This window comes from Esox lucius, chromosome 19 (genome assembly GCF_011004845.1).
Source record: "Esox lucius isolate fEsoLuc1 chromosome 19, fEsoLuc1.pri, whole genome shotgun sequence".
NCBI classification, from domain to species: domain Eukaryota; kingdom Metazoa; phylum Chordata; class Actinopteri; order Esociformes; family Esocidae; genus Esox; species Esox lucius.
The window spans coordinates 42,218,947-42,291,035 of record NC_047587.1 but is presented as its reverse complement, the minus strand read 5'-3'; the positions used below and the strand labels follow the sequence as shown (position 1 = coordinate 42,291,035).

Sequence of the window (72,089 nt, the reverse complement as noted above, 5' to 3'; positions counted from 1 at the left end):
CTTAGAGATAGGGTGAGAAGCTCGGTCACCCGGGAGGAGCTCAGAGTAGAGCCGCTTCTCCTCCACATCGAGAGGGGTCAGCTGAGGTGGCTTGGGCATCTGTTTCGGATGCCTCCGGAAAGCCTTCCTGGGAAGGTGTTCCGGTCCCGTCCCACCGGGAGGAGACCCTGGGGAAGACCTAGGACACGCTGGAGGGACTATGTCTCCCGGCTGGCCTGGGAACGCCTCGGTGTCCCCCTGGAAGAGCTGGAGGATGTGTCTGGGGAGAGGGAAGTCTGGGCATCCCTGCTTAGACTGCTGCCCCCGCAACCCGGCCCCGGATAAAGCGGAAGATGATGAATGAATGAATCTACAACTCCAGAGTATTGAAATGACATACACAAACCTAAAGGATTATTAGGAACACATGTTCAATTTCTCATTAATGCAATTATCTAATCAACCAATCACATGGCAGTTGCTTCAATGCAAGACAATCTCCTGAACTCCAAACTGAATGTCAGAATGGGAAAGAAAGGTGATTTAAGCAATTTTGAGTGTGGCATGGTTGTTGGTGCCAGACGGGTCGGTCTGAGTATTTCACAATCTGCTCAGTTACTGGGATTTTCACGCACAACCATTTCTAGGGTTTACAAAGAATGGTGTGAAAAGGGAAGAACATCCAGTATCCGGCAGTCCTGTGGGCGAAAATGCCTTGTTGATGCTAGAGGTCAGAGGAGAATGGGCCGACTGATTCAAGCTGATAGAAGAGCAACTTTGACTGAAATAACCACTCGTTACAACCGAGGTATGCAGCAAAGCATTTGTGAAGCCACAACACGCACAACCTTGAGAAGGATGGGCTACAACAGCAGAAGATCCTACCAGGTACCACTCATCTCCACTACCAATAGGAAAAAGAGGCTACAATTTGCATAAGCTCACCAAAATCGGACAGTTGAAGACTGTTGAGACATTGAGACATTCAGATTGAAGAGTCCGAATTTGGCGTAAACAGAATGAGAACATGGATCCATCATGCCTTGTTACCACTGTGCAGGCTGCTGGTGGTGGTGTAATGGTGTGGGGGATGTTTTCTTGGCACACTTTAGGCCCCTTAGTGCCAATTGGGCATCGTTTTAAATGCCACGGCCTACCTGAGCATTGTTTCTGACCATGTCTATCCCTTTATGACCACCATGTACCCATCCTCTGATGGCTACTTCCAGCAGGATAATGCACCATGTCACAAAGCTCGAATCATTTCAAATTGGTTTCTTGAACATGACAATGAGTTCACTGTACTGAAATGGCCCCCACAGTCACCAGATCACAACCCAATAGAGCATCTTTGGGATGTGGTGGAACGGGAGCTTCGTGCCCTGGATGTGCATCCCACAAATCTCCATCAACTGCAAGATGCTATCCTATCAATATGGGCCAACATTTCTAAAGAATGCTTTCAGCACCTTGTTGAATCAATGCCACATAGAATTAAGGCCGTTCTGAAGGCGAAGGGGGGTCAAACACAGTTTTAGTATGGTGTTCCTAATAATCCTTTAGGTGAGTGTAAATATTACGTCTCACACTTTTGCTTCTATTTTATAACACTTGATGATTATCTAATCAAAATAACAAAATATGTATTACAGTGATGATGAAACAAGAACCGAAATCAAATGCGTTTCTGATTTGTTTATATGTCGGCGGCCGGCTGATAAAAGTGACCAGCTATAAACTGATGCAAATAGATCGTAACGATTGTGACATTAAACATTAACATCTACAACGCCAAAGCATTGAAATGACATAAATATTACATGTCTCACACTTTTGCTTCTGTTTTATAACACTTGATGATTATCTAATAAAAATAACAAAATATGTGATGATGAAAAAATAACCAAAATCGTTGATTTGATTTGTTTATATTTTGGCTGATAAAAGTGACCAGCTGGATATAAACTAATGCAAATAGATGGTAACAATTGTGACATTAAACATTTGGGTCGGACTTGCGTTTTTGTCAGTGTTTAAACCGCTTGAGGTAAGTTAGCCTACTGTTTAGGGTCATCTCAGCCTCGAAAGTAAACTGTACTGTTGTGCTGTTCTTTCCCTACTAATACAGCATCTATTCAACAAATTAATAACTTCATAATGATATGACAAAATGTACTGTATACATACCTTTTTGCTGTCGATGCATTAAACGCGCATCTGATGTCAGCCTTCTACGCACAGCATGTGCTCTCCGTGCAGCGCGCAGTAGCACGTATCGAAAATAAACAACACGAGGCATCAGTGATATTTTTTATTTCGCCTCTAGAGGCCGCTATTGTAATGCATGATGCCAGCAGACCCTTCTCAGCTCTCGCGTACTGTGTAATGAATGACAGCGCGCGCTTCTCAGCCGCTCCAGCAAAGGACGCAACCAGGAAAAACTATCGGTATGGTTAAAAAAATACTAAATATGAGCCCATAAACTGTTACTCTACTGCTTACTCTGGCTTACTGGTAGTACACATTATTCCATCTGTCACATCTCCACCTGCCTGTGCACGATAGGATATAATTGCTTATTTGTATAATTGTTTGTGGCATGTGTAAAACTGCTGACCAGACATTTTCTGGTCGCTTTGGAGCCTTACACACTCCAACCCATGTTGTCTTGAATTGTTAGCAGTGTTTTATTCTATAAAGGTGAGTTTCTTTGGATTAAAATGTTTCTAAAAAAAATATTGTAAGGCATTTTAGAATAATGTGTATCTTTATACGACTTATTCATTCTGTTACTGTTACAAGTTTGCAGTTTTAAAGGTTTATGCTCTGGCTTGTGAGGATGGTTTGAACTACAAACATGTATAAAAATGCATAACGATATGTATCAGCACATCAATCTTTATATATGGTTATTGTATGTTTTGTTTTTCAGTCCAGGGATAACAAGATGGTTGGAGACTTGGACGGAGCAAGAAAACAATGGGAGATTGCACGTCGCTTCAACATTGCGTCCCTGACCCTGGCAGTAATTCTGACCATTGTGCTGATTATTGTATATTGCAAAGCTATACAATTAATGTTTCATTAACTGATGCGCCACTGTCACTGACCAGGGGAATGGACAAGTATTACTAATGAGTCCAGCAAGTTAATTTGTTTGGTGTCCAGTTGGAAATTACACCATATACTTCAGCCTTACATTTTTAGCCTTATGTTATTTCTATTTCTATTTTAATTTTGTAACATTTAAAGTATTGTCAGGTGGATTTCGCTATGTGAATTCAGTGTGTCTTCATTTAAAAAACGGTATGTTCCAGTCTTTTATTTTCATTTTGGAGTTGGTCCAAATATGACATTTCTTCTGGCTTTATACATTTGATCTAACCTCTTACACAATCACATACATCTGTAATTCCTTTAGCACTGGGTACAATATGTTCTTTGCACTACTTCAGTTCTGTGTTTCACAAACTATACCTTTTTATGTGTCCTACATGTTTGTATGACACAACCATAATAAAAACAGTCAAGGTAGACTTGACCAAACTCTAACTGTGGGTGTGATACTTACTGTGTGCTACACTCTCCCAATTAACCAAACAAAGTTATCCAAAAGTATTGCAATTTAGTTTATTTGAATAAAATAATCGAAGGATTAATCAGCTACTTCTAAATATTACACTCTACTAAATGCAACTGTACAATAAGTTCTACTAACCTGATAATATACAGTAAGCTGTACTCTCCAATGACAAAACCTCACGTTAAACACTTCCAATGGTGAATGTGATGTTGATATTTCTTTCCAAAGATAACCTCAGAACCTAATTTGGATCTCTTACAATAACTCTGTGTTCAACTTTCTGAATAGAGGCTTATTAATTCAACTATAGATCAAAATTTTGGGGTCACTTAGAAATGTTCTTCTTTCCATGACAACATACATGAAATTATTTGAATAGGAAATATAGCAACATGAATAAGAAATATAGTCACTGTCAAGGTAAGAAATCATGATTTTTAATTGAAATATTAATTGTGACCGTCAAACTTTCCTTTCATCAAAGAATCCTCCAATTACAGCCTTTACACATCCAGTGACTGTGGTGGCCAGAGGCGGAGCTTTATTGGGTACGATGGGTGCACAGCAACGATTTATAAACACCCCAGACAAGTGTTATAACAGCAACAATATTTTTGATCCTTAAATTGGTCTTAGGGTTCCTGAATGTTTAATTCCCAGGCAATAAATAGGCGTTATATCAGCGACAAGTTGTTTGATGTTTAACAAAATGGCACCAGGGTTCAGCAATGCTAAATTCCCCAGGATTTTATGTTCCGATAAGTCCTACAACCAGTGGGTGTTAACTTTTCACGGTTGGTGTGGTCTGTGTATTTAAACCACGCAGACCCCAGTGACGTTCATTTAGTCTTGCCTGAGTAAACCTACGTACACATTACAAACCATGGCGGATTGTGCAACGATCAACGTTCTGGGTGAAACACAGTTGAAAGCTAACAACTTAACCACAGCTCAGCGAGTCGGCAAGAGATTACAAATGGATGGCAAAGACGCGATCAACATCCCAGCCCCAAAGAAACCGATGCAGTTTAACCCAAATTCATAAACTAGACAACATTTTGTTGTACCTACGTGTGAAAGTCACTAAACCAGATGGGACTAATATTGATACTGGAGCACCTGTTGGGGTTATCAACTACCCGATAGCCACCCTATTTTCACAAGTGGATGTCTCCTTGGGTGATCATTAAATTAGCCATTTAATTCAACAATCTTCTTGGGGTGACGATCTCCTTGGGTGACATCTACTCTACGTCTACTTGCCGATGTGCAGCCGACGTCTATACTGTATTCCACCGACATCTCGTGTGTATGTTGGGCCGACATCGGTAAGACGTATGTGTGTTATCTGGGATGGGCCTTTTCTTTTCATTAGGAATTGAATTGTACTTTTAATGGTTTATCAAACATATTTTTTTAAATATGTTTTAACCCTCCTAAGAGGTATTAGAGGGTGCCAAAGGAAAATCTCCAGCACCAAAATGAAATAGTATTTCAAATCCTCTCTAAATGTGTTTAATAGCAATTTATCAAACAACTGTTGAACAAGTAGAACATAAACCAACAGCTAATCCTCTAACCAACATAATTTTGTTTTTTTTATCCTGTTAGTACTGTGGGGACCCTGTGTTCATTTAAAGTGATATTGTAAGTTGTTCAGTTATGTTTCATTAGGGGGCAGGGCCTGACAGTTAAGTGGAGCAGTTTTACCAGGTGGGATGTCCCACAGCGAGGGGGGCATCTCTGGGTGGCTCGGGGACAGCAGGGGTGTGTCCAGGAGTCTCTGGCCGTAGCTTATATAAGGTGGGGTTTTGGCGGGCATCTCTCTCTTTTGGCTGCACTCCTGTGTGTGTGACAGAGAACCGTAACATGAGTTATCTGTTGAGCTAGCTACAGATCTAAGAGAGATATCTAAGTGTCTATGGTGTTAGCTGATGGAAAGGATTCAGGAAGATGGAAAGAAATAACTGACGCCATTCGTTACTACATTGTGAAGGATATGGCTCCCATAGGTACAGTGGAGCGCAGTGGGTTTAAACACCTCATTAAAACTCTTGACAGAAGATACACTGTGCCATCACGACATATATTTTTCCTAAACTGCACTGCCCAGCATGTACAAAAAATATCGTAAGCTAAGACTCTTCAGCACTTTGCAGCCACATTTGATCTCTGGTCAAGTAAGATGTTGGATCCATAATTGAGCCTTAATTTGCACTACATTGTTGATGAATGGAAGCTGCACAACAGATGCCTTGAGATGGCAAATTTTCCAGTCGACGTCAGAGATAATTCATAGTTTTCAGTCACGTGGTTGCTTTGACAGCCTGGCGGGCAATACATTGTTGAAACATGGCGGCTAACACTGGGGATTCTCTGGAGCTACTGCACAATCCGGTCAAATGTTCTGCTTTTACAGCCCATGAATGTAACAACTCGTCGCGGTGTAGTGTTGGAGGAACCAGGCGCAGGTAGTACTCTCGTTCGTGGGTTTTTATTAAAACAACAAACAAACCAAACACGAACGGAAAACGAAACTAACTACTGATGAAAATAAAGTGCGCGACAACGCGTCTTAACAATCAACATTCAACAGTAATTTAACAACACTCACCGGTATACTAACAGACAGCAACAATGACAAGCAACAGCAACAATGATCCACAATGTGGGGAGCAGAGGGGAAACATATATACACATACAAATGATACAAATTGGGACCTGGTGTGGAGGATTGAAAACATGTGACAGTCCGGGATGTGTTCGTGAGATATGGGAACTTGTGATAATATGGCACGGTGGCGCTGCTGCTCACCGCACCATGACAATGAATGTTTAGATCACCTCACAAAACAAGAACAATAAAGGTATGCAAACACACTGCAAGTTTCAGGCACTTGTGACCCATAAACAGCACCCGCTGTGTTATTTACATTGGTAAACACAGCAAAGATTTTTTTAGCTGAACACTGGGGATGTGTACATACAGGTGCTGGTCATAAAATTAGAATATTATCAAAAAGTTGATTTATTTCAGTAATTCCATTCAAAAAGTGAAACTTGTATATTATATGTATTCATTACACACAGACTGATATATTTCAAATGTTTATTTATTTTTATTGTTATGATTATAACTGACAACTAATGAAAATCCCAAATTTAGTATCTCAGAAAATTAGAATATTACTTAAGACCAATACAAAAAAAATATTTGTAGAAATGTTGGCCAACTGAAAAGTATGAACATGAAAAGTATGAGCATTTACAGCACTCAATACTTAGTTGCGGCTCCTTTTGCCTGAATTACTGCAGCAATGCGGCGTGGCATGGAGTCGATCAGTGATTGGTACTGCTCAGGTGTTATGAGAGCCCAGGTTGCTCTGATAGTGGCCTTCAGCTCTTCTGCATTGTTGGGTCTGGCGTATCGCATCTTCTTCTTCACAATACCCCATAGATTTTCTATAGGGTTAAGGTCAGGCCGGTTTGCTGGCCAATTAAGAACAGGGATACCATTGTCCTTAAACCAGGTACTGGTAGCTTTGGCAATGTGTGCAGGTGCCAAGTCCTGTTGGAAAATGAAATCTGCATCTCCATAAAGTTGGTCAGTGCTCTAATAAAAGTGCTCTAAAATTTCTGGTAGACGGCTGTGTTGACCTTGGACCTCAGAAAACACAGTGGACCAACACCACCAGCAGATGACATGGCACCCCAAACCATCACTGACTGGAAACATTACACTGGACTTCAAGCAACGTGGATTCTGTGCCTCTCCTCTCTTCCTCCAGACTCTGGGACCTTGATTTCCAAAGGAAATGGAATTTACTTTCATCAGAGAACATAACTCAGCAGCAGTCCAGTCCTTTTTGTCTTTAGCCCAGGCGAGACGCTCCTGACGCTGTGTTTTGTTCAAGAGTGGCTTGACACAAGGAATGCGACAGCTGAAACCCATGTCTTGCATACGTCTGTGCGTGGTGGTTCTTGAAGCACTGACTCCAGCTGCAGTCCACTCTTTGTGAATCTCCCCCACATTTTTGAATGGGTTTTGTTTCACAATCCTCTCCAGGGTGCGGTAATCCCTATTGCTTGTACACTTTTCTCTACCACATATTTTCCTTCCCTTCGCCTCTCTAATGCCTCTCTATCCAGCCTCTTTAGCTATGACCTTTTGTGTCTTGCCCTCCTTGTACAAGGTTGTACAATGGTCGTCTTTTGGACAGCTGTCAAGTCACCAGTCTTCCCCATGATTGTGTTGCCTATAGAACTAGACTGAGAAACCATTTAAAGGCCTTTGCAGGTGTTTTGGGTTTATTAGCTGATTAGAGTGTGGCACCAGGTGTCTTCAATATTGAACCTTTTCACAATATTCAAATTTTCTGAGATACTGAATTTGAGGTTTTCATTAGTTGTCAGTTATAAATATCAAAATTAAAATAAATAAACACTTGAAATACATCAGTCTGTGTGGAATGAATGTATACATTATACAAGTTTCACTTTTTGAATGGAATTACTGAAATAAATAAACTTTTTGATGATATTCAAATTTAAGACCAGCACCTGTATACCTTGTGGTGCATCCATCCCCCGCCTTACACTGCTACCAAAATGAAAGTGTACAAAAGTACAGACCGCTATCTGTACATTCCATCAGGGTGGGTCAATAATGCAATTTTTTGTTGAAGTTTAGTGCTAATTAACCTAAATTACCGTTGCAGTGGTTCTATGGGTGGTCAGTGTAACATAGTGCAGCCTGTATAACACAGAATCTTGTGACAAATGTACCGGTAATGATACTCAATCAATCAATCAATCAAATTTATTTATAAAGCCCTTTTTACAACAGCAGTTTTCACAAAGTGCTTTACAGAGACACCCGGCCTTAAACCCCAAGGAGCAAACAACAGTAGTGTTGAATTTCAGTGGCTAGGAAAAACTCCCTAAGAAGGTCGAATTTTAGGAAGAAACCTATAGAGGACCCAGGCTCAGAGGGGTGACCAGTCCTCTTCTGGCTGTGCCGGGTGAGATATTAAGAGTCCAATTGGAATAATAAATACATTTCTCTGGGCTAAATCCAGAGTCTATTTGATTTTAGACTAGGTCAGAAGTATGACCAGGTGGACAAAGACAGGGACAGCAACGGGCCCCCCAAACCAGGTAATCCGCAGGTGTGGACCAGGACCTCATCTCCTCCTAAAATTTAAAACTGGAGGAGATTGAGAAAGGTTAGTAGTGCATTCCTCATATACCCCAGCACAATAATATAGCAGCGTAACACCTTGGAACTGAGACGGGGGGGGGTCCGGTGACACTGTGGCCCTACCCGGGGGAGGCCCGGACAGGGCCCAACAGGCTGGAAATCAATCCACCCACATTGCCAGGCATCAACCAAAGGGACACCCACCAACCGCAACCCCCCTGAATGAGGGCAGAGTATTGGTAGCAGCGTACAGCCCAATTGCACAAGTGCGCAACAGAGAGACAACAACAAGCCAGTGACTCTCCCCCCGAAAGGCATTGGAGGTAGGGCATCCCAGTGGCGACGAGAGCCCACCTGGCAAGACAGCAAGGGTGGACAGTATTGTTAGAAATCGGCCGTTTCGTATAGTGGTTGTAATAATTAGCATACCCGTTTGTCAAGGGAGAGAGAAAGTATATTATTTATTGCAGCATTCGAAAGTCTTGTTCATGAGGTTACGGACCTGGTCTTCCTTACACAACCTCAATCTCATCTCAGTCAATCTCTTCTCACTCTAATGTTGGTTACCAGCTAGCCTATACATTAAGGGCGTTTCTAACTTTTTAGAAGTCAACCCCCATGCCATATGGCCATCGTAAACATTCCTGTCATTAGAGCACTACCTACTGAGAGATAATCTAAGCAGAGAGGTTTCTGTTGTTCTCATTATCTAGGCACATTCACTTCCAATGAAACGTACATTCATATTGTAATTGTTAATGCTCAGATTCTACAGTATCAAGCCTACTGGTCACCTTCACGCCCCCGGGCCAGGCTACACCTAATTATAAACCATGCTGTAGAGATTAGTTTTTAGTAGACACTTGAAAGTTTGCACTGAGTTTGCATTTCTAATCTTAATTGGCAGATCATTCCACAGGAGTGGAGCTCTATGAGAAAAGGCCCTGCCGCCAGCTGTTTGTTTAGAAATTCTTGGTACAATTAAAAGGCCTGCATCTTGCGATCTAAGGTTACGTTTAGGTATGTATGGCTGGATCATTTCAGCAAGGTAAGTAGGAGCAAGTCCATGTATTGATTTATAGGTTAAGAGTTAAACCGTATACTCGTTTTTCAAATGTCAGGTAGTCCATTCCTACTGTTTAAATGACCCACCATTGACAGCCTGGGTTGCTGTGGAGAAGGTTGGATTGGTGCAATTTTCTCCTATATTAACTTTGTTATTAACTTAGCTAACACTATGTGTTTAACAAGAGAAGTTTAGCTAGCTTCACTAACGTGGGCTAGGCCATTGGAGTTGGTTGCAGCGGTGCAGATGAAAACAGATCATGTTATTCATTACAATGGATACATGTAGATATGATTGCAAATACAATATATATGCGGTTAGCGCATCCAATGGAATTGCAACCATCTGGAATTTTGAAGAATAACTAGTGAAAGTTATGGAGTTGTCGATGGAGAGCAATGGAAGGAGAGCTTGTTTTGCCTGCCAAGTGGGCGTTTCCATATGCAGTGACGACACGTGAAAAGTGTAAATTGCACAGGGCCTGAGAGATATGCTTTCTGTGTGAGAACTCACGGAAGAGAACCTTGTGGCCATAACAACAGACAACAGCGCAGATGTTGTCAAAGCTGCACAGCTCAATGGATGGACACGGCAGCAGCATTTTGGACACAGGCTGCACCTGGCAATCGTTAAGTGCACATAATTTAATTTTCTGTTCTGATGTTCTTGTTAAGCACATGTGTTTAAAAAGGTGCTATATAAATAATGCTTTTGTCACAGTCTGTCGACAAACAGGAGCCAGGCGCAGGGAGGTATCTTGCTTTCTTTTTATTTCGGTGAAGCAAGCGTAGATGATTCCAAACAGGCAGACACTGAACACACTTGAACAAACGTAAGGTGTCCAGTAAAACCAAAGAATACAGTAGTCAACAGAGCGTCTTTCACAGCAAACAATAACCCACAAAACACCCCTAACAATTAGACAAACATACACTCAACACAATGATACAAACGAGGAACAGGTGCGCTGGTAGCAGAGGGAAGGGGGCGGTGGCTTCAGAAAGCCGGTGACGCCGACCACCGGAGCCCAAGCGCACAAGCAGGGGGAGCCCCAGGGGAGGGAGTTGTGACAATTTTACATCAGCACACTAAATAAATACTGTGACAACAATTTTAAAAAACTCTTCATATAGCACCTTTCTTCTGTTGCAGTGTGTTGATATTACAATGTTACAATGTAAACTTCACATTACAAAACAAAGCAAAAAAAAATAAAATAAAATCACTTATTAATTGTAATCAAGGAAAAATTTTACTTAATTAATCAAGATTTAGATTTGAGGTAATATCGTCCCATCCTATGGACTACTGTGGCCTTGTCAGATCGTTTTATTTAGTTAATAAAAAGAGGGTGAAATGCTCTGAAGCAGGATGTGACCTCTGCAACTGCCTACTTCTCCCAAACCCACACCCCCGTCCCTCAAACTCACTCCCCTCCCCCCTTCCTATGTTTTAATAAAACATTTGTTTTTAACCAGTTTTGTTAATTGGGTTTCTTTTATTCAACCATGTTAGACATTTTTGTTTATCAAATAATAACAAGAAAATGCATATATTTCTGTCATAAGGCATCTTATTGCCTTCACTGTATGCGGACCAATCATGCGTACTGTCATGCGAAGTCACCCCCCAAAGGCCCATTCTGAGCCAGGAAATGCCCTGTATCCATATACAGGAATTCACGTTCATTGAAAGCGTGACAGTAATTAGTCAATGGGCTTACGGTACTGTGATGTGTATTCTGGTTGGGATGTCTGTAAGTAGAGGACAACTGGAGGTTTCTTTGAGATTGAGTGAGATGAGCTTGAGTTTGTAAGACCGAGTATCGAGTCTGTAACTTCATGAACAATAGACTAGCTAATTCTGCAATAAATAATTGAATGACTCTCTCCCTTGACGACCGGGTTTGCAATCATTATTTCAACCACTATAAGAAACGGCTGAAGTGTCACACCGTAGAATGAACCAACCCACACAACGTTTTGACAGTACAAAAACATGTATTATATGCATATAACATTCAAACAAAACCTTTTTCATCTTTGAAAAACCTGTGAACCATATTTCTAGTGAGGAACACACTAATAAAGAATAGTAATTGTTTACAGTTAAGTCTGTTGAATATTAACTACAGGAATGTATTTATTACTCATAACTACCCCAAAGTAAATCAGTCATATAAACAAGGTTATGATAGTAATGAGTAAGTATGACAAGTGGTACAGTCTTCTTCTATGGTCGCTGATGTAATATAACAGGGTACTTTGATGTGAGGGAACAATAAATAATAAAATAATAAAAAATTGTTTTAATTAAAGGCCACCCTGGCTATTAAACTAGACTTCATCCTAGTTCATTTGTTTTCATGTTATAATAGACATAAATAGTGTTAAAAGTGACAAAACACATATTAAGCTTAGATATTAGTTATAAAATACAATAATAAGTTGTTAGCTTAAATTAATAATTATTCTGTGTGTAGGAAAATACAGTTTAATATATGGTGAAACAAATGGATCATATGACAAGCAAAATCTGTGACACAATATGACATAGCAGCACACCATATGAGGCTTCATGCACTGAGCTCAAGATTGGGCCTTGTGGTTATGTACTAGCATCTAAGTAGCAAACCCACTGCAACATGGTATCATAGATTTAAAACTAATAATGAAAACAGTCATTTATCTTTGCCATTTTTATGTAAAAAGCATCACATTAAAGACACTTTGGGGGAGGAGTGGTTCAACCAGAAAGTCTTGAAAACATCTCAGTAGGACATGGAAGGGTTACAATTCCAAGAATGCTAAGAACGTACTTGTGTTCTTAGGAGGAACGTTCTTGCCAAGTATCCTTGAGAGAATGGTCTTGCCAGAACACGAGGACAAAGAACGCACCTATCTTGATTGAGATGCATGTGTGCTTGGCCATTGTGCAATACCCAGGGATCAGATCATTTAAGCAGTGACATGAAAACACTGGTATTATCAGTGCAACATGTGATACACTTTTGCTGTATTGTGTTTGTGTAATATATTTGTGTTTAATATAGGCTTCTACATAAAATAAAAGACAAACTTGTATTTGTCATTAACTAATTTCATAGGATGCATATTAAAATGCTATTTAGCGCTAAAAGTGTTATGATTGCCTTGTCTGTACCTGTATGTTGCCTTGTCTGTACGTGTATGTATAGAAATATATTTGTGTACCTCATATCTATTTAGACAATCCAATTAGTTGCCATTTTCCTCAGCTTTTTTCCACTGGAACATCGTTAATTTCACAAGCACATTAACAAGGTACCAGCGGAATAAAAGCAGAATTAAAAGATGATCAAGACAACCGATTAGAGATATATATACAGTATCTCAAAAAAGTGAGTACACTCCTCACATTTCTGTTAATATTTGATTATATCTTTTCATGTGACACCACTGAAGACATGCCACTTTGCTACGATGTAAAGTAGTGAGTGTACAGCTTGTATAACAGTGTAAATTTGCTGTCCCCTCAAAATAACTCAACACACAGCCATTAATGTCTAAACCGCTGGCAACAAATTGGGCCCAATTTGCCATTTTCTCTACCCGGTGTCATGTGACTCGTTAGTGTTACAAGGTCTCAAGTGTGAATGGGGAGCAGGTGTGTTAAATTTTGTGTCATCGCTCTCACACTCCCTCATACTGGTCACTGGAAGTTCAACATGGCACCTCATGGCAAAGAACTCTCTTAGGATCAGAAAAAAAGAATTGTTGCTCTACATAAAGACAGCCTAGGCTATAAAAATATTACCAAGAACCTGAAACTGAGTTGCAGCACAGTGGCCAAGACCATCTGCCAGCAGTGACCCATCCTGCCTCCACCCCTTTTCCTGATGGTGAAGTTAAAGTTTAAACTTGGGAGAGTCACACCATATGAGCTTTTCCATATTTGGTGGAACATTTTTGAAAAAGTGAGGAATTGCATGAATGTTCAGTATATTCACGTAAAGCAGCATGTTCTGAACAATCTAAAAACTTTTTTAACAAATTGAAATGTTCTTTATTTGTGTTTGATGCTCGGAACCGCAAAAAGGCCCTGTCACGTAAACCACCCATATGTTGTTTTGTTGATCTCAGACCCAGTGACTACACTTCTGCCATAGCGTCTCGTGAGTCGACATGGCAACTCAGACATAGCTACAGTGACTAGTGACTTGACTCAAGCTCAGAGGACTTGAATAAAACACTGACAAGATTTACCACTAATGAGCTTAATAACAACGCTATAAGCTAAGCTCAGTTGTTTCGTCCCCCCCAACCTGTGTACAAGCTAAATCCAAGACAGTAGCCAGTCAAGGAGTCACTGACACAATATGTATCCCCACTCAAACATCAGATATGGAAAATAAAAGCAGACTCCTAGCACTTCTGTAAAAAACTCCTAGTGCCCCTGCCATTGTTCCTTTAGGCCCAGGCGTTGTGAGACAAACTTGAATGTTGAGACTTGGGACAGGTTGCCATTATTGGTGTGCTCTCCCTCTTCTTTTTACTCTCCCAATCCTTGCTTCTCTCCCACTACCTCCACTTTTCTAGGTAGCCTGATAGAGGAACCAGACACTTAGCTGGCAAGTTAGCAATGGAATGTAGCTGAAGTTGTATCCATATGTTCATTTTATAAGAGAAAAAACAAGAAAATCAAGATTTTCCAAACACACTCTAATGCAGGTTGATTGTTTTATTATTCTTTTTTCTTTGTATTTGACACACAGATAACAAGCATAGCAAGCACCTTTTCTTTAAAGATAAAAGGAAATTATGCAGTGTAAGTCTTTAAACTAAGGGTTTTTTCTTGCATCACATCTTACTGTGAACATATGGATACATATGCTCAGGGAGAAGAGAGACAATAACTGGAAGCTTTTCAAGGCTATGACTGTGAAGATGAAGCAACAATGGTATTTTAGTCAAGACAGATCAAGTCCAAAGGCAGCAGTAGGTGGAAGGTTGACTAACATCCAGTATCTTGTGCTATGGCACAATTTCTGTTTAAATAATTGTTCACTGGAAACCAGTGCTGTACAATTAAACAATTCCAGGAACAGCTGTTTACAAATTATATTCAAAGGGTTTCTGTTAACATTGCTGTAATAAGAACTCACATTTAATGCAAAGGAAATGTAATACACACTGTTAAAGGCCACAGTGAAATCTACCAGGCCACAATCCTAGGGAGTTGTGTAATACCTGGAAAGACTCCAACAAAAACATTGTCATAATATTTGTTAAAAAGTCAAGACCTTTAACAAACAGTTACAACAAATGGTTACATAAAGTCACATAAAGTATGCCTGGATCCAGCAACCAATGCTAAATAAAAGACAAAATATCAAAAGAAAGTAATGCCAATTACACACATTCCTAAAACTTTGTAAAGTATCCCTCCATGCTCCTCAACTTAATAATGGAGTCTGGAGAGGAGAACAGCATAAGTAATGATGAGCAAGACCACACTAAGTGTTGCCAATGTCAGGATCACAATATTGTAGCTCCGTGCGGTATTCCCATGTTGTCTTGCTCCCTCCAAGTCTCCAACCATCTTTCTGTCCCTGGACTGAAAAAACAAAATAAAATGCTTCTTAATAATAGATTTGCAGATGTGCTGTTAATTTCGTTAATGTAGCTATACATATTAGTTATTTGAAACTAGATTGTACCTCATTTTGTTAATGTAGCTATACATATTAGTTATTTGAAACTAGATTGTACCTCATTTCGTTAATGTAGCTATAGATATTAGTTATTTGAAACTAGATTGTACCTCATTTTGTTAATGTAGCTATACATATTAGTCATTTGAAACTAGATTGTACCTCATTTTGTTAATGTAGCTATACATATTAGTTATTTGAAACTAGATTGTACCTCATTTTGTTAATGTAGCTATACATATTAGTTATTTGAATCTAGATTGTACCTTAATCTGAAAATAGTATATGGTCAAAGAGCAACTGTCATCTTGCCACCACTAGTTTAAAGGTATTAGAAGTAACAGGCTTCTGAGCAGGTTTTAATGCCCAAATATCCTTTAAGAGTTGATTTAAGGTGATTAGTAACTGTTTTATAAATTGCCCTTTACTTTAATAAATTATTAGGTACACATAACTAAAATTTGCTGACGTTTGTAATGGGAGTTTAAAGAAACAATACTATGTATTACAGTTTATTTTGGCACATAGAATGCTTTCAGGTTAAGGAACTGTATACTATTAAATGGCAAAATAGTTGTTGTATTTTTACAACATCCGCACAAACCAAAACATCCTGCTTTAAAGCCAACAATGCACAGCAATGTGATCAATCACTAGTAGAATAATCTCAAAGGTTTAAAATTATTTTGGAGGTTAATTCTAAAACCCCTACATATAACAAAGAAATACAAATTCCAGATATAGAATATTGTTAGACGGACTAACTATTGATAAGCCCAATAACAATAATTCAAACATACCTTTATAGAATAATACAATGCTACCAGTCCTAAACAGCATGGGTTGCAGTAGAAAAAGTTGAAAAGTGACCAGATAATATGATCCCTGGGATGAGGCACAACACGCTGATGCTGTTCAACAACCATGGTAGGTTGGAACGTGGGCACTTGAAGGTCTTGAAGACGCATGTACTTATTTCCCTGCACTGCGGCCGATTCAAGATTGTATGCAGGTGGTTGATCCATCGCAAATATATTTCTTTTGCTTTATTTTTGAAAAATACAGTTACTAAGAAGAAATAGCCAAAGAAAGATGTCTTTATATTGTAAGGAGAGGTGGAGGCAGTAGGGGGGAGTGGTGAAGCATTCTTTCATAATACAAGTTTCCAATAAATGGGTACGTTTATTTTCGGGAAGCCCTGCCCTCTCTTGCACAATTATTGTGGAATTTTAGCAGATGATGTGCTGTTAGCGTGGGAAAGAAAACTCTATCCTGTACTCCTTTCCACTGATGATCTACTTCCTTACACTACCATGACTTAAGTAGCAGCCCACATTTCCCTCACTTGCACATTCACAGAGGTTATTGCATTTTCCCTTAGGAACCTGATTCATACAGATCATGTTCCTAGATCTGGAATCAGGTTCCTAGAGCTAGAAAAAAAACGTTTGAAGTATTAAAGACTTGACGATGTTAGTATTCTAATTCTTAGAGTTAATTGATAAAGCAGTTTAAGTAATTTAACATGAAATTACTTCACATGCGTCTTCAAGATGGTATGCAGGTGGTTGATCCAACACAAATATATTTATTTTGCTTTATTGTTGAAAAATACAGTTACTAAGAAGAAATAGCCAAAGAAAGATGTCTTTATATTGTAAGGAGAGGTGGAGGCAGTAGGGGGGAGTGGTGAAGCATTCTTTCATAATACAAGTTTCCAATAAATGGGTACGTATATTTTCGGGAAGCCCTGCCCTCTCTTGCACAATTATTGTGGAACTCTATCCTGTACTCCTTTCCACTGATGATCTACTTCCTTACACTACCATGACTTAAGTAGCAGCCCACATAGGGGTGGAGCCGAACCCGAATACAGTATTTGGAAAGGCACAAATAACATGGTTTTTACAAATACTTATTTCAAACAAATATTTAAAAAAATATTTGTATTCGGGAACAAGAAAACCGTTATATCAAAAAGCTGCGTTTTCTCATGAGACCGCAAAAAAACCCAGAATTTTTATGCCTATTTTGAACTTTACGAATACAAATACAAATACTTTTTCCCCCTTAACAAATACAAATACAGATACAAATACTGGCTGCTTTGCACACCCCTAAGCCCACATTTCCCTCACTTGCAGACTCACAGAGGTTATTGCATTTTCCCTTAGGAACCTAATTCATACAGATCAGGTTCCTAGATCTAGAATCAGGTTCCTAGAGCTAGAAAAAAATTGTTTGAAGTATTAAAGACTTTGTTAGTATTCTAATTCTTAGAGTTAATTGATAAAGCAGTTTAAGTAATTTAACATGAAATTACTTCACATGCTGAGATTGACTTAATTATTATTGTTTGTAAACACATTTTCTAGCTACCTTGTCAGTGACATATTAATTGGTGACTTCAACTGGGCTAATATGAGGAAAGTTACGCAGAAACACCATCACCACATTAACTTTCTTACCCATGGTGATCAAACTCTTGACCATTGTTATTCACAAATAACACTGCGTGAAAAGGCCTGTTTCAGAGTGTCCATACAACTAAAAATCTGTAATAATGACAAGTAGATTAGATTAGATTGAACTTTCTTGTCAAGTTCAAGTACAGTACAGCGAAATACAGTGAGCTTCTAACCACAAGTGCAAACTGAAGAGGACAGGACATTTGCAAGTATTTACAAGTATTAAGTATATGTATATTACAAGTGGAATGTGCAATAAAAGCAAATGCAGTACAAATGGCACTATAAATGTGCAATTAAGGTAAAAAGAGGAGGGCAAGAACATTTACAATGAAGTAAAAGGCCAGTAAAGAGAAGTCACAATATAAAAATATTTTAATCAGTCATAGGAAGTCAGCTCTTGACATTTCTGGAAACTTCTTGATCTTTGCACATGCAAATTAGCTCTTAACACTTGTCTTTTGTTCTCATTCTAATTGCAAAAGTTACACTCAGCAAGCAACTTAATAGCATCAAAATAGTTCAGTGAGTTAAAATGGACCCACTTATTTAAAAGCATTGTGTACTTATAATGTGTATGTGTATGTACTAAAGTGTACTAAAATACTATTTCCACTCATGCATTATAAGTATACTTAACTCTGAAATAAGTGTGTCCTCTTTAACTCACTGACATATACACTCACCTAAACGATTATTAGGAACACCTGTTCAATTTCTCATTAATGTAATTATCTAATCAACCAATCACATGGCAGTTGCTTCAATGCATTTAGGGGTGTGGTCCTGGTCAAGACAATCTCCTGAACTCCAAACTGAATGTCAGAATGGGAAAGAAAGGTGATTTAAGCAATTTTGAGCGTGGCATGGTTGTTGGTGCCAGATGGGCCGGTCTGAATATTTCACAATCTGCTCAGTTACTGGGATTTTCACGCACAACCATTTCTAGGGTTTACAAAGAATGGTGTGAAAAAGGAAAAACATCCAGTATGCGGCAGTCCTGTGGGTGAAAATGCCTTGTTGATGCTAGAGGTCAGAGGAGAATGGGCTGAGTGATTCAAGCTGATAGAAGAGCAACTTTGACTGAAATAACCACTCGTTACAACCGAGGTATGCAGCAAAGCATTTGTGAAGCCACAACACGCACAACCTTGAAGCGGATGGGCTACAACAGCAGAAGACCCCACCGGTTACCACTCATCTCCACTACAGATAGGAAAAAGAGGCTACAATTTGCACGAGCTCACCAAAATTGGACAGTTGAAGACTGGAAGAATGTTGCCTGGTCTGATGAGTCTCGATTTCTGTTGAGACATTCAGATGGTAGAGTCCGAATTTGGCGTAAACAGAATGAGAACATGGATCCATCATGCCTTGTTACCACTGTGCAGGCTGCTGGTGGTGGTGTAATGGTGTGGGGGATGTTTTCTTGGCACACTTTAGGCCCCTTAGTGCCAATTGGGAATCGTTTAAATGCCACGGCCTACCTGAGCATTGTTTCTGACCATGTCCATCCCTTTATGACCACCATGTACCCATCCTCTGATGGCTACTTCCAGCAGGATAATGCACCATGTCACAAAGCTCGAATCATTTCAAATTGGTTTCTTGAACATGACAATGAGTTCACTGTACTGAAATGGCCCCCACAGTCACCAGATCTCAACCCAATAGAGCATCTTTGGGATGTGGTGGAACGGGAGCTTCGTGCCCTGGATGTGCATCCCACAAATCTCCATCAACTGCAAGATGCTATCCTATCAATATGGGCCAACATTTCTAAAGAATGCTTTCAGCACCTTGTTGAATCAATGCCATGTAGAATTAAGGCAGTTCTGAAGGCGAAAGGGGGTCAAACACAGTATTAGTATGGTGTTCCTAATAATCCTTTAGGTGAGTGTATTTAGTAAACTACATTGTTTTAAAATAGTATTTAAAATGCAACAAATGTGGTTCCAAAATAATATACTAAGTATACCACTTTGTTTACTTGAGTAAATAGTAATTTTGTAGGCTTTTCTATGTTTGAGTTCCTTTAAAAGAAAGTGAAAGCAAGAATTACAGATTATAAAGACTAAATGTTGCTTGTTTATGTCAATTTGAATAGAGTAATCACGTGACTGTTGCTCCCATTTAACAATAAGGTGATTGATTAAGTCATGCAATGAAAATTATGAATTGTATTGACCACCTTTTACTCAATATATGTCTCTGGGGTCAAAATTCCCCCACTGGGAAGCTTGAGGGGTATGGAGCCTATATGCACCCATGCCTGACTGCATATGATTTAAGTAATTTACTGTCAATAAAACTCTAATTCAACATTTATGAAATGAATGGTTAACAGCTACATACTTTTTAAACAATACAAATAAAAAAGGAAACAGGCAATACAATGATACAAAACAGAATGTCATGGTCAAGGAGGCCGGACACTGGCACAGACTTCAAGTGAAACATCCTTTTAATGTTCTTCTTACAAACTGAACAAAAACCACCAAAAGGAGAGGCAGAATACAAACTGAGTGTAACCCAAACACAAATAATGAACCACAAACTAAAGCAAAACCCGAGCAACTTAAAAAGGGTCCCCAATCAGAGATAACAAGGCGCAGCTGCCTCTGATTGGGGAGAACAGAACTGCAGCCCGGAGATGCCAAGAGACATGGCTGTGGCCCCCATGCGCATAGAGATATCTAGAGACACTCAAACCAGGACAGTACCCCCCGAAGGCACAGGCTCTTGACCACAAGACCGGAACACCCAAGGGGGGGCGGGGGGGGCAGGATGTGGCGTCTGGACAGGTGGAGGCTCCACCGGCCGGAGCAGGACAGGGCACCGGAGCAGAGGGAGGCTCCACCCCCGAAGCAGGACATGGCGCTGGAGCAGAGAGAGGCACCTTCCCCAAAGCAGAAAGCGGCCTTGGGATAGGAGGAGGCTCCACACACGGAGCAGGAAGGGACGCCGGGGAAGTGGGAGGCTCCGCCCCCGGAGCAGAGCGGGGTGCCGGAGCAGATGGAAGCTGCTCAGAAAGGGATGATCGAATGCGTTAATGATGGAATCCTCCCTCAGAGCAGGCCCATGAACACATAGGCCACCCTAGGGAGAAAGGATGTTGAGCTGAAGCTAAAGGGAAACGTATCCATTCCACATAAGCACAACAAAAACACTCATGCACCACACATCACGAGATGAGGGGCATGAGGATAAAAAAAATTTATGAGGAAAGCCCCAAGGAGGAGGCAAACACACCAAGTGTATTGGCAGACAGTGACAATACCCCTGAACCAAACAGGCTCCAGAGTAGAATCAAGGCAAAGCACGAGATTCCCTAGCAATATTCAGAGATCTCTGGCATCAGTGATGCAGTCACAAAGCCAGTGGGAGAGATGCTGCTTAGAAAGCAGACGACCCACCCGGGAATCCGAATAGCAAATAAACAGCTGGGGAGTCAGTCTGATAGATCAGATGCGCTCTACGTGAAGGGCGAGAGTGCGTACCGGACACAGACAGTGGAACCTCTCGTCCTCCTCACGGACGTGTGGAGGAGGGAAGAAGGCCTGTAAATCGATAGTCTTCAACCGAAAAGAGCTGGTGATAACCTTGCGTAGGAAGGACAGATTAAGTCCTCACTGATACCCAAGCAGCCCGGGCACACCGAGAGTGCACAGAGATTACTTACTCGAGTAAGGCAGTCTTAAGGGAGAGCAACTTAAGAGAACAGTGCTGCAACGGCTCGAATGGAGGCTCACAGAGAGCGCCCAGCACCTTAGCAAGGTCCCATTGCAGAGCGCCCAGCCTGGCCACCGGGGCGCAGACAGCGCGTACCCAAAAGGAAATGGCAGAGGAGAGGGTGGCTGAAAACCGTGTTTCCGGCAAAGCCCTCATGACACGCAGAGATGGCCGATGCGTATCCATGGATGGTTGAAGGAGACATATCTATATCAAAGAGATACTGCATAAATGACAGAATCTAATCCACAGGACAACACGAAGGGTCCGAGGACCTCTGCATGCACCACGACACAAACATATTCCAGCGAGTGGAATACAATTTGGATGTAGATGTTGCTCTAGCACCCTGGATGGTGCAGATGACGGCAGTGGACAGACCTCTATTGAAAAGCCTGTCCCGCTCAGGAGCCAGACCCTGAGAGTTCCTGACAGTGATGGAGGGTTTAGAATCAAGCCCTCCGCTTGGGACAGTGTATCCTGTCTGAGTGGAACCGACCACAGGCGGTCCGCCAGCAGCTGGACCACCAGGATGACCCGAAGCCCTTCCGCCTTGATCCGAGCCAGCAGACACGCTATGCAGCGCTTCGGGGGAAATGCATAAAGGAGGCCCGAGGCCAGGGATGGTGCGCGAACGCGTCCACCCCCAGAGGGGGGCGGTCTGTCTGGGACAGGGAGAACCACAGACGACAGTGTGTGTTCTGTCTGGATGGAGACGCCACTCATCGTGATGAAGGCCACCCCAAGACATCATGTCCACACCCACATTCAGACGGCCCGGAATGTGAGTCACAGTCAGGGAGTTGAAGTGGGCATGCGCCCATGGCCACATTGGGAGGTAAACCCAGGTCTACTGAACGAGAGCCAAGCGCGCTAACCACTAAGCCATCCCGCTGTACACATCAAGCTCTCACTCATAGGAACCTAAGTGAGAGAAGAGCCCGGCATTTGCATATGCGGACGTGTTGCTAAGGAGATGCCGAGTAGTGCAGACAGGGATGAAGAGATAAGAGGGAACAGGTAGCGAGACGGAGGCAAGAGCCATTACCGATGTTACCTGGCGTTTGATCCCGTCATTGCGAGCGGGCTGAGAAGCCACCACAGTTACATCTGTAACACCAAGTGAACTCTCAGGACGCTCAGTAGCCCGCGAACGGCGGGAGAGAGAGGAGCCCGACATCTGCATACGCAAATGTTTCACTGAAGGCGAGTGAATGCAAACAAGCTCGGGACTGGCAGGCAGAGAAATGAGAGACACCTCTGAACCCGGCGCTTACGTATAATGGAGTTGGCGGGTAGAGAGGGGAGAGTAGTTATACCTATAACTCCCTAAGAACCCCCACTACCCTGAACATAGCTAACATAGCTCTTACCATTACACTGAATAGGGAAAATAATAGAGCATGCACAAGCAAAACATTAGAAGACCTGCAGGCTGCATGGCGAGAATGAGGGAAAAGCCGCTCACTGGTAGCCTGCGTCGCACAGGAGGAAGAGCAGGAGCCGCGGCAGCAGAAGAGGCGACAGCAGAGACTTGGCGTCATTAAGCAGAGGAGCCCGGGCAATGAGTAGGGGCCAGGAACCCTCGACGAAGGCTTTAAAACCACGGACCTCAGGCACAGAGGAGTCCACCAGTTTGACATGTTCTGCCCAGGAACCGGAGAACATGCCGGAAGGTTCCTTGGGCTTCGGCAGGGGAGGCATGGGCAGGTGAATACGTAGCACTTCCCTCTCAATCATGCCCGCAAACTCCACGCGGAGACGGGGCGGGCGGAGAGAAGCAACAGTACAGAGGTCGTAATACAGTTCTCCCCAGAGAGAGGGAGAAGCGGCAGATCCGCCACTACAACCCACGTGGGAAGGGAGCAGGTCCTTCTGAGTCAGGGGAGTTGGGTCCTGCGTAGGAGCGCCCTCCTCAGACATCTCGTTGTCATCGCTGCTAGAATCCAACACGGCAGAGTTTGCCCTCTCTACACGTGTAGGGAGGGAAAAAGCAGCACAGGAGGAGCAGCCGGGGGTCGGCAGGAAACACATGAACGGTGAGAGTCCTGATCCAGTGACAGGTCGGCGCAACGGCATGCGGCACCAAAACATTTCTTCATTTTGAGACGTTGAACTAAAGAATGTCGACGACAAAAAATCTCAGCCTGAAGCAAAAGAATAAGTAATCAGTAGACACTCAGCAAACGTTTGCTGAATAAAAAGGGAGGTCGTTCTCTGGGCTCACAGGTCCTCTATTGGCTATCGTATCTTGCATAATGAGTTTTCAGTAAGGCTGTGGACGCGGCCAGGGTAAACCACAAGGAGCTAAACCCCTTCTAGAAAGCGGAGCTCCAAGATATATAACCATATGCACGTTACGTTTTCAATAGCCAATTAAGTTATTGGGCATACTGACTTAACACAAAATAACCCAATCCTGGAGTGAGGGTGTGACAGTTGTCAATGACCAATGAAATGAATAGGATTGGACCTCTACTATTCGGTGTCAAACTGAAGACAACAATTCACCCAGTTGTTATAGTTGTTTTACCGGTATTAATCTGAACAAAATAATACCTTTCGGTACATTGTTGACAATGATTTCTGGTCATATCTAATAAAGCCAACAATTTCAAGACATTTTTATAGAAAACCAGCAACAATTCAAAGCAGTCCAAACAATTCCGCTACTGCAAATCGAGGTAAAAGTAAGATTCATTAGAATGCAGTACATTAGCTAGCTAGCCATCAGGTGTAACAGCTATGTAGCTAGCCAGTTAAAGCTCATAGTTAAATAACGGGCACCATAGACATAATAAAGAGTAGATGCCGCATCGACCGCTACTTCCTACTGGCGCTGACGAGCTGTGGGGCTGCCATCTTGGACCGGTCAGCCGCTCCACTCAGTGTAATCTGTTTTGGGAGGTGAAATGAGCTGTCAGCGCATTTAATTAATCATACCTCAGTGAATACCTTACTGATTTTCACGCGTTTTTTTTTGCTGCAAAGGTCATACATGTAGCTATTATACAGGACACATGGTTCAGGGTACTTTAATATTCATAGTAGGCTTAACAGTAATATCATTTTCTGATATATGATATAAAGTGACCAGACGTCCGAGATCAAAACTGGGAACATTATCCCCAAAAAGGGAGAAAAACAGGGACATTTCCAGTTGGACTATCATTCTGATTGATACACCTAATGTGTAAATAGTGGCAGTAAAGTCATATATATATATTTTTTTCATTCTCTCTCTCTCTCTCTCTTTAATTTCGCAGCCCCCCTCCCAACATACACACACGGGTCCCAGTACTCTGTCTAAAATAGCAGGATGAAATGAAAAGTGACAGTTTTTATTTAAACTGCACATTTACTATGTTGAAACTCCCTAGAAAAGTCTGCAAACTTAATGTAGCAATTTTCAAAAGACAGTTACAAAGTGCTTTACAGAACCCAGAGGGAAAGAGATCAGGGTTAAGACAATCACAATCACAAACACATAATGTAAAGATACATTTCACTATACACAAGCTCACAAACCCAGTGTAAGGCAAAGGAGACCAACATTATGATTCCTGGAGACACACCATGAGGCTAGAGTTCATGAAACACAAACAGAGGTATTTACAGACCCACCAACACTTACAGCAGTATTCACATATAATGTGACAGACCACTGTTTCCAGGCATTTTTAAGCCATTGCTTTCAGTTTCAGTGTTAATCTTGTCAGAATGATGACAGATATGACATAAAGATACTGGCCCTCATTTATCAAAAGTGCATACACCAAATTTCCAGCGTACACCTGGCGTACACCCAAAACCACGGTGACTTTGAGATTTATCAATATGGACGTTGGCGTAAGGCACTCTCAAATCCTACGCCAGCTCAGGAGGTGGTGTACGCACGTTTTGAGTTAGTGCGGAAATGCGCAGAAAAAAAATTCCTAACGCACTGACAAATTAAATTATATGATATATATTTTATACCCACTGTAAAAAAAAAAAAAAACATAATTACAAACTTCAGTGTTTATGTTTGTGCAACATGGACTTCAATGTTTAATTTGTGTGACTTTACCAAAGCTTTTGATTTATATGTATTCCATCAGATGCGAGCCTGTGCGCTTCACATGACGTTTCAGGGTTAGGCCCGGCAGTTGCGCACGGACTGGGTTCAGTAATAAAAGGCTTTTAATGACCAAAATATAATTCACTGACAAAATAATAAAAATGACATTCTTCTTTTAAATAATAATAATAATAATAGAAATAATAATAATAACGACATTCTTCTTCTAAATAACAATAAACGTCATTAATAATAAATATCATAAAATATTAAGACGAATATTACAAATTGTCATGCAATTATTAATGTGAATGAATGGTACTCCACATCACATCATCATCTTTTATTCCGTTTTTTAAACTGCCAAATAAAACAATTTTATTTCTTTCTACCTCCCTGGTGATCGTCTCAATCTCCACGTCAGAGACGTTTCTCTTTTTTGACGTCTTCCATGTGTCCATAGCGGAGACTTGAATATATAGGGGCGTGTTATTCTAATGACGATCATTTCAGCCGCGGCATTTATCAAGGGCAGGTATTACGTACACCTGGATTTTAAAGGTACGCACAGCTTCATAAATCAGGCGGTGAGAGTGTAAGCAAAATCTTACGCCAACATATACGCCCGTTTCTACGCAAGAATGATAAATGAGGGCCAATGTGTGTGACTGTCGACACCTCAGGAGCTTGCATTGGTGAATCACCCCTGTTGAAGTCTAACACTTCCCCAAGTTGGTTTGTTGGAAAGGAGAATAAAACACCAGGATTCAGGTCAATTACCGTACCGCATATTCCGTTTATTACAAAAGCTTTTGGAGACAAGGTGTCGCCGTACAATGTCTAAGGATCAACAGTCAAAACATCATTTTTATACTTCCACTACGCCCAAAAGATAGCGGCGTTAAGTTACAAAGCAAGTGTGCCATTGGCCCAATCCCAGTTCTATTCCTTATAAGGATAACTGCAAGTATCCCCTTGCCCCCCTTGTGGTTTCTGTGTTGTCTGTCCGACTATGTGTGTGTGTCTCTGACCTGTGACCTGTTTCTCACAAGACAGACATACTAAATCTTTCTCTCCCCGGCAACCGCTTGAACAGGGTTTCCTATTCTCCTGCTTGCACCTTCAGTTTCAGCTCATATTACAAACAATTAATATTTTGTTTCATTGGTTACAACAGCTTACAACAGTTCACTAACTTATACAATCAATACATCTACATTGGTTACAACAGCTTACAACAGTTCACTAACTCATACAATCAATACATCTACACCCCCTCTGCAGCTCTCAACACCTTATTAAAATAATAAAAATTATAAAATACATTATATTTATATGGCGCTTTACACAGTGCTCAAAGACACTTTACAAAACAGAGAAAATAAGAACAAAGCAACCTTAATATACAAAGATTAAAAGAATAAAATCATCACTGTGCCTTGTGATGGAAAAACTAGGCCGCCGTTTTTCCGGGTTAGAAGGTGGTAGCTCTTGTCAAATGAAGATGGTACAGCATCTCTGACCAAGCTCGCACAGCACACATCACAGGACAGTTTTCGTAGAATCTGCCGGACTACAAACCCTGCTATGTAGACCTGAGCATTTGCCACCAGACCACCAAACCGAGTGGGGAGATAACTGTGGTCACACACAAGGGCCAAATGTTGGCGAATGGAGATGGGTGCTCTTCAGCAGTTTCAGGAGAGGACATCTCCACTGCAGACAGGGACAGTGTTATCCTGGGCTGCCACATTGCCTGTCTCACCAGGTGAGACACCACACCGAACCATCAGCCGGCGGAAGATGGCCTGGAACTGGATTGTTATTGTTATTCCAGCCGCCTCGTATGGAAAACAGGCACACAATACATACATTACTCACAAGACATAAAGCTATTCATTAGGTATATTTTCCAAATTAATTGTAATTAAAAGAACACCAACTCTACCTGATGCTCTGATTGAATTAAATAGGAGCTCCAAGCAGTTCAGGAATCATCAGCATCACACGTCGTTATTGACCCGATGACCGACAAGTACCTGCAAAAGAAAAAGGTTTTATTACTCTGATCATGGCGAAAAGACACCCAAAGAAAGCCCCATGTGATTTTGTTAATACAAAGCAGTAAAGTGCCTATCACAGGGGTGCAAACTCACAGAGAATGAAAATGGTAAACAGCTACCAGGGCAGATAGATAATTAGTTTGCATCCATGTTTTTAGGAATGGGATCAGTTTCTTGTTTAACTTATAAAGTATACTTGTACACAAAGGAACATTAACTTGTAACAATATAATTGCAGAACTGGGATAACTTGAAAACAACACATGCAATACCTACCCTTTTGACACCTACATGTACTTGATGTTGTGTAATACATACCATTTAGAAACATCTAGGACCTGAAAAACACACTGAATACAAGATAATGCCAACCGAAACAAAACTGCATATTGAAAAACATTTCAACAAGATAACATCACATCAACATACATACCAATCTTTCTGACACCTGCATAAAGTTGATGTTGTGTAATATATACCATTTAGAAGCATCTAGGACCTGAAAAACACTGAATACAAAACAATTCAGACAAACAAAACTGAAGCAGTTAGGAGCATCTTAGGAACACAATGCATAACAAAAGCACAGCAGTAGGCTAGTTCACTACATAGGAAGCTAATTTAAGTTGCGCTAATCTCACATGACAAGAAAAGTGTAGCTTGTGTGGCCAAGCAACTTTGTAAATAAAGGAGTTACTACTACTGAAAAGTTCCTTGACTCTGGAAATAGAGAAGCTTCCACCAAAATACTAAGTTACTAGCTAAGCTAGTATTGCCCAACACTGATGATACTGTCTTTTATGTATATATACGACTATATATGATACAGTCTGTGCCACTTGTGTAAAATTAGCTGGCCAATGTTATACCAGTAATATTTGTTTTATTTCTACAATAGCATTCTTGTGTCAGTTGTAATCTAAGCCAGTGTTATAGAATATGACTAATCAAGTCTCAGTTCATAGCTGGGTGAACACCGGCTGGTGCAGTACAGTAATATCAAAGAACCTTGCTCCTTCTCAACTCTCTGGTTATATTCTAGTCACAAAATACAACCAATAGTAAGGTACTGTTAAATCTTACTTGTGAAAAGTAATCCACCGAGCCCTGCTTTCGATGGTCCGCCGATTTGAGCAGGAATATGCTGCACAGTGCTCTGGCGCCGTTGCTTCTGCTGCTACGCAACTAGGAGTACGACCGGTCCAAGATGGCGGCCGTATTTCTCGCGCCCAGCAGCCAATGCGGGGTCTACTCTTTATTATGTCTATGCCGGGCACAGTATGCCCAATATAGCTAGATAAATAACCCTAGTAAAACATACATACACCTTTGCAAATTGACCAGACCACTGACTGTATTTTTTGTTATGTTTCCTACAATTAGTTTGTGGGAACCGCTTGCCTGCCTGTAGGTGTTTTGGTAACCCTTCAAATTACAGACCGTTACTTACAGAGCAGTTAACGCTGGCTGCCTGTTAATTCTCTGAGACGTCCTGCCGCCGTGACACCAAACGTTTATGCCACAAAGTGTTGTAAATATATATTTTTTGTTATAGGCATATTATATATGTGCAGAAAGCTTAGAATCTCGTGAATCTAACTGCATTACACAATTTAAAGAAGCCATTACAGCGACTAACTCCTATGCAAGTTTTTGAGTATAGTAAACATCCACACAAATGGCACCAGGGTCGCTAGTTTGGTGTCTGATGGTAAACTGTGTACTTACAATGAGCCGTCTGATTTCTTATCTTGATGGTCCCAGAGATTTAGCCAAGCATTGTTTTGTTTGATAAATTCTGTTTTTATAATCCAAAACGATTCATGTTCTCCATGGGGTTGTACAACAAAATCCAACTCGGAGCAAAACTATTCATGATATTCAAACCTGCCTAGGTTTTAACACCGAAATAATTGGTATTCCTGAAAAGAACAGTCTCTAGCATTTAACAAGACATTGTTTATCCTTCTGCGTTGCCTATATGCTTCGCACCAAGTAAGCAAAGACATGCAATCTGGCACCGGTTATGCATGTCTTTGTTAGCATGTAACTCCCTCAAATGACGACCAATGGATTTGAAACTCGCTAGGTTTGGAGCACACCAGCACATTTTGAACGATCACCGTCAGACGCACACAAAGGACACACCAATCTTCAATCAAACTTGACTATTGCGCAAGACACATAGCTATCGCTGCTCACGAAACTATACTCCGCATTTAAAGTTTAAATGGCTACTCCTAAGTGGAAAAGCAACATAGGAGACCAATTTGGACTAGATTTTTGGAAGATATCATGGACTGAGAGTCAATCAACTTGGTGAGTAGTACTTTGCACACTTAGTGGCATAAACGTTTGGTGTCATTGAAACCTATTGGAGAGTTTATCCCTTTATGGGACTCACATTAAAAGACCAAACGTCATTAAACCTGTTGCCTCCACTGATTCCGGAGACTGCAGGGCATTCCTTACACAGTGTGAACTCCACTTTGAGCTGCAGGCTGCAGCTTACCCCTCTGATAGAGCCAAGGTGGCGTTTATCATTTCCCATCTGTCTGGAAGATCCGAGTCTTGGGCAGCAGCGGAATGGAGCCAGAGGTCTGCCGTTTGCGACTCCTACACAGGTTTTACCAAGGCTTTCGCACAGATCTTTCAGCATATTACTCCCAGTAGGGAGGCTGCCCGTGCTTTGGTGGGATTGCGGCAAGCCAGACGGAGAGTTTCGGACTACGCCATCGAGTTTCGCACCCTGGCTGCTGAGAGCGGCTGGAACGCTTGTGCCTTATCAGATGCCTTTTTGTGTGGATTATCGGCTAAAATGAAGGACCATTTAGCTCCGTTGAATTTACCGGCTGATCTGGATTCGCTGATAGCACTAGCCGTAAAGATCGACAAGCGACTGCTGGAGAGGGAGAGAGAGGAATCTCGGGGTGGTCGTTTTCCTAGCGACCATCAGAGGGAGCCATGGTCATCCAGAGCTGCTCAGCGCTCCCAACCTGCTCCGTCTGACCTCCGCCGTCTGGGGATGACTACTTCCAGAGCTCTTCATGACTCTCCTTCTGCCACACCGGAGCCTTCCCGACCTCTGACACCGTATTCGGGGATGGTGCCAACTGAGGAGCCCATGCAATTGGGTAGGGCTCGCCTTTCTCCTGAGGAGCGTCAACGTCGCATGAGAGAAGGTCCGCTGCTCCTCGTTATCGTGTGGGTCAGAGGGTGTGGCTGGCTACCAAGGACTTGCCACAGCGCACTGAGTGCCATAAGTTGGCTCCTCGTTTTGTGGGTCCTTTCCCGGTGTCCAAAGTTATTAATCCTGTGGCTGTTGCGTTGAAGCTTCCCAGGTCCATGAGGGTTCACCCCACGTTCCACGTGAGCAAGGTCAAGCCCGTCAAGGAGAGCGTTGACGGGGGTCCCGTGTATACTGTCCGCCGTCTCTTGGCAGTTCGGAAACGGGGTCGTGGACGTCAGTTCCTGGTGGACTGGGAGGGATACGGTCCGGAGGAGAGGTCCTGGGTCTCGGCCAGTAGCATCCTAGATCCCAGTCTCATACAGGATTTCTATAGGCTCCATCCTGAGGTTCCTGGGCCGTCCGGTGTTCGGCCCTAGAGGGAGGGGTACTGTCATGTTCCTGCTTTTATTGTGTGTTGTTTTGTTCATTTGCACTTCCTGTTTTATTTTGACATCATTAGTCGCTCTTATCCCAGGTCACTCGTCTTCCTCCCATCGTTTGCTTTCCCGCCTGTTTGATTACTTTCCCCGCCCCTAATGTGTTTCACCTGTTTGTTTTCAGCTTCCCCATTCATAAATACTCACCAGTCCCACTTCCCAGTGCCAGATTGTAGTTGTACTTATGTCACTCTGTCCAGCGTTTTCCTCCAGTGTTTGTCCCATGTTACTAGACCTCTTGCTTCGGTTCTCGACTACGATTTTTTGCCTGCCGTTTTTGTAACTCTGCCTGCATTTTGTTCTTGGAACAATAAAGACTGTTACTTGTGACACCCCTCTGAGTCGTGCATTTGAGTCCGCCGTTGTACCCTGTCACAATGCTGTACATGTTATGTATCGCTTGTAAATGCTAACTGGATGAAGAATCCCGCAAGACAAAGGGGATATTCCATCAACGCCGCTAATGAAATCCGTGCTTAATTGAAAAAAGCCCACATTTAATGAACGCCAACTTCCACTTAAGGTTAAAGCTGTTCCATTAACAGAACTCAAACCAGGCTTGAATAAGTTTGCATTGTGCACAGAGTACATAAGCAGCCCAGAACAAGCGATCATTGAAGTGAAGGTACAATGTCGCAAAAAATAAGTGAAAACTAGAACTGTGATGTTCTGAACCAACCCACACAGACCTGCGCTTTCCACAGAGTTTGTCCAAGCCCAAAAATACGATCAAAATTACTTTCCTCAACATTGGTCTCATTGTTGAATGAGCATATCAACACTATCAACACATCTTGATTATTTAGAACTGTATTTATCTGATATAATATCAAACTACTTGAGGGAGATTACACTATTATAGCCTGACAAACTACACTATTTAGAGTGGCTCAATACATTTTCTGAATTCTGTACTATTAATGTTGTAGTTAAATTATATTAAAAAACATTTCTAATAGAAAGTTTGCTACAAGTGCAACGAAATTTCGACATGCACTCGTTGCTACCACTTCTACCCATGCCTCAAATTGTAAGCGTGGAAGCAGTGCGGATGTAGTGGCGAACGATGAATGCCAACCTTTTTTTTAATACACATTTTCAAATATATATTTTTTTGATAATTCACCAACTACAACAGTAATAGTACATATTTCAGAAAATGTATTATATAAGCATATCACATTTGATAGCCTATAATAAAGTGCTTAAATAAATGTAGGAAACATGCCTGGCACAAGGGACACACCGGTGAAGTATGTTGCTTCTTTTTATTAATTTGTTCAGGGATCTGTTTGTTAGATCAGATGAAAACCATTACGAGAAGCCTAAAGACTAAGCAAATGGTACACATTGCAATTCGAATCGCACAACATGCAGTGTTTTCTACTGAGTCAGTGGCATCGTACCACTTCCGATCGTTCCAACTCTTTCCATTGTGAGTCTTTGACAAAGAACGTTTACATTTTACATTATGGGCGGGAAAAGCCAGCGGGGGCTTCCCGCATGCGCGATTCATTTTCAGTCTGGACGCGGAGGAGTTAACATCTCCTGCTCTGACTGCAGCTCGGAGGAACTGCTGTGCAAGGACTGGGCCGCCTGTGAGTGCTTTCAGATGGGGGAGGGGCCCACGGCGGCACCCGCTGCTCGTTGAGAAGAGTAAGAACAAGTCTCCAATAACACCACAAAAAGTCGCTAGATTTGTTGCTTGTGATGGCAGTTCATTTAAGAGATGATTCATTTTGGCTCTCAAAACGGCTCTTCATTCAGTATATATATTTTTATTCACCCTTCATTGCAAATATGATTATGCAAATTTTTCTAATCAGACCAAATTATCTAACGGCCATAATAACATGTGCTGGCCTTAGTAAAGCTGTGGAGAGTGACACTTATATGTGTTAATTTTATGCTTTTTAATACTGGCAGGTTCCATGAATAAAAAAAACAAGTGCAAAATCTTGTTAACAATGCAATAACTCTTCATTGTGTTAAAACATTTTTAATAGTGAAAAAACAGTAGAACAGTGGAACACAACAAAACATTGTAACACACATTAACTTATAATATAAAATGGTTAAAGGAAATATTTACTAAGTAATATTATTATTAACCAGTTCAACATGGCATTTATTCTAATCGTCGGCCAAACTATAAACATGTCTCAAGGTTCAACAGATGAGGAACTATTGTCTTAGGGTTGTCCTGCTTGGAAGAACATAAGCTGGATTTAGAACATGACAGTCGTTTCTGAATTGTCTTCAACAATGATGTGGTTGGAAATCTCTGGCAACCATTTCTTCATCGGTCAACTTCTTTGATGAGGTAATGGCCTTTTAAAAAAAAATTGTCTGGTAACTGTATGCACTTGCAGCACTGGATGTAGTTGCAGAGGTTGTAGCGGTGGTCCCTGACTCATGTGGTAGAGGCATTTGCTAGCATCAGGTAATACACTAACAGTAACTTTCAGCTGTGGCAACAGGACTGTTAGATATTTTGTTTTTACGTGCCTGTGGAGATTGTTGGTGGAGCCTGAACAAATTGAAAGTGTTACTTTGCAAATACTGTATACTGCAGTTTCCTCATTTTTTGTTGTTGTAAAAAACATCTAAATTTGAGATCTGTCCTGTTGGCATCCTAGCTACTGAGTCTTTTCAGTAGCTGGGATGCAACCACAAAGACTATAGCAGGGAACACAGCCCACAACCATGAATGCCAATATACACCAAAGGCTATGAACCTGGGTGGAGGCGAAAGCCAAATACACTGATAAGACATAACAGGCCACTGACAGGTGAAGTGAATAACACTGATAATCTTGTTATCAAGGCACCTGTCAGTGGGTATATATATATTAGGCTGCAAGTGAGCATTCTGTCCTCAAAATTGATGCAAGATAAATGGGCAAGCGTAAGGATCTGAGCGACTTTGACAAGGGAAAAATTGTGATGCTAGAGCATCTCCAAATCTGCAGATCTTGTGGGGTTTTCCTGGTCGTTAGTGGTCAGTACCTATCAAAAGTGGTCAAAGGAAGGAAAAGTGGTGAACCAGCGTCATGGGCGGCCAAGGCTCATTGATGCACATGGGGAGCAAAGGTGTGGTCTGATCTAACAGATGAGCTAATGTAGCTCAAATTACTGAAAAAGTTAATGCTGGTACTGATAGAAAGGTGTCAGAACACACAGTGTATCACAGTTTGTTGCGTATGTGGCTGCGTAGCCGCAGACCGGTCAGGGTGCCCATGCTGACCCCTGTCCATTGCCGAAAGCACCTACAATGGGCACGTGAGCATCAGAACTGGACCAGGGAGCAATGGGAAGTGATAGCCTGGTCTGATGAATCATTTTCTTTTACGTCACCTGGATGGCCGAGTCCGTGTGCGTCGCTTACCTGGAGAACACACAGCACCAGGATTCACTATGGGAAGAAGGCAAGCCGGCTGAGGCAGTTTGATGCTTTGGGCAATGTTCTGCTGAGAAACCATGGGTCCTGCCATGTGGATGTAACTGTGACACGTACCACCTACCTGAGCATTGTTGCAGACCATGTGCACCCTTTCATGGCAACGGTATTCCCTGATGGCATTGGCCTCTTTCAGCTGGATAATGTGTCCTGCCACAAAGTAAAAATGGTTCAGTAATCGTTTGAAGAACACAACAATGGGTTCAAATAGTTGATTTGGCCTCTAAATTCCCCAGATCTCAATCCAATCAAGCATCTGTGGGATGTGCTGGACAAATGTCTGATCCATGGAGGCCCCACCATACAACTTACAGGACTTAAAGGATCTGCTGCTAACGTCTTGGTGCCAGATACAACAGCACACCTTCAGAGGTCTAGTAGAGTCCATGCCTCGATGGGTGAGGGCTGTTTTGGTGAAAACATTGCTTTCATGCAAAAAGCTAAATCAAAGTGGATGTCTATAAAAATCAGTCCGTTGTCAGCTAGCAGCCAACCAGATATTCCCCCAGCCATGGCCAGCCAGCTGGGCTGCTTCCTCTATCAAATTTACCCGATGTGTTGGTTGTAGAATGCTTTAGCCTCGACCAGTGTGTCAAAAATTTGGGTCGGGCAGGGTGCAGGAGCTGACATGTTATTCCCTTCTTGTAGAGGCAGGCTTTGATGTCCTTGAAACCAGCTCTTTTCTTCACGGGACTGGCACCCAGGTATATCTGACACCCGTATATCCTGGCTGTGGAATTTTGATTGATGGCCCCTTGCCCATGATGGGCCATCATGAGAGGTGCCAGCTACAGGCTAATGAGAGGCTGCTACTTTGTTTAGCTAACTCAGCTACACACATGGCCATAGACAAGGTCTCTGACTGCAGCCAAATAGGCTGCGGCAGCCATTCATCCTGTGTCTACACAAAAGTATTCATATGAGGTGGTTTGCACTGACAGTAGTTGTATGTTGTTATACATTACCAGGCGTGAGTTAATTTGATCCTAGAAAAAGGGTGACTGATTTGATTGAATTTAGACCTTAATCTAAGGCCAGCTCTGGCTTAATAAAACCTCCTATGTATAGTGTGTGTAGACAGGATGAAAGTTTGGAATAAAGACACTGTAAACATCTCTCTGGCAGGTTTGAATGTATCCCAGTTTAAGTATTTGAATGTATAACAACAAAAAACAAACCATAGTTTCTTTGAATGGCGATGTCTTTATTCAACTGTATGAATAATAAAGATTATACGAATACATTATCAAGCAAACTATGGTAAATATATTTAGGCTATATTATATGGAATATAAAACCTGTGGTGATATATTGAGCCATGGTCGCAAGTCTGATGCTCACATCTGTAATTACATTTTCTAAGCTTGTACATTTAGAACAAGCTTACATTTAGAACAAGCTTGCAAGAAGACAATTGTGGGAAGTTTAGAGATCTACACTGTGCTTCTATGAGCTGTTATTTTTTGACAAAGTTAAATGATTGCAAATACTTACTCATGTATTTTGCAAAAATATGTACCCTGTTTCTTATTCTTGCACGCACACTCAATGGGTATTCGCTAAGCAGCAACGTGGCCCAAGCAAACATCTATTACTAAAAATTTAAATGTGTACAAGCACAGAGCACGACGCACATTCGAGGGCAGTGCAAACATGAACCCACACCACCTGGACGAATGTCAAAATAACAGCAAAAGCAAAGTTGGGTTTTAGTAGCTACACTAACGACAGTTGGCAAATAATACTTTTAAGTATGTTGATTTAAAAAAATGAATCCAGTCTTTACACATGCAGATTTAAATAAAGACTGACAACATTTGTATGTGCTTTGTGCAATTAGTATGGATAGGCACAATGCATCTTTGTATCATGCTGGTGGCGTAAGACCTCCACAGTAGCATTGGCAGAGAAACGTTAACAAAATAACCTTGGTTGGTCCAGTGGTGAGCCGCTGCCTCCATTAAATTACGTCGCTGCAACATGGGACCAATCCAGCGCACTGCTTTCAGCAAAAACCACCAGCCCATTGCCTGGCAGTGAATTCACATGTATAGTGCGATACTTCCGCAATGATGAAGAATTCTCTCCTCATTTTTCTTAAAGTTATTTACTTTAAACACACAATTTAATCATTTCAATCACTTTGTAAAATTAGAAAGATGGCCTATTTGTCTATCAATGTGTTAATAAACATGATAAAACTAACAATAAATACTGTGAAAAGACTGTTGGGAGATGGCTAGTCAAAAGGTTCCCATTCTCTTTCTAATCTCCATTTTTGGACCCGCATGAAAAAGCAATAAAACAATATATCCCTTTTCTTTCTAAAACACTTTAGCTTGCCGTCTCTGTCCTCTGTACCATAGAGGCTTTTAACACTTTCCCAGCTGTTTGTCTCTATGTTTACTGTGACACATCAGATACGCCACCTCAGGAGGGGAAAACGGGGAACTATCCAAGCTGTGTACAGTAAGGATGGGACACTGTTGACCTCAACTGAGGAGGTAATAGGGCGATGGAAGGAACACTTTGAGGAACTCCTAAATCCCACTAACACACCCTCTATAGTGGAGGCAGAGCTGGAGGCTGATGGGGAAGCATCGTCAATCTCCATGGCAGAAGTCACTGAGGTAGTCAAACAACTCCACAGTGGCAAAGCTCCGGGGATTAACGAGATCCGTCCAGAAATGTTGAAAGCTTTGAGTGTAGAGAGGATGTCTTGGGTGACACGCCTCTTCAACATTGCGTGGGAGTCGGGTAAAGTGCCTAAGGAGTGGCGGACCGGGGTGGTGGTTCCCCTGTTCAAAAAGGGGGACCATAGGGTGTGTGCCAATTACAGGGGTATCACACTTCTCAGCCTCCCTGGGAATGACTACTCAAAGGTACTGGAAAGGAGGGTTCGGCAGATAGTCGAACCTCAGATTGAAGAGGAACAATGCGGATTCCGTCCTGGTCGCGGAACAACCAACGAGCTCTTTACTCTTGCAAGGATCCTGGAGGGGGCCTGGGAATATGCCCATCCAGTCTACATGTGTTTTGTGGATCTGGAGAAGGCGTATGACCGGGTCCCCCGAGAGATACTGTGGGAGGTGCTGCGGGAGTATGGGGTGGGGAGGTCCCTTCTGAGGTACAATCCCTGTACGTTCAAAGTGAGAGCTGTGTTCGGGTTCTCGGTAGTCATGAAGTCAGATTCATTCCAGATAGGGGTTGGCCTCTGCCAGGGCTACGCTTTGTCACCAATCCTGTTTGTAACTCTTATGGACAGGATACCGAGGCGTATTCGGGTTGGGGAGGGGTTGCAGTTCGGTGGGCTGGGGATCTCATCGCTGCTTTTAGCGGATGATGTGGTCCTGATGGCATCATTGGTCTGTGACCTTCAGCACTCACTGGACCGGTTTGCAGCCGAGTGCGAAGCGGTTGGGATGAGGATTAGCACCTCTAAATCTGAGGCCATGGTTCTCTGCAGGAAACCGATGGAGAGCCAACTCCGGGTAGGGAATGAGGCGTTACCCCAAGTAAAGGAGTTCAAGTATCTCGGGGTCTTGTTCGCCAGTAAGGGGACAATGGAGCGGGAGATTGACCAGAGAATCGGAGCAGCGTTGCATTTGCTTTACCGCACCGTTGTGATGAAAAGAGAGCTGAGCCGGAAGGCAAAGCTCTCGATATACCGGCCAATTTTCCTTCCTACCCTCACCTATGGTCATGAAGGCTGGGTCATGACCGAAAGAACAAGATCGCGAGTACCAGCGGCTGAAATGGGTTCTCTCAGGAGAGTGGCTGGCTTCTCCCTTAGGGATAGGTTGAGAAGCTCAGCCATCCGTGAGGAACTCGGAGTAGAGCCGCTACTCCTTTGCATCGAAAGGAGCCAGTTGAGGTGGTTCGGGCATCTGGTAAGGATGCCCCCAGGACGTCTCCCTAGGGAGGTGTTCCAGGCACGTCCAGTTGGGAGAAAACCTCGGGGTAGGCCCAGGACTAGGTGGAGAGATTATATTTCGACACTGGCCTCGGAACGCCTCGGGATCCCCCAGTCAGAGCTAGCAAATGTGGCTCGGGAAAGGGAAGTTTGGGGTCCCCTGCTGGAGCTGCTGCCCCCGCGACCCGATACCTAATAAGCGGATGAACATGAGAGATGAGAGACATCAGATCCTCTTTGGATAACATAGCTCCTAGATCAATCTGATCCTGGATAAGAACAATGGCCAATGTTTCTTTTTTATTATGGCAAAAAGGTTTATAGAATCTTATTCTCCTATGAAAAAGGTTCAGAAAACTAGACAAGTTCAGATAGCCTTGCTTTAAACCAGACACACTAGAACCCACACAGAGCATTAATTTATTTTTTAATTTATTAGCGTACATATACAAAAGATCAAAAAATTGAACAATTCTTTAGTTAAAAGCATAATTTCATGTTTAACACTTTTCAGAAGCGATTTTAGTGGTAATGCTACATAAACATTAAAAGGGATAAGTTGCAACAAAGTAAGGAGGCTCTTTAGAAGAGAAAAGTTTCAACTGATTCATTATTAATCATCTTCTGAATTTAACAAATGCTTTGAAAAAATGTCCCAATGCACAACCCCGTTTTCAAATATGTGACTGAATAAAATTAAAATAAAAACAGAATGCAATGATGTTGCATTAATTCTGATGTTGTACAAAGACAACATATCAAATTATGAAACTTTTTGGAAACTTTTTATTCTTCAAAAAGTGTATTCTTTTTGAAAAAAACATGCCCATTTTGAATATGATGCCTGCAACACGTTTCAAAAAAAGTTGGGACAGTGGCATTACCATTGTGTAGCATCACCTCTTACAATACTCTAAGCTTTTAGGAACTGAGGAGAAAAATTGCTGTAGCTTTGGAAGTGAAATGTAATCCCATAAACCCTTTTTGTGTTAGTAAACAATGACATTTTGTGGGTGGAGCCGAACTGGTGGCAGAGAGCGACAGTAACCTCTTTACAAAATATAGAAATGTGGATCATCCGGACACCTTCTCCAGTTATTTAGTAAAGTAAATGTCATATCACATATAATATAACTGTATATCCCATTCATTCATTAAAGGCTTGCATAAATACTGAGTGAGCTAAACTGTCTAAGTATTCAGCTGATTCAGCTTACACGCTAGCTGATGTTGCTAACATTGGTCAATGGTGTTTACCATTGTGAAATGGTCTACTGAGAAAGCCAGCTTTGTGGTTATTGCAGATATAATAATAACAACAAAATAGTAACTACATCATTGATTTTGCCTGTATGTGATAAACAGTAGACAAAATCTTGCCTGATATGAAATGAGCACTGCAGAAACGAGCATTCCGGATGATTTCATCAGTCCAGTCTGTTTGTTTAATGGCTTGCAACCATAAACGTGTGCATTTAGCTTCAAAGGGTGGCTTCGACAATGGTATTTTATGAATGAAGGCAATTTGTTTTTGCATTCCTATTCTAACATCCAACTGCACAAAAATATTGTTTTCCATTAGACCGAGGATCTTGCCAGTTTCCCTACACTTGTTCCCGCAGTTTTCTGACACCACCAAGCTTCAGTGACGTAACCGTGACGTCCACTCCAAATTGGTCTATTCTTGCTTCATACAGGATTTCAGCGGCGCACAAGTTCAGAGTCTCCTTTGTCGTATTTCTCATTTCATAATGTGCCAAATGTTTTCAATGGGTGACAGGTCTGGTCTGCAGGCAAGACAGTTTGGCACCCAGACTCTTACTACGGGCCATGCTGTTTTAACACATGCAAAATGTGGTTTGGCATTTTCGTCCTCAAATTAAAAGGCCTTCCCTGAAGAAGACATGGACAGGATGGCAGAATAGGCTGCTCCAAAATGTGTATATATTGTTCAGCATTAATGGAGACTACACAGATGTTCAAGTCACCCATGCCCTGTGCACTAATGCACCCCCATACCATCACAGATGCTGGCTTTTGAACTGTCAGGTGGATAAGAAGCCAGATGGGTCCCTCATTTTTAGCCCGGAAGATGCGGCGTAATTGATTTTTTGATTCATTTTGATTCGTCAGACCACACAACAGTTTTTCTCAGTCCATCTTAAAAGGGCTCGGGCCCAGAGAAGACGGCAGCGTGTCTGGAACTTATTTATGGTTCCTTCATTGCATGGTAAAGTTTGAACTTGCATTTGTGGATGCAGCGACATACTGTGCTCACAGACAATTGTTTTCAGAAGTGTTCCTGAGCCCATGCAGTGATTTCCACTACAGAACCATCCCTGTTATTAATGCAGTGCCTGAGGGCCCAAGAATCACAGCCATCCAATTTTGGTTTTCAGCCTTGTCCCTTGCATACAGACATTTCTCTGGATTTTTTTAAATCGTAGTATGTACCATAGATGAGATACCCAAAGTCTTGCAATTTTACATTGAGAAATATTCTTAAATTGTTGCACTATTCTTAAATTGTGAACCCCTCCCCATCATAATTTCTGAAAGACTCTTTTTATACCCAATCACGTTATAGACCTGTTACCTACTAACCTAATTAGTTGTGAGATGTTCCAACAGGTACTTTTTTGTATTACACAACCTTTTCAATCTTTTGTTACCTCTGTCAAAGCTTTTTTGAAGTGTTGCTGGCATCAAATTCAAAGTGGGCATATATTTTTCAAGAAACAATAACATTTCTGTTTCAACATTTGGTGTTGTCTTTGTACTATTTACTATTGAATATATGGTTTAAATGATTTGCAGATCAACGCATTCTGTTTTTCTTTACATATTTCACAGTGTCACAACTTTTTAAGAAGCCGGGTTGTAGTTAAAGCCTGAAAACAGGCTTTTCACATTATGTTTTGTACATTATTTTAAATGTAGTTTAGGCATATGCTTTATTTTCTTCCATAAGGCTGAGATCCAACTACATTCATTTCTGTGTGAATTTTGGCAAAGTGGACAGGCAACCAGATGTAAGAACTGAAATTAGGCATATTTAGCATTCGGTGCAGTAAGCAGTCTGAGAAATTATGGAAAAACATATCATGATTATTTGCTCATTAACTATATATACACACATTTTGGGACGGTTAGTATTCTGATCTTGTAACCCTGATTACAGCGGGTGGCAAATGCAACCAGAGGAACTTTCTTCAGGAGGGAGTGAAGGCATCACATCTTGGAGGAGGCAGAAATGGCAGAAGCATCTCCAGGGGTGTACACTCTCACAGCGTCCTGAAAGAGTGGTGGAGGGTAGGAGACAAAGAAGGACATTTGTGAGATGACTTCCAAAAAAATAAATAATAATAATAACCCTGACCGTAGTGTGTCTGCACTACATGTGAAATTTAGATTTTCATGAAGGAATTATAATATCCTCATAAATGCTCATTTAAATGATTTGACTATACTTTGATCTACTTATATTCTCCCCAAATTTGTAATTATTTCCATATGCACATGCAACAAGCAAACTAGAACATCCAATAGGTTTCGCAATTTTATCTCAACTTCGAAAAGTGAATCACTTCATTTACATAAGCTTCTGGCCGTTAAAAAAAGGGCTTACCTTCTTGGGCTCAGAGCTATCGAGTAGTGCCAGGACTCGGTTCCCATAGTCTGGATGCACAGCCATCAAGTTCTGAACCTAGACAACCAGGGTGGGAGATTAGAGAATGAAGAGCAGAACTGTGTACAGTGGCTCTCAAATGTACAGTGGCTCTCAAATGAATTCACCCTTTCAAACCTACCCACAATGTTACAACATCAAAATTAATTTAAATCAGGAGTATTTTCCACTGAACCACACAAAAGCTTTTAAAAGTCAAAGTGAAAAATTAAATCTGGAAACTGTTCTAAATCAATTATGAATACAAAACCAAAAACAATTGATTCAACCCTTCTAGTTAATATTGGGTATATGCTCCTTTGGCAAAGATTACAGCCATGAGTCTATTTGGAAGTCTCTACCAGCTTTGCACATCTGGGCATTGCAATTTTAGAAATTCTGTGCAAAACTGCTCAACTGCTAGCGCCAAACATAACACTTAGCATTAAGGACAAAAACTACACTGCTCAAGAAATTAGGGGAACACTTAAATCACAAATTGGGTCTCGATGAAGGAAATATATTAAAGATCAAACTCTTTACTGTACATTGTGTAATTCGTTGAGAACAAAATGACATAACGGTCAATGGAAACAAATCACAGACTGATTGAGGGCTGTATTTAAACTCACACTAAAAATTTAAGTAAACAATTGAAATCAGAGGCTGTTCCAACTTGTGTCATCACGGCAACTCAATGTGACCCAGTAGTATGTATGGCCCCCACGTGCCTATATGCACTACCGACAACATCTGGGCATGTTCCTGATGAGACAGCGGATGGTGTCCTGCAGGATCTCCTCCCTGACCTGGATCAGGGGATCAGTGAGCTCCTGTAACTGTCTGTGGTGCTACTTGGTGGCGTCAGAAGCACCAATACATAACCTCCCAGAGATCCTCAATTGGATTCAGGTCTGGGGAACATAAGGGCTAGTCAATAGCAATGCATTCGTCATCCAGGAACTGCCTACACACTCTGACCACTTGAGGCCCGGGCTTTGTCCTGCACAAAGAGGAACCCAGGGCCCATTGCATCAGCGTAAGGTCAGATGAGTACTACATCCCGGTACCTAACAGCAGTCAGGGTACTGTTGGCTAGCACGTTGTCTGTGCGACCCTCCAATATTTTATTGGGGGGGGGGGGGGGGGGGGGGGGGGGGGGGTTCTTGCTGTTGCCTCTCTAAGTGCACCTGTTGTCACTTTAATTTGCACCAAAACAGGTGACAGTGATTCACAATCACTTGTGCTTCCTAAATGGATAGCTTGAGATCCCTTAAGTTTAACTGACTTGGTGTTACCGTGATGATTAAGTGTTCCCTTCATTTTTTAGAGCAGTGTATATTGTTTTTACCAGACCCCAGAATCTTTTTCCACTTGGTCTCAGACTCCCCGACATGCTTTCATGGCAAACACTCCAATAAAGGCCACTTTTGTGATTCAACATGAACAGCGTCTACTAGTTCAGCCGTTGAAGACAAAATGAGGATGTTCTAGATAGATTCACAGATTCTCAACATTTCCTTATACTGTGATTCAACTCTTTGCAATTTTACGTTGAGAAATGTTATTCTAATATTCACTATTAGCCTTTACAGTCTTTCACAGAGTGGTGAACCCTACCTCATTTTAACTTAACTTCAGAAAAACTCATCCTCTCTGGGATGCATTACAAAATTTTTCCAGTCTTTTGTTGCCCCTGTCCCAGCTTTTTGAAAAGTGTCACTGGCATCAAATTCAAAGTGGGCATATATTTTTCAAGAAACAATAACATTTCTTAGTTTCAACATTTGATATGTTTTCTTTGTACTCTTTATTATACTATATAGGGTTTAAATTATTTGCACATCAGTGCATTCTGTTTTTTGTAACATTTTACACTGCATCAACACTTTTTTGGAAACATGGTTGTAGTTTTTATTGCAAAACAGGTTGTAGACTCCTGCAGTATTTTTAACTTGACTGGCTCTACGCCTACCATTTGATAAACTATTTAAAACTAGAACCACCCGGCTTTTCAGACCCCCAGAGCCAACAGCGTTTGGCATCATTAGCATACGAATCATCCCTATTAGCATACACATTCTCCTCCGCAAAATCATCAGACAGCCACAGCATCAGTTCCTCTACTGTGTCGTTATCAAACAATATAGCAAATACAGTAAACTATAAACAAAGAATGAATTACAGAATTTTGTATAAAACGTCTAATAAATTTGAAGAACAAGAATGTGGCTGTATTGAAGGTCTGATTAGAATACGATTTAAAAAAAAAATACACACACACACACACACACACACACACACACACACACACACACACACACACACACACACACACACACACACACACACACACACACACACACACACACACACACACACACGATTGATCAAAAGTAGCCCACACCACTTATCTTAACCACAGAGTAATCCTTTCGAATTGTGCTTTAATTCAAATGTTATTTTGATGATGTAGAAGGTAAAATAAGTAACATTAAATCAACCAATTACCAAAGATCAGAGGATGAACGCATCAGCAGCCGTATATAGGAATATACCACAGAAACTTGAAACACATGATGAAATGCAAAGGATGAATAACACAAATAGCCATATTCGTGTCCATTAATCCTATGCATGAAAACAATTACAAAAAATATTTATAGTTGCCAACATAACGAAATACAATGTTTCAGCGAAAATTCATAGAGGATAGGATTTTGGATATTTTGTTGCCCCTCTAATGATTTTTTTGTGGAATTGTTGACGATACCTTTTGTACTTATGTTTCAATAATTTATTTGTTGAAAGGTCAAGAATATTATTAGTATTTTCGTTTCGAGAATAATTATTCAGGGTAATACATTTGAAGAATTACATAAAAAATTTAATCTTCAGCAAAATAAGCAGCACAAATCCATAGACAATTCATAAGATGCTTGATATTTTGTTTCTCTCCTAAAGAAAAACAGTAAGATAACATGTAATACATTTGTTGATTTGCTGATGATATCGTTTGCATTATGTAACGTGTGATACATTTGTGTGATACAGTAACGTGTGATACATTTGTTCAATTATATCACAATTGTACCTATATTGTTTGCAATATGTTTCAATAATTCCCTAATGGATTTGTGGAATGGTCAAGGAAATCATTTGTAAGTTAATTAATATTCAACTAAAAGCTTGGATGTTTTAACTGAGAATATCGCCCATTCATCCATTGATGCCATTAGCGGCTGCATGGGTACCAATGTCAAGTGATGTGTGCTTTTGGCAGATTAAGTCAGAAAACCGGGTAAAACAGGTAAAAAGCAGCACATACAAAAAGCAGGCCAGACATTCAGATGTATCTTTGTTGTTCGCTCTCTTGCTCCTCATCCAGTGTCAGAAGCATTGGCCTTAAGACAATTTCTATAACAGACAGTATATTGTGTCTACGGCTGTATAAAAACTGCTTATATTAACTTGGCCAATAAAGGTTAATAAATCACAATAACGCTGACCAATCTCAATAGTCACAGCAGTGAAATAAATACATTATATATCACATAGCAAAAATGACCTTCCAGTTACTGAGGAAAAAAATATGACAGCTATAAACAGTGGGGAGAACAAGTATTTGATACACTGCCGATTTTGCGTGATTTCCCACTTACAAAGCATGTAGAAGTCTGTAATTTTTATCATAGGTACTCTAGGTACTCTTCAACCGTGAGTGACTGAACCTAAAACAAAAATCTAGAAAACCAAAAAACATTAAGATTGAACATCTGATGATGTTGTTAAGGAAGACAACTAACCCAGCGTTTCTGGATGAATACTTGGGCTCCCTTCAGGGCACCAGCCATGTTCTGACAGAGCCTCTGGCGTTCATCCTCATTTAGTACCTCTGTATAAAAGGTACGCACCTGCAACACACAATGTATAAAATCTAACTCAACAACCAACAGTGGAGCCTTTTCTCAGTAGGTAAATTATTTAAATAACCCACCCATTACAACATTTACACCTGTAATTGGTGAAAAAAATAATATACACATTTTACTTGTGAATAATGCTGTACATTCTCATGTGTGGTAAATGCATTGACATTTCAAACAATCTTTACAGTTACCTAGTAATCAGATTCAGCTCTATTCACTGATGCCCAGTATTTGAAATGCATATCAGTTGCTTGCTTAGGTGAAGGGTTGAACATAGTGTTCAGTAGAGTTGGGCTAGTAAACGAAAGGTTGCTGGTTCTAATATCTGAATCAACATGAAGAAAAACCCTGATGTTCTGTCCTTTGTAATTAAGTTATTCCCAGCACCACAACAAAGTTAAACCTAACTGCTCCCATATTATTGCTGTAAATAAGAATTTGTTCCTAGTATATTTAAATTAATGGGAAAAAAGGTTTTGAACCGCTCTTAGTCTGACCCGTCGCCTAAGACCTGTTTGCCTTGGGAGACCCTACCAGGGGCATATAGCCCCAGACAACATAGCTCCTAGGGTCACTCGGGTACTCAAACCCCTCCACCACGTTAAGGTGGCAGTTCAAAACCCCTTAATGAAGAATTCAATTTTGAGTACCGTGACGTCGCCCGGTATGGCGCAGCCGGGGCCCCACCCCGGAGCCAGGCCCGGGGTTGGGGCTCGAATGCGAGCGCCTGGTGGCCGGGCCTTCCCCCATGGGGCCCGGCCGGGCTCAGCCCGAACGGGTGACGTGGGGCCGCCCTCCCGTGGGCTCACCACCCACAGGAGGGACCATAAGGGGCCGGTGCAAAGAGGATCGGGCGGCAGTCAAAGGCAGGGGCCTAGACAACCCGATCTCTGGACACGGAAACTGGCTCTAGGGACGTGGAATGTCACCTCGCTGGCGGGGAAGGAGCCTGAGTTAGTGCGTGAGGTTGAGAGGTTCCGATTAGAGGTAGTCGGGATCACCTCTACGCACGGCTTGGGCTCTGGAACCACACTCCTTGAGAGAGGATGGACTCTTCACCACTCTGGAGTTGCCCATGGTGAGAGGCGGCGGGCTGGTGTGGGTTTGCTCATAGCTCCCCAGCTCTGCCGCCATGTGTTGGAGTTTACCCCGGTGAACGAGAGGGTCGTTTCCCTGCGCCTACGGGTCGGGGATAGGTCTCTCACTGTTGTTTGTGCCTACGGGCCTAACGGCAGTGCAGAGTACCCGACCTTCTTGGAGTCTCTGGGAGGGGTGCTGGAAAGTGCTCCGACTGGGGACTCTATTGTTCTACTGGGGGACTTCAACGCCCACGTGGGCAACGACAGTGACACCTGGAGGGGCGTGATTGGGAGGAACGGCCCCCCTGATCTGAACCCGAGTGGTGTTCAGTTATTGGACTTCTGTGCTAGTCACAGTTTGTCCATAACGAACACCATGTTCAAACATAAGGGTGTCCATCAGTGCACGTGGCACCAGGACACCCTAGGCCGCAGGTCGATGATCGACTTCGTTGTCGTCTCATCTGACCTGCGGCCGTATGTCTTGGACACTCGGGTGAAGAGAGGGGCGGAGCTGTCAACTGATCACCACCTGGTGGTGAGTTGGATCCGATGGCGGGGGAGGAAGCTGGACAGACTCGGCAGGCCCAAGCGTACTGTAAGGGTCTGCTGGGAACGTCTGGCCGAGTCTCCTGTCAGAGAGATCTTTAACTCCCACCTCCGGCAGAGCTTCGACTGGATCCCGAGGGAGGTTGGAGATATTGAGTCCGAGTGGACCATGTTCTCCACCGCCATTGTCGAAGCGGCCGCTCGGAGCTGTGGCCGTAAGGTCTCCGGTGCCTGTCGAGGCGGCAATCCCCGAACCCGGTGGTGGACACCGGAAGTAAGGGATGCCGTCAAGCTGAAGAAGGAGTCCTATCAGGCCTGGTTGGCTTGTGGGACTCCTGAGGCAGCTGACGGGTACCGACAGGCCAAGCGGGCTGCAGCCCGGGTGGTTGTGGAGGCAAAAACTCGGGCCTGGGAGGAGTTCGGTGAGGCCATGGAGAAGGACTTTCGGCTGGCCTCGAAGAGATTCTGGCAAACCATCCGGCGCCTCAGGAGAGGGAAACAGTGCCCTACCAACGCTGTTTACAGTAGAGGTGGGCAGCTGTTGACCTCAACTGAGGATGTCGTCGGGCGGTGGAAGGAGTACTTCGAGGATCTCCTCAATCCCGCTGACATGTCTTCCATTGAGGAAGCAGAGGATGAGGGCTCAGAGGTGAACTCGTCCATCACCCGGGCTGAAGTCACAGAGGTGGTCAAGAAACTCCTCGGTGGCAAGGCACCGGGGGTGGATGAGATCCGCCCTGAGTACCTCAAGTCTCTGGATGTTGTGGGGCTGTCTTGGTTGACACGCCTGTGCAACATCGCGTGGCGGTCGGGGACAGTGCCTCTGGGATGGCAGACCGGGGTGGTGGTCCCTCTTTTTAAGAAGGGGGACCGGAGGGTGTGTTCCAACTACAGGGGGATCACACTTCTCAGCCTGCCCGGGAAAGTCTATGCCAGGGTTCTGGAGAGGAGAATACGGCCGATAGTAGAACCTCGGATTCAGGAGGAACAGTGTGGTTTTCGTCCGGGCCGTGGAACACTGGACCAGCTCTATACCCTCTACGGGGTGTTGGAGGGTTCATGGGAGTTTGCCCAACCAATCCACATGTGTTTTGTGGATTTGGAGAAGGCATTCGACTGTGTCCCTCGCGGCATCTTGTGGAGGGTGCTTGGGGAATATGGGGTCCTGGGTCCTTTGCTAAGGGCTGTCAGGTCCCTATACAACCGAAGCAGGAGCTTGGTCCGCATTGCCGGCAGTAAGTCAGACTTGTTCCCAGTGCATGTTGGACTCCGGCAGGGCTGCCCTTTGTCACCGGTTCTGTTTGTAATTTTTATGGACAGAATTTCTAGGCGCAGCCAGGGGCCGGAGGGTGTCAGGTTTGGGGACCACACGATTTCGTCTCTGCTCTTTGCAGATGATGTTGTCGTGTTGGCCCCTTCTAACCAGGACCTTCAGCATGCACTGGGACGGTTTGCAGCCGAGTGTGAAGCGGTGGGGATGAAAATCAGTACCTCCAAATCCGAGGCCATGGTCCTCAGTCGGAAAAGGGTGGCTTGCCCACTTCAGGTTGGTGGAGAGTGCCTGCCTCAAGTGGAGGAGTTTAAGTATCTAGGGGTCTTGTTCACGAGTGAGGGAAGGATGGAACGGGAGATTGACAGACGGATCGGTGCAGCTTCTGCAGTAATGCAGTCGATGTATCGGTCTGTCGTGGTGAAGAAAGAGCTGAGCCGCAAGGCGAAGCTCTCGATTTACCAGTCAATCTACGTTCCTACTCTCACCTATGGTCATGAGCTTTGGGTCATGACCGAAAGGACAAGATCCCGGATACAGGCGGCCGAAATGAGCTTTCTCCGCAGGGTGGCTGGGCGATCCCTTAGAGATAGGGTGAGAAGCTCGGTCACCCGGGAGGAGCTCAGAGTAGAGCCACTGCTCCTCCACATCGAGAGGGGTCAGCTGAGGTGGCTTGGGCATCTTTTTCGGATGCCTCCGGAACGCCTTCCTGGGAAGGTGTTCCGGTCCCGTCCCACCGGGAGGAGACCCCGGGGAAGACCTAGGACACGCTGGAGGGACTATGTCTCCCGGCTGGCCTGGGAACGCCTCGGTGTCCCCCCGGAAGAGCTAGAGGAAGTGTCTGGGGAGAGGGAAGTCTGGGCATCCCTGCTTAGACTGCTGCCCCCGCGACCCGGCCCCGGATAAGCGGGAGAAGATGGATGGATGGATGGGAAAAAAGGTAAGTTTCAATTCTGTTTGGACCAGAAAAACAGTAAATCGGCATCAAACAAGCTGCAACATTGTTTACAATTAGGAGTTCGTAGTGTTTTGATTTCCTCTAACTGATAGAAAGCATGCGGTTTGCCCGCACACTTTTATCAAAACAGAAAGCTAATTGTAATACTTGGAAGCTATGCCTGTGTGGAATTGCCTTTGTGGAATTGGAAGTATACTGTGGAACTATACTGAGAAGGTAGCTTCTACCATGAAATTCAAAATAGCTTGTTCAAGATTGTCTTCAGATCTTGTGTTTTTATGCCACAAATGCATCTAACTTAGAAATTACTACATTAAGTAGTTGTGCTTTGGTGAAATGCCCCCTTAAATGAACATTCAATTGTTACATACTGATAATTCAATTGGAAATTGTCGCATACGGAGCGGTGCGTAAGACCCAGCAGCAGCCCCGCCTGGCACATGAGTAATGAGCAATCAGGCGCAAACCATGGCACCTGTAGGGATAATCCTCTCTACCTGTCCCTTATAGGAACAGGTGCTAGTTCCTGGTGAAAGGGTGGGAGTGTTTTCTTAGTACACACCCTAACATTTGCTGGGAGTCAGATTTTGCAGCTGAAGATTGGAGCAATTTACAGCATATCTACAACAACACATTCGGTTTGAAGATGTAATGTTCTTTGAGTAGAATCTTGTAGTTCCTCTGTCATTGTTGAAATGTTCTGATTAAGTAAGAAACATTTTCATAACATTACCGGTGTGTATTTTTGTTAAGTGTTGTGCTACGCTTGCTAGCTATTAACAATAGACGCTATATTGATTCAAATTACTGACATCTATTTTGGAATTTATTTTGGCAAGTTACAGCTGTGCTCATAAGTTTGCATACCCTGGCAGAAATTGTGACATTTTGGCATTGACTTTGAACATATGACTGATCATGCAAAAAATAAAAAGTATTTTATTTAAGTATAGTGATCACATGAAGCCATTTATTATCAAATTTGTTTGGCTCCTTATTAAATCATAATGATAACAGAAATGTGGCTTTTTCAATTGCAATTAGTGTCTATGTATAAATAATCAGTTTGTTAGCTCTCACGTGGATGCACTGAGCAGGCTAGATACTGAGCCATGGGGAGCAGAAAAGAACAGTCAAATGACCTGCGTAACAAGGTAATGGAATTTTATAAAGATGGAAAAGGATATAAAAAGATATCCAAAGCCTTGCAAATGCCAGTCAGTACTGTTTAATCACTTATTAAGAAGTGGAAAAGTCAGGGATCTCGATACCAAGCCAGAGTCAGGTACACAAAGAAAGATTTCAGCCAAAACCGACAGAAAAATTGTTCGGGATACAAAGAAAAACCAACAGGTAACCTCAAGAGAAATACACTGCTCTGGAAAAAGACAGTGTGGTTGTTTCAAAGAACACAATTCAATGATACTTTAACAAAAATGAGCTCCATGGTCAAGATGTCCGACAACCCCTTGACACACCTCACAGCTTCTGGCACACTAATTTGGAGGGACAAGACCAAAATAGAGCTTTATGGTCAAACAATAAGCGCTATGTTTGGAGAGGGGTCAACAAGGCCTATAGTGAACAGAATAAAATATCCACTGTGAAGCATTATGGTGGCTCACTGATGTTTTGGGGGGTTGTGAGCTCTAAAGGCACAGGGAATCTTGTGAAAATTAAAGGCAAGATGAATGCAGCATGTTATCAGAAAATACTGGCAGACAATTTGCATTCTTCTGCATGAAAGCTGCGCATGGGACGCTCTTGGACTTTCCAGCATGACAATGACCCTAAGCACAAGGCCAAGTTGACCCTCCACTGGTTACAGCAGAAAAAGGTGAAGGTTCTGGAGTGGCCATCACAGACTCCTGACCTTAATATCATCGAGCCACTCTGGGGAGATATCAAATGTGCAGTTCATGCAATATTACCAAAGACTTTGCCTGACCTGGAGGCATTTTGCCAAGACAAATGGGCAGCTATACCACATGCAAGAATTCAGGGGCCTCATATACAACTATTACAAAAGACTGCACACTGTCATTGATGCTAAAGGGGGCATCAATGAACTAAGGGTATGCAGACAATTGTCCAGGGGTCAGTAATTTTTTTTCTTTGTTGCCATGTTTTGTTTTATGAATGTGCCATTTGGTTATGACCTTGAATGTGAGTCCCATAAAAAATAAAAGACATGTTTTGCCTGCTCCCTCATGTTTTCTTTACAAATAGTACATATATTACCAATTCTCCAAGGGTATGCAAACTTGAGCAAAACTGTACTTAAAATAACTACATCTTATGCATGGTTGTATACAGTCAATAATGGGTTTTTTCAATTTTTTTTGCATATTAGAAATTCAACCATAAAGCTGTTGGTATGCTGAAACATATTACATTGGTAATGCTTATCAATAAGGATGACAATTGGTTGTGAGCCTGCTGTGTAGAGCCAGAGAAGTGCTTTATACAATTCTCCATTCATTTCCCAAATGAATTATTCTCCACTTAAAAATCTCTGATGTTTATAAAAAAGAAACCTTTTCAAAACAAAGACTTTGTTAGCCAACGTAAGAGATTTTAACAATGCTAGACGTATGTGGCAGCTGGTATTATTGGCAAAGAGAAAAGGTGAAAGTGAGCTATCTGACAAAAAGGTGCGTTTTACCTGCTTTCACAAATGGCCACGTCCGATACAAACATTTGACATTTTCAGTTTTCCTATCCACAACAACCCTGTCAGGCATGGCTGCAGTCCATTCGTAATCCTCAGTATAGTGTCCATACGACACCTGACCGTTAACCAGTTAATATTGACAGTGCAGCGTTCAAATTAGTCACCACAGGAATTTGTTTTTTGCCCTTCATCAATATTATGTTTGCTACTCTAATGGCAATGTTTATCCTGTACTACTAACTGACTTTTTTGCTTTGTGCAATTCCCTTCATCATAAGCTAGGTTGCCCTAATCATAAGCTAGAGGTTACACTAAATTCCTTTTACATTACTGATAGTTTATTTTTTACATTAGGTTTAATAACACAAAAGTTAGCAATACATTTAAACCACAGTGCCATCTTGTTTACATCCGCAATCTGCAATTATGTCCACCTCAGTTAAATCATGGCTCCGACCAGGTACCGGTATACTGCGTGCATGAATCTAATGTAATTTTATATATTTCCTGAGTGCATTCCTAAAAGCATTGTTAAATGATACTACTTAAATAATGTAGCTAAATAACAGTGTTGAGCATTTCATTTAAACCACTGATGTCATGTGAGGTGCAAGTGGTGTTTTTTGGAATGGATTCATGATTGACTTTGAAGTTGAATGGGGTTTCTACGAGGAAGGCAGTGGTAGAATTCACTCGTGTTACATCCAAATATGCATGCAACTTACCTAAGACATTCTGGGGTAATGACAAATGGCCAGAGAAGTTATACAAAGGGCCGAAGTTAATTTTTGTCGGAGCACATACTGCTGCAGTGGGTTAAAATCCAACCCACTGCATTTGCAGCATTCCTGACAGAAACAATTATGTCCAATAAAGCTTGAAAAACTATTTCTTCCCATGAAGCCTAAATGACACTCAATCAATGCACATCTCTGAACAGATAGTTGCAGAATTTTCCTTACAAGTTTGCATATTCATTTTAAATAGGTACATTACCTGTGTGACGTTATCATCGTCAGCACTGTTATAGCGGCAAACATCTGGGGACACTTTGAACCTAGTCTCCACATGTTGGGGCTGGGTCTCAGGTGCGCTGAAGCTGTTGGGGAAGTAGTTGGGAGCACCACCTTGGTTGTCAAACATGCACATGGGCCCATCGCGTTGGTAATTGGCCACACGGGTCCTAAAGGGGCAGTTAACGGGCAGCTGCAGGTAGTTGGCACCCAGTCGGTGGCGGTGCGTGTCTGGGTAGGAGAACAGACGCCCCTGCAGCATCTTGTCAGGGCTGGGCTCGATGCCAGGGGGCATGTTGCTTGGGTCAAATGCCAGCTGCTCAATCTCAGCAAAATAGTTGGTGGGGTTTCTGTTGAGCACCAACTTCCCCACAGGAATAAGGGGGTACTCTTTGTGAGACCACACCTGAGGAAAAAGGTTTTGTCAACAGAACTGCTACCACACAGGTAATCATGCTATTACCTATTTTCACCAAACAATTTATCTTGACCAGCTTTTGAGAATCACTTGCCAACTGTACCAGTATTCACAGATGTTATGATGACACCTTAACTAATCTCAGAACGCTGTTGGATATTACTCTGGTGTAAGCTCCCCTCTGGAGGAAAAGTCAGAGTACTGCACATTTTCTGGCTACTAAGATGTTTCTTTAAGGTTTAAATGCCCTATTTCTGTAACATCTTGCTTAAAACCAAGTGATAAGGTTAGGAGAGACAACTACTATAAGCTGACTGGTTATTACATACCAAATAGATTTTAATAAAATATTTTCAATTAAATTCCACAGACTTGATAAATGCACAGTGCTGTAGACCCGCATATTTTCCCCGTCTGATGAAATCTGAATATTGTTAAATAGTCAGTGTAACTGTGCATATCTCACTCTGTATAACTAACCCCATGAAACTGATTGAGCTCAATGGTTAGGCAAATATTCTACCCCATCAGAAATTACCTTTATAATCTAGTGTCACAGCAAAGTTCCTTATTGGACATATTGGACTAAACCAAGCACTTACTGCCTGGAAGGGGTTTTTAATACGACCTTATCCACCCAGAAAAAGAAGACCGATAAATGCCTACAAAACTAAGTTTCATACACTTCCCATACACTACCGCTCAATATGTTGGTCAAGAGGAGTCTATTCGTTTACTTGACATTTATGTAGGTTTCCAAATACAATCAGAGGAATAGACTCATAATGATCAAGCACTTGCCCCCTGGCAGGAGTATTTAACTATTACTCTGCGAGATTCTGAAACCTGCATGTTTTCTGTTCTACTTAATCATAAATTGCACCCACCTAGTGTCCCAGATTTAATCCATCCAATTGGAGGGCAAGAATATGTTCTTTTTTAAAAGCTGAATAACTGGATTTAAGGTCCAGAGTCTAATATTCAGAACATGGGCTTATTTTCGATCTTACCTTGGTCAGATCAAAAGGGTTCCACTTAAACTTCTTGGCTTGCTCAAATGTCATGACCTGGATGTAGAAGGACCAGGAAGGGAAGTTGTCATTGGCAATGGCGGTGTACAGATCACGAATGGCGTAGTCTGGGTCTGTTGAAGACAGGCGTTCAGCATCCTCAGGTTTCAGGTTCTTGATACCTTGGTCAGTCTGAAAAGGGAGCAGAAAAAAACTTGGACTCGGACAGCAGGGTCGAGCTGAAGCAAGTGCAGCGTCAAATTGCTCTTCTCCCACTAAAGCAATTTGATAGAACTTTGTTAAATAATTATCTACATAATTTTATTTATTTTTTTTAAGTCACAGCAAAAACACAATTGTGGAACCCCCAGTTTGATTGATATATATGATATACATTTTATTTTGGCTTGTGTAATAAGGTCACGAGCCATTTTTGGAGGAAGTTATAGAAAAGGTGAATTTTAAAACGTGCGACTGGCTTTCATCATTTAAAATGTAAACGGGATGCTTCACAAACGATTTGGATTACCTACATTTCTGTATTTGCTGAACATTTGTTTTACATGTACATAATGATTATTTCATAAGTTCAAACCACTTTAGTGTGGGGTGAGCAATGTAACCATCTGACACTGCACTCACGAGAGCTCAACCCTGCGATAAATCTTAGATATTCTGAATAACAAATCTTAAATATTCCTACTTATTCACCTCTACTGGTAAAATATCAGTTATCAGTCAAATTCCTGGATGTTTCTGGAGGATTTTCACCAACAGGAACAGTATGTTTGGTTATTTTTACATCAATTCTCAATTTCAGTGTAGTACATCAGTCCTGTAGTATCCAGTAATCAAGATTATTTTTGGTTGTTCTCTGACCTTGTAGTGAAACTTGCAGTAGACAGGTTGACCCTGGGCATTAACCAGTTTGAAGGTATGGGAGCCGTAGCCATTCATGTGACGGAAGCCATCAGGAATACCACGGTCACTGAACAGGAAAGACACCTTCACAGAGATGAAAACAAAGAACATTAGAAAAAAGGCCAGGTCTGGGTCTAGCACAGACAACTTAAATAACTGTTACTAAATAATACTTACATGTTATAGTGTAAATGGACAGCAAAAAAGAAAAGCACAGTATTGCCATTTATATTATTTCAGAATGTGTGGGAGTTGAATGGCCAGCTCGAGGAAGAAAGTGCAACAGCTACCTCTAGAGGCGGTAGAGCTAGCCCAGGGAATTAATCCCAAAGAATCACAGCCGGATCAGTCTACACTCACCTGCTTCATCTTCCCCATTAGGTTGTACAGGACTAGCCAATTAAGAAAAGCAAATCCATAACCACGCATACATACTGCTTCTAAAACAGACTAGCTAATGAGGAAAGAATATTATGAAATGTATATTGTGAATTCATGTCACGTTCCTCAACAGGATACGTTATAAAAACATAGATCAAATGTAAATAATAATGCCAAAATTAGACATGTAAAAACATTGCTATGATAATGGGAAATTGAATGTGAGGCAGATTTTTAGAGACCAAATGGGAATTTGTTGCAGAACGTACAGTGACCCAGGAGATAAACATTTTAGAGAAACAAAGATAATTCCGATGCACATCCAAGTACCATCACACCTCAGGTTAGTGCAACAGGCACTTTTCAATACAATCATATCTCACCCAGAACAAGCAGACCAATAAATGCCCACAAAACTAACAGTTTCATACACTTTCCATACCTTATTGCACATAGATCAAGAGGAGTCTATTTGTTTATTTGACATTTATGTAGGTTTCTTAATACATTCTGAGGAAGACTTATACAGACATAACATTACCATTCCAATACTTGTATGAAATCGGAACAGCATTGCACACAGTACATCTGCAGACAAAATGTAACGCATTTTGATGCCTGACTTATTCTATTAAATCACAATAATGCCATTTGTAACTAGACTACATGAGGCAGATGCTGGGGATGGAATATCCCATGGGATTGTTGAACGCACTCAGTTGAAGAAAAGCATACTTTCCTAATGCTAAAAACACTTGTTTTAATTGCCTTTTCTTTTGATTAGCCAAGCAAGCAACACGGGAGCAAGCAAATCAAAAAGAAATTGCATGCACCCAGCATGTTTCACTATAGCACCTATACCTCTGACAATCTCAGGAAGATAGTTCTTGCCTTTTTGGGTATGTCATGAATGTAAATGTATGTTTCCCAAAGGCTTAAAGGGATGATTGACCATACAGATGCATCTCAAAATTAGAATATCATGGAAAAGTTCATTTTTCACCGTAATTCAAATCAAAAAGTGATACCTTCATACATTCTAGACTCATTACACAAAGTGAAACATTTCAAGTCTTTTTTGTTTCAATCTTGACGATTATGGCTTACAGCTCACGGAAAAGGTGCACAAACAACAGGGATGACCAAAGCCTTGAGAGGATTGTCAAGCAAAGACGATTCAAGAACTTGGGGGAGCTTCACAAGGAGTGGACTGGAGGCTGGAGTCAGTGCATCGAATCAGCACGCGCAGAGATGTCCAGGAAATGAGATACAAGTGTCGCATTCCTAGTGTCAAGCCACTCCTGAACCAGAGACAACGTCAGATGTGTCTTAGCTGGGCAAAGGAGAAAAAACTTGAGTGTTGCTCAGTGGTCCCAAGTCCTCTCTTCAGATGAAAGTAAGTTTTGCATTTCATTTGGAAATCCATAGGAAGAGTGGAGAGGCAAAGAATCCAAGTTGCTTGAAGTCCAGTGTGAAGATTCCAGTCAGTGATGATTTGGGGTGCCATGTCATTTGCTGGTGTTGTTCCACTGTGTCCAGAGTCAATGCAGCCATCTACCAGTAGATTGTAGAGCACTTCATGCTTCCATCTGCTGATAAGCTTTATGGAGATTCTGATTTCCTTTTCCAGCAGGACTTGGCACCTGCCCACAGTGCCAAAACAACTGGTAACTGGTGTGCAGCCCATTATATCATTGTGCATAATTGGCCAGCCAACTCGCCTGACCTGAACCCTGTGAAGAATGTATGGGTATTGCCAAGAGGAAAATGCGATACACCAGACCAACAACACAGACGGGCTGAAGGCCGCTATCAAAGCAACCTGGGCTTCCATAACACCTCAGAAGTGCCATAGGCTGATTACCCCAAAGATGACCTCACCAGGTCCAGGCAAGCAGACTCTGCAGTGAAAACTGACCAAAAGCAACTGCATGTCTGCAAAAACTGTCATCAACTTTTACAGGTACACCCTTGAGAGCATCCTCTCAAGATGCATTACTGCCCGGTACAGCAACTGATCCGCTGCTGATCACAAGGTCCTTCAGAGGCTGGTGAAGTCTGCAGAGCGCATGATCGGCTGCCATCTCCCCACTGTACAAGGCATCAACAACACACAATGCCTAAGGAAAGCATGGAACATCAAAGACTACAGCCACCCAGGCTATGGTCTGTTCACACTGCTGCCGTCTAGTAGACGTTACCAGCTACTTGTTGACTGTACACTTAATATTCATGTTATTAATATACTGGCAAAATAACATAACTATAGGGAACTATAGTTTTAGAAACAGTAATGTTTTTGCGTATAAGCAGACTAAATCTCCACTTTTTAGCCAATGGTGAAGAATGAAAAACACTAAAAGTCTTAAAGACATTAACGCCCCCAGCTCTTAAGTAAATATTTATATTTACTGTATCTTATCAGGAATTAAACATATTTGTTTTACAGTCTTTAAATAAATAGATTGTCATATATAAAAATCAGGTCTCCCTATCAAACTTCCTGTTTATATACAGTAAGGTCTGCGGTCCTATGAACCACCAGTCACCAAACAACAAAGACTGCGTTTTGCAATTGTAATGGAAATAACACTCATTTGTTGAGAACATGCCACTTCGCAAAATCAGCATAGTTCTTTCTTGCACACTTCCACATGCCATGGATCACAGTAGTAAATTATGTTAGCAGCTTTGGTTGACGATGCACTAGCAATCAGCAAAAAGACAGCTATCGGAATACAGTAATTAAAGTTTGTAGTGGATTAAAGTCTTCTGTAGTGGATTAAAGTCTTCTCTCACATTACTTGAGTAAAAGTTCACATGGTGTAACTAGTTGGTTGTAGTACATTACTACGCCACACTGGCAAATAGTCATTAACAACTGAGCTGTTGTGATTATTTATAAATTAGTCAAATGTGATATTGTTGTGACCTGCCTTTAACAGAGGAGCAGCCATACCTGATGCATACACTCAGGGCGCAGGCTCCAGAAGTCCCACACCATGTCAGGATCCTTCAGGTGAGTCTGGGGGTTGCGCTTCTGAGAGTGAATGAAGGATGGGAACTGTGCAAAAACAGGGATATCAGAGAGATGTGGTACACAGTACATGGGGGTATGACCATCACATGCACACACAAAACACCTTGAAGCTTGGACTTGATCACATTACATGCTGAATCATGGCCGGATGACACAATCTTGACTTACACACGTGTTCAAACTCACCAGCATGGCGTCCCTGATAAAGAATATGGGTGTGTTGTTGCCAGTAAGGTCCCAGTTGCCCTCTTCAGTGTAGAACTTGACTGCAAAGCCACGTGGGTCTCTCACAGTGTCAGCTGAGCCTGATTCCCCAGCTACAGGAGACAGGGACAAAAACTAAGAAACTTGCACAATCAATGAGAAATTGTTAACAGATAGCAGAACTCATATTTATAGAACAGTAAAAGTTTTGTTACCGGGTATTTATTCAATGAAATGTGTATAATAAACAGTTCTTTTGGACAATGTTATTCCTCAAAGTGTCATAAAGACCTACATTTGAAATAGGATTTCAGGAAACTTTAGTTGGGTTTCATGTGGTCAAATGCATTTTTAGGAATCTACTGTTATTATCACAGATTTGGTTTGCAAGTGTTCGTCTATTCTTTGGACTCATTGTTACTTATATTCCCGTGACACAGCAGTTCTACTACTCTGAGGTTTGTATCAGGGTCAGTGACCGTTTTGCGCCAAGGTTACAACACTATACGCAACATAACATACAGTAGATGCACACAATCATGAAGATACCACCATCATCTCATTGGGTGTGAAAGAAACCAATGTTTGGTTTGCTCTGACAGGGGACAACTGTCTGGCCAACCGTTACAGCAGGGCTGAGAATCTCAAGGTACCTCACAATACGATACATACTTGCTGAATTTTCACAATATTTTCCGCAATTCAAAATTGCAGATCTATATGCATCGCAAAAACAATATCGCATTCAAATGGACCGATGGGAAAGTGGATGTCCTTGGTATACGTATTCCCCAAAATATTGAAAATCACGTTTCTAGTAATTTTGACAGGAAAATTACGAGGTCGATAGCATATTAAAACCTTGGAAAGGAATGCATTTAAGGCAAGGTTACACTAGTCAACTCATTCATATTAACGCAGTTCACACATTTATTCATGACACTCGCTATGCCGGGAGAGTCCAAGTCCTGTGAAAAAAGGATATTTGATTTTAACTGGAATAGTAAGCCAGATAAAATTAAACCAAAAGAATTATATAATGAATATGAAATGGGGGGGGTTAAAATAATAAATATCAGAGCATTGAATCAGTCACTTAAAGCTTCAAACTAGTTCTCAAGTAGACTAACAAGTTAGGCCCATCCCATGTTTAAAGATGGGCTCTTTGCCATGGTGCAGATTAAAGTGCTGATAGACAGTGGTACATTATTTGAAAAATCTACTTTTATGATGGAATCTATACAAAGCTGGTTACAATTCCAATTCCATCCCACTTGAACAAATCTTACACCAAATTATATGGCTAATCTCAAATATATTAATTGAAAATAAACCAATTTTCATTTGCATTTATTTTACAAGAAGGGTATTTTCTATCTTAAAAACATCACAAACAAAGACAGGAAACTTATCACTCATGAGCAACTCAAACAAGCATATGGTGAAACATGCTCAATTCAGAGGTATAAACAACTAATTGCAGCCATACCAGACAAATGGAGAAAGAAAATTAAAACTATAGAAAGCTATGAATCTTCTGGTCACCCATGCATATCATGCATGGTTAAAACAGACTAACATAAGCCGTAAAATGCATCTCTTCCTTCGTGCTACAAAATGTCTGACTGCAGCACCATACAGTATTCAAAACATTTGGAATAATCTTTTTGATATTCCAATCCTATGGCACAAAGTTTATGGACTAGCATATGAAACAACTACTGATTCATCTCTGAGAGCCTTTCATTTTAAATTGTACAGAATTCTGGCCACCAAAAAAAAAAATGCTTAGATTATGAAGAACTGAGCGCTCGCCCACTGTACAGACTATGTCAGGATGAAACAGAAACAATAGATCATCTGTTTTGGTACTGTCCTATAGCAGCAAAATTCAAAGTTCAAGATTGGTTATTGAGTCAGAGTCACCTTGGAAGTTAGTTTACAGAGGGTTATATTGGGCGACCTAAGAGCCATTGCTCAATCAATTGAAAACATGAATAAAAATTATGGATTCTTCCCATTGAGTCCGCTGGTAATCTTGGGAAGATTAATCTTTTCATTATACAAGTGTGTCTGAAAAGGCAACGTCCGGTGGCGGTTTTGGCCCGTGCTCCGAGGGGACTTTGGACGCTGAGGTTTTTTATTGTAACACAAAACTGCTGTGTGCTACGGGCTACTCATGTAAAATATACTACATCCTCCTCGATGTGACCTGAAGTGTTGCCCGTGAAGAGAGCTGGTTAGCCTATGACCGGTAAGATCCCAAATGTGATATCAGGAGATCCTAAGACAAGCACAGTCGTGCATCTGGTATCAATCCACAATATACATACCCCAGGAACATGTGTACGTAACCCAGAAACAGAATTGGTGCTGAACAAACAGCAAAATGACGAGACCAAGAACATGTGGTGCTTTCCAGGTCCGGGGAGGTTGTTGAGCGTCACTCAGACAAATGCACTGGATTCCCAACTACACACATTTTTCCCAACCCGATTGTTTTTTTTCATGGAGCATGGCCCCTCACATCTCCGGGATATAAAATCAAGGGACAACGCATCACTTACATAGTATTGTGTTTGTCAGTATTTTGTGTGAGTTTGTGTGATGGTGGGAAATTACGCATTTGAAAAATAATTTAAAGAAGGGGAAAGGAGGGGGTGCATAAATTATGCTAACAATGGCAGTATTCACCATTGACTTGGTTGACATTAATGATTGATCAGCACAAATGTATTTTTTTTTTTTTTTAGCAATTTGCTGTTTTATTTTAGACCAACTTAAATAAAAACAGTGAGGGGAAAAAAGTATTTGGTACCCTGCTGATTTTGTACGTTTGCTCACTGACAAAGAAATTATCAATCTATAATTTTAATGGTAGGTTTATTTGAACAGTGAGAAACAGAATAACAAAAAATACATCCAGAAAAACTCGTCAAAAATGTTATAAATTGATTAGCATTTTAACGAGTGAAGTAAGTATATTTCATCCCCTCTCAATCAGAAAGATTACTCAGGTGTCTTTTATACAGGTAACAAGCTGAGATTAGGAGCACACCAAAGAGCTGTCCAAGGATGTCAGGGACAAGATTGTAAACCGACACAAGGCTGGAATGGGCTACAAGACCATCGCCAAGCAGCTTGATAAGAAGGTGAAAATAGTTGGTAAGCTTATTCGCAAATGGAGGAAACACAAAAACTGTCAATCTCCCTCTGTCTGGGGCTCCATGCAAGATCTCACCTCGTGAAGTTGGAACGTGAGGAATCGGCCCAAAACTACACAGGAGGATCATGTCAATGATCAAGGCAGCTGGGACCATAGTGCCCAAGAAATCAATGGGTAGCACACCACACCGTGAAGGACTGAAATCCTGCAGCGCCCACAAGGTCCCCCTGCTCAAGAAAGCACATGTACAGGCCCGCCTGAACATCTGAGAACTGGGTGAAATTGTTGTGGTCAGATGAGACCAAAACTGAGCTCTTTGGCTTCAACTCAACTCGCCGTGTTTGGAGGAGGAACACTGCCTTTGTCAGTGGGCAAACGTATACCACCCTCATGGAGTCTGTGTCAGACAGTTTGGTCAGCAACATGCACACCAGTAGCCTGCTAGAGGTGATTTTGTAGGGCTCTGGCAGTGCCCCTCCTGGTCCCCCCCATACAAAGGTGCAGATACCAGTCCTGCTGCTGGGTTGATGCCGTTCCACTACCCCGTCCAGCTCTCCTCATGTAACGGCCCGTCTCCGCCTATCTCCTCCTCCTCAATCGAGACTGTACTGGGAGACACAGCAAATCATCTTGCAACAGCACGTATGAATGTGCCATCCTGGAGGAGCAGGATTACCTGAACAACCTGAATGGGCTGCAGGTACCGCCCCATGCTACCAGTAGTGACAAGGACACTAGAAAAATCCAAAACTAGATCAGAATCAGTCAGGAAGGATAAGGAGAGAGAGATAATTGTCTGTGGTCACCACCTGCAAAACCATTCATTTGCACCAAAACAAGCTGCATAACTGGACAGATCGATATCCCTGAAGTTTAATTGACTAGTTGTTATGACGTGATGATTACGTGATCCCTTAATTCTTTTGAACAGCTTATAAGACAATATTATGCAAAAAACATTGAATTCTGTAATAAATCAATGTCAATAATGTGCTTAAAACTTCTATTACAAGAATTTTAAAACGACAAATTGATATGACTAGATTAAGGGGAAATCCACTTAGAACAACACATTTCTTTGATATACACGTAAAATGCAAACATCACAAAAAGATATAGTTGTGCGTTTTTGGGAATTTCATCTCACCTCATTTTGATTAACGAATTTGTAAAGTGGTACAATGCTTACCATGACAGTACTAGCTGTTTTAATAAACACCCCTAAGTACTACCACTTCCTTCACATGTGCGTTTGGATAAGTTGAGGAGACAAACAACAGCCAGTTTAGTTTCTTAGTTTCATAACTTCAACAAAAAATTTTTTTATTAAGAAATTGCTTAAGACTCATGCTTCCAACAAAACCGACACTCTCTACACAGGCTGTGGCTGGATAAGTACTATTTTATCTTCATGGAAAACAATAAAACAAAGCGAATATTGGCATTTGAAATAGTTGCATAATTATAAAATCACAAACTACAACACTAAAAACATGCAAACTGCTTTGGAAGAATTTAATTGTGAAGGTGCAGTGTGTACATTGAGGAATATTAAAATAAAACATACTTTGTCTTAATGATATAGACCGAGGGACGTGATCTACACAAGCAGTGTCCAAAATTAACTTTGTCTCACCTGCCAAGGGGAATGGTAGAAAAAAACACACCAGCCAAGCATATTTTATACCGGACAAAATAAATAAATTCAATTTTTGTGTAACACAGTTTGTTATTTTAAAGCTAATTTCCAGCAATTCTAAAAAATGTCCCATGAAGTTGAGAAAAATCCTCGCCTACACATTCTGTATTTTAGATGTAGCAATTAGGGCGGTCACCATTTCAGATTATCACTACACGATTATCATGGCCAAAAGAATATCACGGTATCTATAGAAAATGTGAAGACATCTTCAACCTTTTTTTCCCCACTTTTGTGGCAAATTAATTACACTCAAAATACGAGTGTATGGAGGTGGATAGAGTCTGTAACCATAACTGTACAAATAAAAATAAAAAAGCATACAAAAAGAACAATTACACTTAATAGATGGTGAAAAGACAACCAGATGAACTGATAAAAGATCCACAAGGCCTAACACCGAGAGGGTTTTTTGGAAAAATACAAAACCTTTTTGCCTAGGCTACGAAAAGGCGTCAATTCAACCACTAGCGTATAGGTCCAGACTTGTAGTTTAGGCAAATGCATCGTTTGTCCATGAATAAGCTACAGAAAACCTGAGGAGTTTTTAGAAAAATACAACGTCCTTTTAACCCCGTGAATAAGCAAAAACGGTGCATCTTTGCGGATCTCTCCCGGGGGTTGGTTTCACCAGTGCATAGGTCCAGTCACCTTGTTTAAGCACATACATCGTTTGTCTATAAGTGACATAAGGTACTGAAAAACCGAGAGGGTTTTTATTTAATTTTTTTATAATTCCTCAGCTTTTGTTGTCGAATAGACGACCCCACCCACTCATACCAAAAAGAGGGGTACTAAATGAAAAATAATAATAATATGCTATGCAATAAATTCAAAATTGCATTTAAAATGTAGTTAACCTCAATAACATTTTAGTATAAACAATTAGGCAACATATACTTTTACTCAGGAGACATTCAGATTAAGAAATCCAATACCCGCAGCAAATAACCTAGTTCATAGGCCTGTCAAGTCATTAGTATTTTATAATCAAGCAATTTATTCCAAATAATTCTTACAAGTTTTTCCATTAATTAAAATTGCAAATAAAATATAAACGTCATCAAAAAACATGCACTGTCTCCCATCAATTAGCACAGAGATATGTAGGAATTGCCTAACATTAGCTAACGTCTTCGTGTCAAAGTTTTCTGGCCATAACAACAAGTACCAAAATGTATTAGACCATCTAGTCAGTTACTTTTTATATACAGTCCCTTAAAACTATACTTTGCAAATGAAACTGCACCTAATATATAGACTAACAGAGTTACGTTACAGTCTGCATTAAATCATACAAACCTACCGATGCATTCCAGTGAATAAAAAATATCCTTGGAAGGAAGCATAATAGGAATTATATCAAATTAATGAACAAAAACCAAACAAAATCTGGCTAGCACATCCATAGATGCAAGACCTTAAAAATGTAAAGAATCATTAGGCAACGTCCATATTATTATGATCATTTATTTTAGCTAAAAATAGAATTAGCATGTCCACGTGCTCTGGGATTAGACATGTAGGCTTACGCAGTCTGTTGACTATCAGGCCCACAGCAAAGAAAACCCTTTCAGCCGGTAAGCTACAGATTTGCCGGGATGCACAGGTATGCTTTCAGTAGCCGTGATAATTTCCTGTACTTGGCCGTAAGCTAGATTTGTTTAATCTATAAGAAATTACCCATCATTTCTGCTGCCAAGTGAGTCAATCAGTACTACAGATTTTCTTTTTGAAAATTGTATTTACTTGCCAATAAATGCCATCCTTGTTGAAATGTCTACAATTCAACTATTTGTTCTCACCCCTATTAGGAAGTCCAGTTACAGAGAGAGGGGCTGATCCCTATGTCATGGCGCTTGTTGACCAGCCTAAAGGGGATGACCGTGTTGAATGCTGAGTTAAAGTCTATGAACAGCATTCTCACATAGGTGTTGGTTTTGTCCAGGTGGGCCAGGGCAGAGTGGAAAGATGTGGAAATGGCGTCCTCTGTAGACATGTTCGACCGATAGGCAAACTGGTAGGGATCCGGTGTTGGGGGGAGGCAGGACTTAAGGTGGGCCACAACTTTCTAAGCACTTCATGATCGTGGGGGTGAATGCAACAGGTCGAAAATCATTCAGGCTAGACAGACAGGACGGCTAATAGAAAAACTAGTAATACAGGTCTTGTATTGTAATGTGGAAAAATTTAATTAATACCTTACAAAGCCTTTAATAGAAAGCGGCTTTATAACTATCTATACTCACATTGGCCATCATTTATCATTAATGCGTAGAAACGGGTGTATATGTTGGCGTAAGATTTTGCTTACATTCCTCTCACCGCCTGATTTATGAAGCTGTGCGTACCTTTAAAATCCAGGTGTACCCAATACCTGCCCTTGATAAATGCCGCGGCTGAAAACGACCGTCATTAGAATAACACGCCCCTATATATTCAAGTCTCCACTTCCCCCACGCTTTCATTTTACGTCATGGACACACGGAAGACGGCAAAAAAGAGAAACTTCTCTGACGTGGAGATTGAGACGATCAAATAAATAGAAATAAATAAAATAAAAATATTTGGCAGTTTAAAAAGCGGAATAAAAGATGATGATGTGATGTGGAGTACCATTCATTCACATTAATAATTGCATGACAATTTGTAATATTCGTCTTATTATTTTATGATATATCTTATTAATGACGTTTATTGTTATTTAGAAGAAGAATGTCGTTGTCGTTATTATTATTATTATTATTATTATTATTATCTCTATTATTATTATTATTATTATTATTATTATTATTATTATTTAAAAGAAGAAGAATGTCATTTTTATTATTTTGTCAGTCTGAATTATATTTTGGTCATTAAAAGCCTTTTATTACTGAACCCAGTCCGTGCGCAACTGCCGGGCCTAACCCTGAAACGTCATGTAAAGCGCACAGGCTCGCATCTGAAGGAATACATATAAATCAAATGCTTTGGTAAAGTCACACAAATTAAACATTGAAGTCCATGTTGCACAAAACTAAACACTGAAGTTTTTTTTTTTTTACAGTGGGTCATAATATATTATATATTTTAGTTGGTCAGTGCGTTAGGATTTTTTTTTCTGCGCATTTCCGCACTAACTCAAAACGTGTGTACACCACCTCCTGAGCTGGCGTAGGATTTGAGAGTGCCTTACGCCAACGTCCATATTGATAAATCTCAAAGTCACCATGGTTTTGGGTGTACGCTGGAAATTTGGTGTACGCACTTTTGATAAATGAGGGCCATTAAGAATTCCTGTATTCCTTAAAAAATGCATGCATGTGTTCTCAAAGTAATGGGTGGATTTCAATTTAACGCAAACACCAGCAATTTCCTCTGAGCCATCATGACAGATATTTTAATACATTACTATATTGTTTCAAACATTTACTCACGAGTGTGGCGGATAGCCTTCTGAGATTTACTTGCCAAACAGAAAATCTACCAGAATTTGGCGGGTGTTAAATTCAGACCTGTACAAAAGTATGCTCATACCATCTACTGGCTAATTGGGTGATTGGTAGAGTGTAGCTTAAACACATAAGAAATTCATTTGAGAATTGAATGTAATATTGTCAAAAAGAATATTGATTGTATTACTGTAACAATTACCTGGCTGTAACCCACCCTCAGACAGTTCCTCTGTGAGTGTGGGACAGGCTACATTAAGACATTTCCAATTCAAACCTTCAATGCCTACAATCCAAAAGGTTTGGTACCATGATCAATGATGAAGTGCAAAAGGGGTGTCTTACCCACAGTGGAGAACCGAATGGCGATTGGCGTGGTTTTGCCCACATGCTCAAACACCTTGGCCTTGCAGTAGCGAGAGATGTCATGTGTCACCTCAAAGTACCCAAACGCACCTGTGAAGAAAGAGGCAGCACATAGTCTTTTACCCTAGTATTTTACTTATGTGTGTTTATTATTGAGACAGCTAGTAAGACTAGCTTAACTCATGACCAACATTATACTGAAAACATGTATTACAGTCATGGTAAGCATTGTGAAAATACTTTAAAGATTGTTAATCAAAATGAGGTGTGATGACAATATTCAACAAAACAATATTCCCACAGAGTAAGAGCATTGTGACCTCAGCCTGTTCAGTTTCTGAGAAACGTACTGCATGAATGCCAATCAGTTTGCCCATTAAATGAATCAGTAGTTAATGCTGGACACTCACCGCCACCCTTGGCATGCACCACCCTCTCTGGGATGCGCTCACGGTCAAAGTGGGCCATCTCGTCTATGAACGGGGTGTCTTGCACCAGGAGAGGCCCCCGGGGACCAGCTGTCATTACATTCAGCTTGTCCCCTACTGGATGACCAGCCCCAGTGGTCAGGTTGTCTGGTCTCTGAAGGAGAAAGCAATGATAATGGTATTCCCATTTTATTTACCCACTCAACTATCATAGGTTCACACAAGTAAAAACTAGTAATTTGTATGTATACTTGCTAAGTTCTCAATGTGTGTTACGGATAGAAGTAGAACATAATGACCCCGGGCATTGCTTTTGGTACACAAATTATCATAAAACAGCAAAGCTATGGCCCTGATTGAAACAATTCCATTTGGTGGGTATTACATACGTCTACGCAAAAAAAGAAACCGTTCATTTGGCCTCTCAATCTAGCATTGTTGAAATGCAATTAGAGAACCACGCGTTGACCAAAGTTCAGTATGAACTGCAACAGCAAGACAATGACCTATTGAAGGGGTACTAGCTAATTCCTGTTTGATAACGATGCCATGATGGCAACGTTTACACGATGAACTTGCAGTTCATGACCTTAGAAACCAAAATTAGATAGGTAGGATAGTTGGCCCAGTTACAACTAGTTATTTGGCCCAGTTACAACTAGCTAGTTAGTTAGTTAGTTGGCCCAGTTACAACTAGCTAGTTCGCCTTACTTCAGTAACTTTGTTAGTGTTGAAAGGGAGTACCGTTAAAACGTTAAACTAGTTATTGCTAACTGCGTATGATTTTGGACAAACGTTCGTTTCTAGCTAGACGAATCATTAGCTATCATTAGCTATCAATCATTAGCTATCAAAACAGCCCGAGCTGCAAGTGCTAACGCCAGACATACTTAGTTAGCAGTAGGAGTATTCGGCTAGCCGATAGAAGAAGCAATAATGTATGCGCCACCATGCAAGACCAATGTCAACAAATTAAGCACAAACGTGTATTACTTTGACGACATGTTATGGAATTCATCGTTCCATGTTTCATTCGAACACATTTGCATCTACCTAGCATGAAACGTGTACAGTACTACGATCCTGAAAAACCTATCACAAATTGAATAGCATTCAACCACTGAATAATATAAACTCAGCATAATGATGTAACTACAAACCATAAAGCTTCGGCCCTGTTGCCACAGCTTCATTTGATCAGCTGGTTTGCATCTATCCGCAGCCATTTCGAAAGCAGTGTAAAACCAAGTTAGTAAAGAAAGGAAGATGACCGTTCTCCAAGCAGCAGGATATTATGCTGACTGTACTAACTCAGATTTTAAATATTTCAAAATAAAAGCCATAATTTAAATGCACTGCAATGTGCATAATTCGGTAAAAAAAATGATTGTATTCAAAAGTAAGTTGTATGTTTTTCTTTTAGATCTCTCCCTACCCTAACATACCTGATGTAGCTCATGAACGACTTGATAAGGAGCTGTTCAGTTGAATCGGCAGAGCAGGGTTGAGAAACACTAGTGTCAATTCATTTGGGAAAATACAGGGTATAGTCAGCAGCACTTTCTTACCCACCTACTCCATTGGCTCTACTTCAATACACTACACAGTTGTGATCATAAGTTTGCATACCCTGGCAGAAATTGTGAAATTTTGGCATTGATTTTGAACATATGAATATAAAAACTTTTATTTTAGGATAGTGATCATGTGAAGCCATTTATTATCACATAGTTGTTTGGATCCTTTTTAAATCATAATGATAACATAAATCACACAAATGGCCCTGATCAAAAGTTTACATACCCTTGAATATTTGGCCTTGTCACAGACACACAAGGTGACACACACAGGTTAAAATGGTTATTAAAGGTTCATTTCCCAGACCCATGGCTTTTTAAATTGCAATGAGTGTATGTGTATAAATAGGCAATGAGTTTGTTAGCTCTCATGTGGATGCACTGAGCAGGCTGGATACTGAGCCATGGGGAGCAGAAAAGAACTGTCAAAAGAACAGCATAACAAGGGAATGGAACTTTATAAAGATGGAAAAGGATATAAAAAGATATCCAAAGCCTTGCAAATACCTGCCAGTAAGTACTGTTCAATCACTTATTAAGAAGTGGAAAGTTCAGGTAACTCTTGATATCATGCCGAGGTCAGGTAGACCAAGAAAGATTTCCAACAAAACTGCCTGAAGAAACCACAGGTAAACTCAGGAGAAATACAGGCTACTCTGGAAAAAGAATACGATGATACTTGAACAAAAATTTGCTGCATGGTCGAGTTGCCAGAAAGAAACTTTAGTGCGCCAGTGCCACAAAAAAGCCTGGTTACAATATGCCTGACAACACCTTGACATGCCTCACAGCTCCTGGCACACTGTAATTTGGAGTGACAAGACCAAAATAGAGCTTTATGGTCACAACCATAAGCGCTATGTTTGGCGAGGGGTCATAAAGGACTATAGTGAACAGAATACCATCCCCACTGTGAAGCATGGTGATGGCTCACTGATGTTTTGGGGGTTTGTGAGCTCTAAAGGCACAGGGAATCATGTGAAGATTGATAGCAAGATGAATGCAGCATGTTATCAGAAAATACTGGCGGACAATTTGCATTCTTCTGCACGAAAGCTACACATGGGACGCTCTTAGACTTTCCAGAATGACAATGACTTTAAGGCCAAGTTGACCATCCAGTGGTTACAGGAGAAAAAGTTGAAGGTTCTGGAGTGGCCATCACAGTCTCCTGACCTTGATATCTTCGAGCCACTCTGGGGAGATCTCAAATGTATGGTTCATGCAAGACAACCAAAGACTTACCTGGAGGCATTTTGCCAAGAGCAGTTACACCACCTGCAAGAATTCAGGGTCTCAGAGACAACTATTACAAAAGACTGCATGCTGTCATTAATGCTAAAGGGGGCAATACACAGTATAAAGCACTAAGGGTATGCAAACTTTTGAACAGGGTTCAGTTAATTATTTTCTTTGTTGCCATG

The 72,089-nt window shown here is 41.5% G+C and overlaps 1 protein-coding gene and 2 long non-coding RNA genes across 4 annotated transcripts; all 3 read right to left on the bottom strand.

Annotated features, from left to right (window-relative positions):
• Positions 1-15,168: 15,168 nt before the first annotated feature.
• On the bottom strand, positions 15,169-16,597 carry LOC114829607. Its single transcript, XR_003777493.2, has 2 exons — positions 16,321-16,597; positions 15,169-15,423 (listed from the first exon to the last, which is right to left on the bottom strand). It is a non-coding gene; the product is annotated as an uncharacterized LOC114829607 (long non-coding RNA).
• Positions 16,598-27,058: 10,461 nt separating this feature from the next.
• Positions 27,059-28,968, bottom strand: LOC109616905. The gene is made up of 3 exons (XR_002198206.3): positions 28,927-28,968; positions 27,729-28,352; positions 27,059-27,621 (listed from the first exon to the last, which is right to left on the bottom strand). It is a non-coding gene; the product is annotated as an uncharacterized LOC109616905 (long non-coding RNA).
• Positions 28,969-41,817: 12,849 nt separating this feature from the next.
• On the bottom strand, positions 41,818-70,381 carry LOC105026601 (catalase-like). 2 transcript variants are annotated; one of them, XM_010898156.4, is made up of 11 exons: positions 70,249-70,381; positions 69,071-69,242; positions 68,640-68,750; positions 59,978-60,108; positions 59,711-59,815; positions 56,329-56,454; positions 55,450-55,641; positions 54,005-54,427; positions 46,356-46,463; positions 42,511-42,588; positions 41,818-42,176 (listed from the first exon to the last, which is right to left on the bottom strand). In XM_010898156.4, the coding sequence occupies exons 1-11, from the start codon at positions 70,312-70,314 to the stop codon at positions 42,114-42,116; spliced, it is 1,575 nt and encodes a 524-aa protein (XP_010896458.2). In that variant the 5' UTR covers positions 70,315-70,381; the 3' UTR covers positions 41,818-42,113. The 2 variants fall into 2 exon arrangements, with proteins under 2 accessions (XP_010896458.2, XP_019895910.2); XM_020040351.2 differs by lacking the exon at positions 46,356-46,463.
• Between the last annotated feature and the right edge of the window lie 1,708 nt (positions 70,382-72,089).

Bases quoted from the DNA above. Each gene is read 5' to 3' on its own strand.
- LOC105026601 (XM_010898156.4), bottom strand. From the start codon at position 70,314: ATGGCTGCGGATAGATGCAAACCAGCTGATCAAATGAAGCTGTGGCAA. The intron at 46,464-54,004 runs GTAATGTACCTA...TGTGTGTTGCAG, and splicing joins ACGATGATAACGTCACACAG to GTGCGTACCTTTTATACAGA. The intron at 42,177-42,510 runs GTAAGCCCTTTT...CCACTCTTTCAG, and splicing joins ATAGCTCTGAGCCCAAGAAG to GACGCTGTGAGAGTGTACAC.